The 70,779-nt window shown below is 44.1% G+C and overlaps 6 protein-coding genes across 7 annotated transcripts; 4 read left to right on the top strand and 2 right to left on the bottom strand.

Moving 5' to 3' along the window:
* The first annotated feature begins 49,243 nt into the window (after positions 1-49,243).
* On the top strand, positions 49,244-50,886 carry LOC123112168 (annexin A13). Of its 2 annotated transcripts, none has more exons than XM_044533098.1 (5): positions 49,244-49,613; positions 49,680-49,931; positions 50,034-50,255; positions 50,358-50,447; positions 50,540-50,886. In XM_044533098.1, exons 1-5 carry the CDS (start codon positions 49,320-49,322, stop codon positions 50,756-50,758), a joined length of 1,077 nt encoding a protein of 358 aa, XP_044389033.1. In that variant the 5' UTR covers positions 49,244-49,319; the 3' UTR covers positions 50,759-50,886. The 2 variants fall into 2 exon arrangements, with proteins under 2 accessions (XP_044389033.1, XP_044389034.1); XM_044533099.1 differs by having other exon boundaries at positions 49,250-49,613; positions 49,704-49,931.
* LOC123112169 (transmembrane emp24 domain-containing protein p24delta3-like) lies at positions 50,810-53,297 on the bottom strand. The gene is made up of 4 exons (XM_044533101.1): positions 53,080-53,297; positions 51,374-51,583; positions 51,209-51,285; positions 50,810-51,115 (listed from the first exon to the last, which is right to left on the bottom strand). The coding sequence occupies exons 1-4, from the start codon at positions 53,275-53,277 to the stop codon at positions 50,971-50,973; spliced, it is 630 nt and encodes a 209-aa protein (XP_044389036.1). The 5' UTR covers positions 53,278-53,297; the 3' UTR covers positions 50,810-50,970.
* Positions 53,298-53,459: 162 nt separating this feature from the next.
* LOC780593 (transmembrane protein 50 homolog) lies at positions 53,460-56,746 on the top strand. Its single transcript, XM_044533102.1, has 4 exons — positions 53,460-53,752; positions 53,847-53,946; positions 56,167-56,319; positions 56,411-56,746. The coding sequence occupies exons 1-4, from the start codon at positions 53,617-53,619 to the stop codon at positions 56,445-56,447; spliced, it is 426 nt and encodes a 141-aa protein (XP_044389037.1). The 5' UTR covers positions 53,460-53,616; the 3' UTR covers positions 56,448-56,746.
* Positions 56,747-57,597: 851 nt separating this feature from the next.
* LOC123116267 (uncharacterized) lies at positions 57,598-58,887 on the top strand. The gene is made up of 2 exons (XM_044537249.1): positions 57,598-58,046; positions 58,481-58,887. Exons 1-2 carry the CDS (start codon positions 57,937-57,939, stop codon positions 58,794-58,796), a joined length of 426 nt encoding a protein of 141 aa, XP_044393184.1. The 5' UTR covers positions 57,598-57,936; the 3' UTR covers positions 58,797-58,887.
* Positions 58,888-61,739: 2,852 nt separating this feature from the next.
* Positions 61,740-65,421, top strand: LOC123112167 (beta-1,3-galactosyltransferase 7). The gene is made up of 11 exons (XM_044533097.1): positions 61,740-62,049; positions 62,212-62,311; positions 62,699-62,757; positions 62,854-63,041; positions 63,441-63,504; positions 63,872-63,944; positions 64,127-64,247; positions 64,327-64,414; positions 64,509-64,634; positions 64,727-64,836; positions 64,929-65,421. Exons 1-11 carry the CDS (start codon positions 61,940-61,942, stop codon positions 65,075-65,077), a joined length of 1,188 nt encoding a protein of 395 aa, XP_044389032.1. The 5' UTR covers positions 61,740-61,939; the 3' UTR covers positions 65,078-65,421.
* Positions 65,422-68,810: 3,389 nt separating this feature from the next.
* LOC123114823 (uncharacterized) lies at positions 68,811-69,685 on the bottom strand. Its single transcript, XM_044536224.1, has 3 exons — positions 69,362-69,685; positions 69,211-69,283; positions 68,811-69,112 (listed from the first exon to the last, which is right to left on the bottom strand). The coding sequence occupies exons 1-3, from the start codon at positions 69,683-69,685 to the stop codon at positions 68,811-68,813; spliced, it is 699 nt and encodes a 232-aa protein (XP_044392159.1).
* Between the last annotated feature and the right edge of the window lie 1,094 nt (positions 69,686-70,779).

Below are 70,779 nucleotides of genomic sequence, written 5' to 3'. Positions count from 1 at the left end.
TCCATGGAAGTTGAACCATGGTGACCATCATGTTTCTTGTTTCTACCACTGCCACACCCACACACGATTCCCACGACACCGCTCCAACCCACGACACGACGTCCCCCGACGTGGACATGGATCCTCTGACGTGGCTATCACTGCCTTGCCCTGCCTTTCCTTTGCTGACAGGTGGGACCCACGCTTGGGGGTCCCACATGTCAGTGATAGAGTGGTAGGATTGTTCACGTCAGGGGATCCTCATCCCCCCGACATGCACCTCATCCCTCTCGGCCCCACCGCACCTCTGCCTTTGTGTGCAAGACATGCGGGCCAGCTGAACTGCGGCGACCATCAACTTTCTACCACAGCCACACCCGATTGGACGCGGTTTGCCTGCTCCGCTACTGTGCTCCGATCCGTACTCCCGCACCATCAAATTTTTATCTAGCGGCTGTGACACATTTCGTCCCAGGCATCAATCCTCAGCTGGAGTACTTCTGTACTACAGGTAGTACCCGCCGGTGTGGCCATCTACGCCTCATAATGCCCTGACGCCCAGCTGTGGCACCCTCACCACGGCCACACCACCACCTGCCGGTTCATCTCGAACGAGTGAGTCGCGAACCACGCTACCAGCATGAGAATGACATGTGGGCCAACCACATTTAAGGTCCGCATGTCATTGAATCATAGGCCGGGCACTAAGCAACTGAAGTTCGGTCCCGTGGGCCCCGAGAAGGAAATGTAACTGCTGCGCTAGGCCTTGTGGTGCTCCCGCAGTACGAGCTCGTGCCAAACCCGGAATTTGTTTCTTACTACTACCAACTACTAATAAGGTACACATGCATTGCACGCATGAGATTCTGGTGGTTTGTGCATTATGCTTCTACATGTGGAGTCTTCTAGATTCTACGGGGTTGTTTGGTTTCTAGCCACACCTTGCCACACTTTGCCACATTTAACCTTAGGCAAGTTTGACCAAGTTAGGTAGGTGTTTGGTTCTAGCCACACCTAAGGCAAGGATTTTTTTTATGAACAGTGAGCCCCACATGTCATAGACACAAAAAGTGTGGCAAGATTCCCTTAGGCAAGACAAAGTGTGGCTAACAATTTGAGCAACTCAACTAAGGCAAGTGTGGCAAAAATCATGTGGCAATATATGGCAAAGGTAGTCACAATCCAAACAGCTCCTACATGTGGCAAAATCTGGTGGTATGTAGATCATATCCAACGGCCAGTAGTGCTCGGATTTGCCATCTTTGTACCGTCAGATTGGCTTCATCCAACGACCAACTTTCAAAGTTATTCACACACACTGTATAGGGGTATAGATATAGATGTTTGGTTTGCAGCCTAAGGTTGCCACTCCTAAGCTTAGGCGTGCCACAATATCTTAGGCATGTGTTTGGTTCATTGCTATACTTGTGGCTTGCCACACTTTTCTAGCTACATGGTCCACATGTCATAGACTCAACTTCTTGCCCAATCTTGCCACACTTGTTGTGTCCATTTTAGCCACATTTTTTGGCACACACACGGGTTGTCTGGTTTTAGGCCTAGCAATGCCACACTTTATCATACAATGTTGCCAAACTTGCCTAAGGTTAGGGGCTGTTTGGTGTGTGACTAAGAATGCCAAAGATTGCCACATGTAATTAAGGTTAGGCAACTTCGACTAACTTAGGCGAGTGTTTGGTTCAAGCCACACCTTAGGCAAGCCACACTAAGGCCCCACATGACATACACACAAAAATGTGGCAAGATTCCCTTAGGCTTGCCAACTTGTGGCTCTCATTTTGAAGAACTAAACTTTGCCTAAGCTTAGTTGTGGCAAAGTTAGTCATGAATTAAGTTCAACCATGAAGTCTCTAGATTCTACATGTGGCAGAATCTGGTGGAATGTAGATGATATCCAACAGCCACTAGTGCTCGGATTTGCCATCTTTGTACCGTCGGATTGGCTTCATCCAACGACCAACTTTCAAAGTTTTTCACACACTATATAGGGGGTATAGATATAGATGTGCCGGCCCGTTGCAATGGATCCAAAGTATATCTATTTAGTGGAGTGCACTCTAAACACATTATCTATTTACTTTTCTCTAACATTTCTAGCCATGCAACCAAGACACATAAGCTTCATGCATGGGTGCCCCCCACATCATATTATTCATACTATGTTGACTGAAAAAAGATAAATCACCCAAAACAAGATCTTCCCGTTTTTTGTTCCTACGATGTTGTGTCGTGCACATACCTACTAGTTGTATAGTGGTAGTACTAGTTGTATAGTACAAACTTGGTACTAGTAGGAGTAGTACTAGTACATAATGCTCCTACTCTATCAACGAGCCCCATCTTGACACCAAATTTCTTGGCTTCTGTGCTACAGCTAGATCTCCCCCTCGTTTTTGTTTTCCAACCCGGCGGCGGGCGGGGTGCGGTTTGCCAATAGTCGGTTTTCTCAACGATGGTCCCACATGAAAGTGAAAATGTTAGGCAACACGCCTTCCCTAAGCTATGTGTCGTGTCGGACGGGCCATGGAGTACTCCCGATTCCCGGGCGTGTGGGGGTGCGACGCGAACGCGGCAGGCCTTTTCCTTTTACTACAAATTTGCCCGTGCATTGCAACGGAAACAAAGTAGTAGTAGAATAGTAGTACTTGTTCACAAACTTGAAAGAAATCACTCTTGTTTTGATATACTCCTAATATATTACTCCCTTCATTCCTAAATATTTGTCTTTTTAGAGATTTCAAATGGACTATCACATACGGATTATATAGACATATTTTGAAGTGTAGATTGAATCATTTTGCTCCGTATGTAGTCACTTATTGAAATCTCTAGAAAGACAAATATTTAGGAACGGAGGGAGTACTTTTCACTCAAAATATATCTCTTAGGCTGTTTTGATGAGGTGAGGGAGGGATGTGGTTGATTTCAAGATAATAAGGGGTTTTCTGCAAACTGGAGCAGAGAAGTGGGCTATTGTTGCAAAAATGCCACAACTTACCTCACAGCCGTTAGATGCAGAACTAATGGTCAGAAACGACGGATGGCAGACACACCACCATCACTAACTAAGTCTTTTATAGGAGTAGGAGTAGAGAAACATGTATAAATTGTAACATTTGGTTCTTCTTGTTGCATGATCGATAGATAGAAATAACGATTGGAAACGCTACGGAGGGGCTATTTCCACCAGATAAGCAGGGTACATAGTAGCTAGGTTGGCGCATCATCGGTTTGGTCACACGCGGACCGACATGTTCTAGTGTTTCTAGCAAGATTCCCACGCGTTGCACGAATTTGATGGAAAAGGTAAGCACAACTTATAAATTGACGGATGGAGTACTAGTTACAGTGATGCATATAATTAAGCAAAGGGGTCGCACATGTCGGTATTGACTGGAACGAGAATGCAACAGCACAATAAGAATTAAGGCCACAATGATGCAATCGCAGTGGTGGTTACAGAAGGCAAGAAGAAAGATGCATCCATCAACGTACGACCTCCTCCTCCTCAACTTAGTGCGTCGGGCCACCGACTGGTGGTTAAGGAGCGGCGGATTTTGTGGCGAGGTTGAGGTGCTTCTCAGCAAAGGCATCCAAAGCTTCCAGTCGGTTGAGGAAGGCCGACATCGTAGCGTCCTCACTGGCCTTGTAGATACCTATGTACATGATTTTCTCGTACACGTGGATGTGTAGGTCGACGAATTCTTGCAGGGCGAGGCGCCTCGTGGCGAGCGCGACCTCCAGGTGGACATTCTTCGTGGCGTCGGCGGGCAGTCGCAGGGCCACCAGTGCTTGAAAGAGGTTCTGGCCATGGAGGCCGATTAGGGTGGCAGGCAATGAGGAGCCCGGGCGCACGGGCTGGAGGAGTATGACAATGTTGTCCGTGAGCTTCTTGAGGATGGTGAACTTGTTGTTGGTGGCAACGATCATCTGGTCCAACTGAGAGTCGTAGTTGGCATCGACGGCAGCCATCCACCAGCCGGTCTCCAACACCATCTGGAGACGATCCTCGGCGCCATGCTGTAGGCCGGTGTTGTGGACCATCTGGCACAGCCGCTGGCCGCTCGCGCGCATCGCCGCCATGGGTCCGGAGTGAGCTCTTTTGCGCTTAGTGTAGGTGCTTAGGTGCTTACGATGTGGTAGATGCATTGGAATGGAAGGGCGCCTTTATATGAGGGCAAATTGCGTTGCATTCACATCGTGTAGCCTCTTTTCCCGGTCCTCATCCCATTACTTCCCTCATGCATTAATTAAAGGAGGATGCATTGGCCGTTCAACATTTCGGGAGCCGCTACTCCCTCCCTCGTCTGCATTAAAGCTGTATCGGGAACTGCACCGCCCGCTGTTAAATTGAATACTCCCTCCGTCTAGGTGAGTAAGTCATGTTATGAAAACCAAATACTCCCAAAACACATAGGCGTGGTGCATTAACTCTCACGTTGTTTCTTATTTTTTGACATAAATAGAGGAATCAACCAATAAGAGATGTGGGGCTTGTATGCTTTTAATGACTTGAGACTATCGAACATGACATGCAGTGGTCAGTTCGTTGCACGCAATGATATTAATTAGCAAATAAACATTAAGTTCTCTCGTTTTGTTCTCCACCTTGGTCACGGTGCACAATCTAAGGCTACTCATAGTGGGTACACTAGTATCATATGCATGATACTAGTGTATGATACTACCTCCATAGTGCATAGTATCATAAAGTAGTATCATAGATGATCATATTTATTGCATGCATGACATAAAGTAGCATAGCATTTAACATGATACGGTATCTACCTATGTTACTCTAAGCCTCTCTCTCTTCTTTAATTGTGTGCCACATAAGCATGTCTGCTAGTCCCAAGTGCATGTTACCGGTTATGTTACTCCCACTATGGCCAGCCTAAGATGACTTATTCACCTAGACGGAGGGAGTATACTGCACTATTTAAAAGTCAAGGGCGGGGCTTTTCCTGCGCGGTAGGCGGGGCAGTTCCGCCTAGTCGGTTCGACAAAGACGCGAGAAGATGAGGAGTAGGTTGCTACAAACGTAGGGCTGTATGATTTGACAACGAGTTACTGCTGGACAGGTGGGGCCCCGTGATTTGACTTGGCATTATCATTTTAACTGCGGCGCTACGGCCGACGTGAGTCTCCTGATTCCTAACCACCTCCATACATGTGCCTCTCCCAATGATCCGCCATATATGTAGAGGCTGGCTCTTGCATGAGAGCCTACTTCTCCACGTTTTCCTTGACTCTTTCCTCCACATATGCAAAAATGCCATGTAAAGCGGGCTTATAGCCCACTATTGTACTTATTTGCTCCTACAGGTGCTAGCTTGCCACATAGGCATAAAGTATGATGTGGCAAGTTAATTAAGAAGAGAGAGACTAGTTTGGTGACCCAAGGAAGAAACGGTGCTAAGCGCGTGTACCTAGGTGAAAAGACAATTTTGAGTCTATAGCTAATTAAATGAAGCAAACTTAGCGACAAAAAACTAAGCACCTATGCATTGGGGACTTGATTGCTAAGCCATTTAATGCCCTTAGAACCTCATCTAAGCACCATTTCATTGGAAGAGGTCACTCCTTGGCAAATGCAATAAATACTACTCTGATAGCCAACCTTATAGCTAACCTTGTTGTAGTATGAGTGACTAAGTGATGACTATGTATGACATGCCAACATCAGATAGCCTAACGCACCATGTTAAATCTCCAAGGGCACGACTGCGCGAGCGACGCGACGGTCGTGGTAGGTGCGACCATGATACGGGCTGCTGGCAGCCCTTGGATCTGAGATCGAACGGTCGCATGCTAAGTTGATGAAAATTTGCAGAATAACCCTCCAGGATAGGATATTCACCCATAGGTCTAGAATCAAGCCATGCAACTGTTCGATCTCGGATCCAAGGGCTCTCGGAAGCTTGTATCGTGGGAGAATGGAAAGCCACTACCCTGCCATTCGCACGCTGGCAGTTCGCTCCTACTCGTCCCCGCACGTCCTTTAATATTATGGTGGTTCGCTCCTAAGTCGTCACGTCCTTTCACATTACGACAGTTCCACTAATCCTAACCCTCCTCCCAAACCCATGGCGTCCCAAATCTCCATGATCGGCAGTGAATACAAGGTTAGAACCATCACTGGCGATGAGTTACGTCATCTACACCCGTTCTTCCGCGATGGTAAAAGGATGCCTTGCTCGCTTCTGACGCATGTTCGAAAAGTCAAATGATGAGTGTGTCGCTAGGCTAGATGTTGAGTACACCACAGTCCTGGGACGAGAGAAGTATCTAAAGGAGGAAGAAAGGAAGAAGCCCGCCGTGATCTAGTTTTGCGTGCATGACTTATGCTTGGTCTACCACATATGCCATGCCGACGTTGGATGCCAGGATTTTAAGAACTTCCTCAAGAGCGACCTAGTCAAATTCGTTACTGTAGACTTTACGAACGACGAAAGAGTCCTGGGTCGGATAGGCCTCGTTGTAGGCAACCCCTTCGACCTCCAGAAGACTCTGCTGCTGCCCTCCAGTGGTCAGCCTTCAATGCTGACCCTGGCAGGAGCCATGGTTCATCCTTCGTATGGTAAATTGGAGAAACCTCATTACACGTTTCATCGTCATGCATGGCAGCGGAATGTACTAGATATAGACCACATCCACTACGTTGCAATGGATGGCTACCTTTGTTTCAATATCTACAAGGGTTGGATGAAGAGCAAGAGCCAAGGTGGACGAGGACGAAGTCGAGGATGTGGACGAGGACTCCGAGTAAGGTGGCAGTGTCGTTGCTCATGGTGGCTCTAATGCAGTGTCTACCGGATTAGTTGCATAGTTTAATTTCAAGTGTGCTTAGTTTAATTTGAGGGGTGTGTTGTGCCGAGCCTAAACAGAACTATGTTATGTTTCTTCTCGTTACTTTAACTCTTCAGTAGGTACATACTAGTATTTCTTTAATACTCCCTCCATCCAGAAATACTTGTCGGGGGAATGGATGTATCTAGATGTATTTTAGTTCTTGATACATCCATTTTTATGCATTTCTCCAACGAGTATTTCCGTACAGAGGGAGTAGAATTTAGCACCCCATTTAAGCACGTACTAGATTTTTAATAGTACTATATGCATAATTTGGTGACGAGCGCTCTCTATATGTACCACCTTTTTTTATTTCAAGTTTTGCTCCATGGCGCAATCCATCGATACTACTACTACTGTACAAAAGTGGAGTATACATTTTTTAAAAGGCTAGAGGGTGGGGCAGTCTAGCTTGGTCGGTTTCACGAGAGGCGAGGGCTTTTGTGATTTGACGGCTCATTACTGCTGTCAAATCGAATAGTATTGTGCCGCTGTTGCACGCCCGGCTGAACAGCCTCCTCGCCTCCATCAAACCCCTCCGTTAAACCCGCATGCAAACCAAGAATCCTACTCCGGCCACACGTCCGTTCATGAGCGGGCCGGAATTAAATGCAACACCAGCCGAGCTCCTCCCATCCACCCTCAGTTTAAATGAGGCCAGACGCCGGCCAAGCTCCTACCGTTCGCCCTCTATTTACACAAGGCCAGACAGACAGCGGGCAAGAATCGCACCCCTCCGCTGCTCCCCCATCTCCTCCTTCACCATTTTCTCCACACTTCCGATGGCTTCCAAGGAGCCGTTCTCCGGTATATTACCCGGCTGGGTGGCCCGCCGAGCCCTCCGGATACGGGCGAGGCCGCTCGGTGCTTCACCAACCTTGCTTGGCCCGACGGAGCCAGTTGCCGCCCCAAGCAGGCGCGTGGTTCAACAACTCGCCGCTCCAGTTCAGCTTGATGAGGAGTGGAAAGTTGCTCCACGCTGGCACAGCAGCGAGCACACCGGTATGGGTGTCATTGCTGCCGCATCATACCGCGCCACCAGTGTCTGCGGTGGCCGCGCCTTCCATGTCTATGGGCGTGCCTCCCGTGCCTGCGGCAGCGCCATGCAGGCAGAGACAGAAGCCGGGTGCGTGGAGAGCGACGAGTCGATGGCCAGCTTCTCCGTGTCCGCCACCATCATCGAGGAGAAGTAGAACACGGGAGGCTGCCGCCAATTGGAACCCATGAAGGCCACCATCGAGGCGACGACTGCGCATTCAGGTGGTTTCTTTGCTGCTTCATCTCTTCCGAGGACATTCGTCGACCCCGCAAGTGTCTGACGGACATGAGGAGGACAAAGGGATCTGCGGCGGCCATTTAGATTATGTACCCCCTCTCCAGCTGGCGGGAAATATTTGTTCTAAGAATGGATAAATTGTATGTATCTATAACTAAAATAAGTCTAGATACATCCATTTCTAGGAGAAGTATTTCCAGACGGAGGGAGTATTCATTATACCAAGAGAGCCGGATTGGCACCGCTTAGTTCATGTAAATGTAATGAAATCCATCATGTTTATATGAAGATCCGGCTTTTTTATACGAAATCCTTCATGCTTATATGAAATCAGTCTGTGTTTGCACGAATTTCATCTGGTTGGTTAGAGTTGTGAAAATGTATGCCGCTGGCGTTTGATGTCGTCCTCCGCAGAAGGAAGCAGGAGGAAATTTGCCGGCTGCCGTTGGAGATGCTCTTATGCTGGAAATAATAGAGTGACATCCAATCTATTTGAATTAATTGCGTGTATGATTGTCCCTCTAATAAAAGTTAATTGCATGTACAATGTACACGTGACTTGCAGGGTGGCTACAACTTCATACAGAAAGTTAAAAGAAACAAGTCCATCCTTAATCTTGTATTCTGAGTACTTTGTGGGTTCCACTGTCAGTACAGTAGCGAAAGAAGTATATATTAAATAAGTAATATATAATATAAAAATCTAAAGTTAAAGACAGAATTCGACCTCATGTCATCGCGTTGCGAGCATCCGGTGCTAACCAGTCCAGCACATTTTTATTGTAGACCATGCTGGAGATATATCTCCATGTCTACTCTTATACTCCATCTGTTCCTAAATATTTATCTTTTTCAGATTTCAAATGGACTACCACATACGGATGTGTATGTAGACATATTTTAGAGTGTAGATTCACTCATTTTGCTCCGTATGTAGTCACTTGTTGAAATCTCTAAAAAGACAAATACTCCCTCCGTCCGGAAATACTTGTCATCAAAATGGATAAAAGGAAATGTATCTAGACATTGTCATCAAAATGGATAAAAGGAAGTGTACCTAGACGTATTTTAGTTTTAGATACATCTCTTTTTATCCATTTTGATGACAAGTATTTTCGGACGGAGGGAGTATTTAGGAACGTAGGGAGTAGAAAACAGAGTTGGTGATGATGGTGTGCGTGCCATCCTGCAATATAGGCCGTCGGATTTATATCTAACGGATAGGAAGGAAACTATGGCAATTTTGCAAAAATATACCCACACCCTTCTCCATGTTTGCAAATAAGTCCTTCCCTCGTTCATCCTTTTCTCTCACAAGATAAACTACTCATACAAATGCATCTTGATGTTCCCTGCAACGCACGGGCATCTAGCTAGTTTCTTTTAAAATAGTTACTGCGATAATTGGGTTGAAGTGATATATTTTATGTCTGCCCCAAATGATTTCAGATTCACTAGTAGTAACAAAGAAAAGGTTGTCTTGTTAATTAACAGAAAACAGGGTGAAAACTATCACATGAGGCCGGTAAAAACAAGGCACACTGGGTTCAGCGTCATCGTCACTACAGCTGTGAGCGCGCGAGAAGTCTACATATCGAGGGGGCTACTGAGCGAGGCACAAAGACACAATGTTTGAGAGAGAAACCAATTGACAGATTACGATCAGATCGAGTTGTCACCCTTCTGCTCTCATTGTTGGGGTGGGGGAAGGGGGAGGGAGAGAAAGACGTATCAAGAGTGTGTGTGGTAGGCACAGAGGCACAACAAGCGAGTGTGTGTGTATGTGTGTGTATTTGAAAGAGGAGTAGATAGATTACTATCAAGATCGAGGTGCCACCCTACTCCTTCGGTGTCGGGTAGTGTGTGTCTGTGTGTGTGTGTGTGTGTGTGTGTTTGAGAGAGAAGCCAGTCGATAGATTAGTATCAAGATTGAGGTGTCACCCTACTCCTTCGGTGTTGGGAAGTGTGTGGGTGTGGGTGTGTGGGTGTGTGTGTGGGGGGGGGGGCAGTGACACTCAATATCTCTAATCTTATAAAACACAGAGTTGGTGATGATGGTGTTCCTACCATCCTGCAATATAGGCCATCCGATTTATATCTGACGGATAGGAAGGAAACTATGGCAATTTTGCAAAAATATACCCAGACCCCTCTTTGCATTTGCAAATAAGGCATTCCCTCATTTATTATTTTCTCCCACAAGATAAACTACTCATACAAATGCATCTTGATGTTCCGTGCAACGCATGGGCATCTTGCTAGTAGGGAGAAGAAGTTTGTGTGACACATATCTAGCTATATTAAGGGATAGGTAGATAGCATTTGTGCGAGGCATACTTAAAGCATCACGAAGATAAACAAACGGTGTTCATGCAAGTGCCGAAAAATGAAGCGGGAAACAATGTGTGTGCATGCGTGCACACGCGCGTGTGTGTGTGTGTGTGAGAGAGAGAGAGAGAGAGAGAGCGAAATCTCAAAACAAATGGTGCTCTGCTGGAATCCCATTGTATGTATTCATATGGTTCCGGAACTCGAGTTAACCTTGAAAATATGTGTGAGAGACATTATTATACTTTGAGACATTAGTGGCTGTGGGTGGGCGGAATTAAAGGGGTGGGCGTGTTAGACAGAGAGAGCGTGTGTGTTTCTGTGTGAGAGGCTTGTAGAATGGGGTAGAAAGACGAATTCTAACCTTGACGGAGGGAGAGAAATACACGAAGTGCGCGTGTGTGATTTTGATGCCCACAGGGAAATGAGATATGCATGCGTGTGAGAGAGATTGCACAATTCGTTCACGTATCACTATGTAGCAATCGTGGACGTGCATCGCTTGAACATAAATCAATATCTACTTCGTATCATGGCCAAAGGTACAATATCGATTCAACTCTATAAAGATTGGACACTCACATATCACATTTTTTCTATTTAAATAAACCTTTTCAGTTGTGCATGCCAAAGTTACAGTGATGTTTCTTCAAACAACCAATGTAGCTATCATGTACATGCACCATTGTTACTCTTGCATTCAAATTCATTAGTCTTGGATGATTTAAGGTTCTATTATGAAGTAATATATGTAATATTCATATATGAATTCAACGGGTACGCAATTTATGAAATGGAGGCTATGTAATCATATGAGGTAACACTTTTAAGTAGCGGACTACAATATCCATTTCTTTTTGTGCACCTCTACACTAACACGTCAATGCATTATGTTTAAAGTAAATAACCAATGGCACTAAATTATCTATTTACACGAGAAATACATAGGCTAAGCGTTTCATCCCTTTTTTTGTGAACGCGCCACTACACTCGTATGATTGACCGCGCCCATGTGAACGTCCAAGTTACCGGCGCATCATCCCGAGTTATTGTCTTTTTTTCTGGCGTGGACTTCACACCAGTTATTAATTGCTGACGCGTGCCCCATGTACACAGTCTAGCATGACCTTCTCGCTAGCACGGTCCAAAATTAGTTGAAACTGGATACGAACGATCCCGTGGGCGGCAAAATCTCCCGCCTCCTTCTAAAACTTACGCCACCTTAGTCTTTAGCATGCGAAATTCCCCTTTTGTCCTTGGTGCACGGAGATCAACAGTTACAATACCGCCCTCATCTACATAATAGGTTGGGGCTGCTTTGGTAACTTCCGGTCCCCCCCACTACAGGGCACCCCCATTTCCTCTCCCCCTCCCGCAAAAACGACTAATAACTCCACAACACCAGAGCATCTTACATCACGTCGTCCGTACTTCATCGGCCTTTCTCCCCTCCCCTCTTGAAACCCTAGACTGCTTATCCACTGGCGTACCATAGCCCATTCACTGCCAGCGGCGTCCACCTCGCCAGATCTGCTTCTACAGCCGCATCTACCCCTCCCACCTCCCCTAGAAACAAGTAAACTGCTCAACCACCACTATACCACAGCCCATTCATTGCCGGCCTTGTCCACGGTGTCGGATCTGCTTCGCCGGTACTCCCGTCAACCGCCGCGCATCTGCAGCTGCTCATTCGTACTCCCCACTGGAGACGCTTCGTCCTCACCCCCCGAAGCCTCCCCACCGATGCCCCCATCGACGACCTTTAATCCACTTCGCCGACACCTTCCTCAACCCTACCGGAGCCGCTTCACCGACACCATCATCAACCCTACCGGAGTAGCTTCGCCTATACCATTCTCAACCCTACCGGGGCCGCTTTGCCAACTCACAAGTCCATGGCCTCAGATCCGCTTCCTTGCACCCTCATCCAACCTACCGGAGTAGCTTCTGACGCCCCGTCCACGGCCGCAGATCCGCATCATCGACACCATCCTTAACCCAACCACCAGAGCAGCTTCTGACGCCCCGTCCACGGCCGCAGATCCACATCATCGACACCATCCTTAACCCAACCACCGGGGCAGCTTCACCTATGCCCTCGTCCACGGCCACAGATCCGCTTCGCCCACACCATAGTCCACCCTACTGGAGCCGCTCCACAAACACCCTACTCGACGGTTCTAGATCTCCTTACCGGACCCCGACAGCCGGCGCATCGTCATCACCCTTAACGTTTCTAACCTGATTCCCACCGTCTGGCAAGATGCCAAGCACTCGCCACGGCCTAGGTACTTGTCACCTTTAAACCCGTCTAGCATCACCTGCCCAATGTACTTCAAATATACTAACAGGTCGTTGTTACCTGTTATGTAGCTGGCAAAAACTACAAGGACGATGTTTCTTTTGGATCTAACAGCTTGGCCAACCAAGATCCTGGACTGAGGCATTGCTATGATCTTATAAGTGCGTCTCTCTCTCTTGTATTGTTCTGTGCCTGCCAACGTGCTTTGCTAGGATTTTCGACCAGTAATCTCTTTGTGTAGACAATGATTTCTACTACTGGCTGCTAAATTAGATATGTAGATGTCATACATGATACTACCTCGTACCTCCATTCCTAAATATAAGTCTTTCTAGAGATTCCACTATAGGCTACATACGGAGCAAAATGAGTGAATCTACACTCGAAAATGCATCTATATACATATGTATGTGGTCCATACTGGAATCTCTACAAAGACATATATTTAGGAACAGAGGCGGTACATTACACAAAATCGTAGGTGGCATGTAGGAATTCCAGTGCACTACATTAGGCTCCCTCAGAGTGCCTTCTAGTCCAGCACACAGAGTCATGGCTAGTTTATGCTACGCACACAATCATTAATTGGTGGTTTAAATATGCGCAAGGGATATGCAATGTATTATCATGTAGAGATGTCTGAAATTAGCCGTGTCAACTTGCAGATAGGGTTACACAATGAAAAAGTACAAGATTTATGTGGCAATTTCATAGAACATCGCAAAAAAGGAGAGGCAGCGGTGAGCCTATATAGTGTGCTATGGTACGTCACTCCTCCATTGCAATCATCATGACATGTTATTTGTATGTCAGTTCTATTAGCCAAGTTTCTTAGGGACAGTTATTACGAGTTATCCTAAGAAAATAAGCACCTGTGAATATAAGCTCCATGTAATAAGGCAACCAGTTCTTTTCATTGCGTTTTCAGCTTATCTTTGGTATGATCAGTGAAAAGTCTAGATTGCATTATATTTTTTCATTTTGCCGCCCATATGAAAATTAATTTGACCTGCAAACATCACAAATAGAACCCAGTGCAGTAATTAATATGATAGGAAAACAGACCATCACTATTTGCTCAAAATGCAAATACAAAGATACCATCTACTTGGCACAATCTACTTTGGTCAATGTTTTCCATAGAGATCCCATTGCCTAATTTAAACGAGGAACGCATGACCCACATTTAAATGAAGAAAAATTATTTATTGAAATTTGATGGTCCAAGTGGCTGGTTATTATCATATAGCGAGCACCACCTGAAAGCATCATATAGCAGCAGCAGCAGCTCATAGCAACTCATCATACAGCAACAACAGTAGTGTGCAATTCATCATATACCAGCACTAGCTCATAGCAATTCATCATATAGCAGCAGCAGGAGCAGCTCATAGCAATTCATCATATAGCAGCAGCAGGAGCAGCTCATAGCAATTCATCATATAGCAGCAGCAGGAGCAGCTCATAGCAATTCATCATATAGTAGCAGCAGGAGCAGCTCATAGCAATTCATCATACAGCAGCAGCATGACCAGCTTATAGCAACTCATCATATAGCAGCAGCAGCTCATAGCAATTCATCATATAGCAGTAGCTCATAGCAATTCATCATATAGCAGCAGTAGCTCATAGCAATTCATCATATAGCAGCAGCAGAAGCAGCTCATAGCAATTCATCGTATAGTGGATCAGAAAGAAAATTTGGCAAAAAATCAGAGGAGATCCTCACCTTGTTGCATGAGCTCATCCTTCAACAGCACCTCAAGGCCACGGCCTAGGAGGAGGGGAGGGGGAATAAGGTGCCTTCTGCCATAGTGTGGCATCAGCCGTAGTTGTGCGGTGCCCGCCGGAGTAGTGTGTTGGACGGACCACAGTGGAGCAGCTGCTGGAGACCATGAGAAGAGGGGCGGCGCCAGAGGGGGAGTAGCCAGGGAGATTTGCCCCTACCCGCCGGCCATGTAGCCTAGTTGGACAGAGCATCATCGAGGACCAAGCCAGATAGGACCAGTGGCGACAACTTGCTGGAGGAACCCTAGTGCTGCAGGCAGGGGATCGAGGTAGAGGGAAAGGGGAGAGGAGATGCAAGCGGACAGGGCAATGAACGCTTGCGTGTTTGTTTTTTACTTGAGGGTCAGGTGTGACACAGGCATCAGGAGTTGCATTTTGAGTGTAATATAGGCAGACAACAGAGTCATTTTACTATTCCCCTTCCCTTCAATTTTTAGTGAGGTTCTACCCAAAACATCCCCCACCAAAGCGAAATTAGTTAAGCCCAAGCCCATAACTAAAAAAATGACTTCTTTACATCTTTTATGGCTTATTTTGAAACTAAGCCCCGAAAAGGCGGAATCGAACTGGCCCTTAACCTGCAATTCAATTGTGCGTGCAATGATGAATCACTCCTGCCTGCGACAGTGTACATTTAGGCATCATCATACATGGCATAACCTAATACATGTGCATTCCACTGTAGAATCTGGAATATGCAATGTTTATGTTAGTTCATACGTTGCACATGATGTTTAAATGCCCTTTAAATCTGGTCAGTCAAGTGATGGTCTTTAAGCCTCCTTCTTTGCTTCTTTTCTTGATATGTAAGATTTGCTCACACATCTGTTCAATTGCTTGTTTGCATCAGCCATCCATACTAGGACTGTTTGCTTTGATTAATTGTTGTTCTTGACCTAACACTCTAACAGAGCTTGTCAATGATTAAAACACTAAGGGTTGCTGTAGTGGGGCCTTGTCTGACTCACAGGTGACATAAAGGTTTGGCTATACACTAAAGTAGGCTCTCCAAGAGTACCTGGAGATCCAGTTCAAAGGTATGCCTAGTTTTTACATAGTGCAGACATAGTAAATGCTCATTTCATTGTGTGCAAGTGCAAGAGATGCAGCATGTTTCATTATGTGGTGTTGTTTTGTTATAATCTCATCCTTTTGTGTTCACAGACTGGAAATTATGCATATTTATCTTCCAAGGAGACGAGTAGCTAGTTTGTGTCACCTTGCAGAGGGGGTGCAATGAAGATAAGATTGAGGATTTCCAAGTACAAGATGTTAGGAAGGAGCCTTGCAAGAGAAGTAGGAGCTGCGCTGAGCCTCTTCAACATGTTAAGGTAAGTCACTGTATCCAACTCAACAGTTCAATTCCTTGTTTGTTTCAGGCATAGTTAATTTGCTCTTTTCAATTGCTTTATTTGTCCTCAGTTAATGAGATGCCCAAAGAATTATGCCTGATGTTGGGTACTTGTATAACTATTAGTTGACATAATTAAAGGCCTTACCATTTAATTACTCTGCCAAAGTGTGCCTGAAGCTTTGAAGTCCATTAGCCAACTATTATTGCATGAGGCTCACAATCTACTTTATACTAGGCTAATGATTGCATAGTTTTGCTTGCTGTAGTATGTTTGTATGAAACCCTCTGCTGTTCATTATGCTCCCTAAGACTTTAATTGAGCTACAGAATGGCCAACTGCTTACTTACTTATACACAACGTGCTGTCTAAATTTGTAACTTGTCTGTGTTTTGGATTGGTCCCCAACATCATGCTCCTCTGGTGAGCTAAGAGAGATTTCTGTATGCAGGCTGCACAGACTACCTTTTTTATAATTTTTAAAATATCACTTGCTTATGCTTCATGACGTGTAACATTATTGTTAGTCCTGTTTTTCCATGCACTCCCTGCGTCCCAAAATGAGTGTCTTAACTTTGTACTAGCTCTAGTACAAAGTTGTACTAACCTTGAGACACTTATCTTGGGACAGAGGGAGTACAAAATAGTCTGTCTTGCTCGCTTCACTGTTGTAACTATAATTTTGCCCTAGTCATGTGTACTTACAGAAACATTTCAGGATGAAGTGACATCAACACAAAGATCTGCGAGCAGTGCGACATGGCCATTACCGAATGATTATGGATTGGATTTGGAATGTGCTGATGTTCGCGAGCATCAACTAGAGGTGGCAAGCCAACGTGTACATGATTCTTAACGTACAATCAACAAGTTGAGACTGGACATGCAGGTATTGGATGCAGGAATCAAAAAATGAAACAAGACATTGAGGTAACCACGAAGGAATTGGAGATTTTGCAGACTGAAATTTGTGCTATTTGAATCTAGCCAATCCTATTTTCTGAAGAGATTATAGTTCAAATGGAGTTAAGTTGATGCGCGTCCATGATGTATGAGTTGTATTTACCCAGTGTACGTAATTTGTTATTTGTGTATGCTTTATTATCACCGGTGCCAACCCATAATGCCCAATGGGTATAATCGGCTGTAATTTCTTTATTGTATAGTGTAGGATTATTCTACGTTTCTATGCCTTGGTCTCTTTGTTGTATAGTGTATGTTTTTTAGAGGTGATAGTATAGAGTAGGATAATTCTTTGAATATGCTATATCGTTCAAACGGGGCCCAACTCGCCCAAACGGTGTAGTGACCATGGCCCTCCACAGGCCGTACGATCCATGGGCCATCTATGGGACGAACGATCCATGGCCTTCTATGGGCTGTCGGGTCCATGGGCCTTCTATGGGCCGTGGGATCCACGGGCCTTCTATGGGCCGTCGGATCCATGGGCCTTCAATGGGCCGTCGGATCCATGGGCCTTCAATGGGCCTATGGATCAATGGGCCTTCTATGCCTTATAGGATCCATGGGCCTTCTACGAGCCGTCTCATCTATGGGCCTGGTACGGGTCGTATAATGGGTCGTAAATGGGCTAGAGTGGAAATCATAAGTTTTATGGGCTGACCATAACAGGCCGTTAATAGGTCGTATTTGATGATGCTATGAAAATGGCCCAACAGATTAACAGGCCAAAACAGGCCTACTGTATCCACGGGCTGAATATGGCCCACAAGCAAAAAAGGCCAGTAACAAGTCGTAAGTAACCGAATGCTGGAAATGAGCCCAAGAATAAATGGGCCCTGAGAAGGCCGAAAGGTAACACGGGCTGGAAACGACCAATTGGAATAATGGGCTGCTAATGGGTATAAAGCGATACACTGTTCATTACAGGCCGGTTTCACCACGGGCCATTAATGGGCCAAGAGTTACAAAGGGACTCATGTGGGCCGAAAGACGTCATGGGCCATACATGGGCCGGAAGTTACAACGGGCTGGAATCATATTGGACGGCCCAGATGATGCTACTGGGCCTAATACTGTTAGGCCGTAACAGGCCGTGAGTTAGCGGGATGTAAATGGGCTATATGCGAACATGCCGGTAACATGCTTTCCGTGGGCCGGGCCGCCACCTTTTGACCAAGTCAAACGGGTCGGCCTTTTCACAGGAATGGGCCTCTGTTGGGCTGTGCCATGTGTCGACGTATCATAGGCGCCTTGTGTCCAATGAGTGGATGGCATCTATCCCAACGGTGAGCCGACACGTGTTTCCTCCGGCCAATGATGATTTTACACGTGGAAAATCCCCATTGGTCGGTGCTGTTAACGGGTTATCAGATCCAAAACCGGACCCGGTAGCTTAAGGGTGTTCCGTTACGGTGGATGCCACGTGTCGGTCACCCTTGACTAAAGCACTTCTGTGACGCGCAATTTATCGTCATGGAAGTGGACACTTCCGTGATGATAATTTTGGTAATGTCATGGAACACTTCTACGACAGCACAGGTATGACTATCTTGATTCTGTCATAAAATCGTCATGGATGTACATGCATGACCAAAAACGCGACCTACTGTGACAAAGATGTATCATCACGGAAGTGTTTTTTTGTAGTGAGAGAAGGTGTTTCTCTCGAAAGAAATGAGTGGGAAGAAAGTAGAGCTTGATAAAGTAATTGTATCTTCTCCCGAATTGGAAAGTAGTTCATCACAGAAATCAGTTCCAGTGATTCCTACACCAATTAGTGAGGAAGCTAATGATGATGATCATGAAACTTCGGATCAAGTTACTACAGAACCTCGTAGGTCTTCTAGAGTACGGTCCGCACCAGAGTGGTACAGTAATCCTATTCTAGAAGTATGTTACTAGACCATGATAACCTATGAACTATGAGGAAGCGATGATGAGCCCAGATTCTGCAAAATGGCCTGAGGCCATGAAATCTGAGATGGGATCCATGTATGAGAACAAAGTGTGGACTTCAGTGGATTTGCCCGATGATCGGCAAGCCATAGAAAATACATGGATCTTCAAGAGGAAGACGGACGTTGATAGTAGTGTTACTATCTACAAAGCTCGACTTGTCGCAAAAGGTTTTCGACAAATTCAAGGTGTTGACTACAATGAGATTTTCTCAACTGTAGCGATGCTTAAATCCGTCCGAATCATGTTAGCAATTGCCATATTTTATGAAATCTGGCAAATGGATGTCAAAACTGCATTCCTTAAATGGATATTTCTTAAATAAAAGTTGTATATGATGTAACTAGAAGGTTTTGTCGATCCTAAAGGTACTAGCAAGGTGTGCAAGCTCCAGCGGTCCATCTATGGACTGGTGAAAGCATCTCGGAGTTGGAATATACGCTTTGATGAGTTGATCAAAGCATAAAGTTTTATACAGACTTGAAGTGAAGCTTGTATTTACAAGAAAGTGAGTGGGAGCACTACAGCCTTTCTGATAAGTATATGTGAATGACATATTGTTGATCCGAAATGATGTAGAATTTTGTAGAAAGCACAAAGGAGAGTTTGAAAGGAGATTTTCAAAGGAAGACCTCAGTGAAGCTGCTTACATATTGGGCATCAAGATCTATAGAGATAGATCAAGACGCTTGATAAGATTTTTCGATGAGTACATACCTTGACAAGATTTTGAAAGAGTTCAAAATGGATCAGTCAAAGAAGGAGTTCTTGCCTGTATTACACGGTGTAAAGTTGAGTAAGACTCAAAGCCCGACCATGGCAGAAGATAGAAAGAGAATGAAAGTCATTCCCTATGCCTCAGGCATAGGCTCTATAAAGTATGTCATGCTATGTACCAGACCAGTAGTGTGCCTTGCTATGAGTTCGGCAAGGGGTACGATAGTGATCCAGGAGTGGATCACTATATAGCGGTCAAAGTTATCCTTGACTAAGGAAGTATTTCTCGGTTATGGAGGCGATAAAGAGTTACATCGATGTAAGCTTTACACCAATCTAGATGACTCTGACTCTCAATTTGGATACATATTGAAAGTGGGAGCAATTAGCTAGAGTAGCTTCATGCAGAGCATTGTAGACATAGAAAATTTGCAAAATACATACGGCTCTCAATTTAGCAGACCTGTTGACTAAACTTCTCTCACAAGCAAACATGATCACACCTTAGTACTCTTTGGGTGTTAATCACATAGCGATGTGAACTAGATTATTGACTCTAGTAACCCCTTTGGTTGTTGGTCACATGGCGATGTGAACCATGGGTGTTAATCACATTCAGATGTGAACTATTGGTGTTAAATCACATGGCGATGTGAATTAGATTATTGACTCTACTGCAAGTAGGAGACTGAAGGAAATATGCCCTAGAGGCAATAATAAAGTTGTTATTTATATTTCATTATATCATGATAAATGTTTATTATTCATGCTAGAATTGTATTAACCGGAAACTTAGTACATGTGTGAATACATAGAAAAAACATAGTGTCCCTAGTATGACTCTACTTGACTAGCTCGTTAATCAAACATGGTTATGTTTCCTAACCATAGACATGTGTTGTCATTTGATGAACGGGATCACATCATTAGGAGAATGATGTGATGGACAAGACCCATCTGTTAGCTTAGCATTATGATCGTTACAGTTTCATTACTACTGCTTTCTTCATGACTTATACATGTTCCTAAGACTATGAGATTATGCAACTCCCGAATATCGGAGGAACACCTTGTGTGCTACCAAACGTCAAAACATAACAGGGTGATTATAAATATGCTCTACAGGTGTCTCTGAAGGTGTTTGTTGGGTTGGCATAGATCAAAAATAGGATTTGTCACTCCATGTATCGGAGAGGTATCTCTAGGCCTTCTCGGTAATGCTCAACACTATAAGCTTTGCAAGCAATGTGACTAAGGAGTTAGTTGCGGGATGAAGCATTATGGAACGAGTAAAGAGACTTGTCGGTAACGAGATTGAACTAGGTATGATTATACCGACGGTCGAATCTCGGGCAAGTAACATACCGATGACAAAGGGAACAACGTATGTTGTCATGCGGTTTGACCAACAAAGATCTTTGTAGAATATTGATAACCCACAAGTATAGGGGATCGCAACAATTTTTGAGGGTAGAGTATTCAACCCAAATTTGTTGATTCGACACAAGGGGAGCCAAAGAATATTCTCAAGTATTAGCAGCTGATTTTTCAATTCAACCACACCTGAAAGACTTAATATCTGCAGCAAAGTATTTAGTAGCAAAGTAGTATGGAAGTAACGGTAACAGTGGCAAAAGTAATAGTAGCAGTTTTATAGTAATCGTAACAGTGGCATCAGAAAAGTAACTAAGCAAAGATCAATATGTGAAAAGCTCGTAGGCAATGGATCAATGATGGATAATTATGTTGGATGTGATTCCTCATGCAACAATTATAACATAGGGTGACACAGAACTAGCTCCAGTTCATCAATGTAATGTAGGCAAGTATTCCGAATATAGTCATACGTGCTTATGGAAAAGAACTTGCATGCCATCTTTTGTCCTACCCTCCCGTGGCAACGGAGTCCTACTGAAAACTAAGGGATATTAAGGCCTCCTTTTAATAGAGTACCGGACCAAAGCATTAGCACTTAGTGAATACATGAACTCCTCAAACTACGGTCATCACCGGGAGTGGTCCCAATTATTGTCACTTCGGGGTTGCCGGATCATAACACATAGTAGGTGACTATTGACTTAAAAGATAGGATCAAGAAATCACATATATTCATGAAAACATAATAGGTTCAGATCTGAAATCATGGCACTCGGGCCCTAGTGACAAGCATTAAGCATGGCAAAGTCATAGCAACATCAATCTTAGAACATAATGGATACTAGGGATCAAACCCTAACAAAACTAACTTGATTACATGGTAAATCTCATCCAACCAATCATCGTCCAGCAAGCCTATGATGGGATTACTCACGCACAGCGGTGAGCATCATGAAATTGGTGATGGAGGATGGTTGATGATGACGATGGCGACGGATTCCCTTCTCCGGAGGCCCGAACGGACTCCAGATCAGCCCTCCCGACGAAGATTAGGGCTTGGCGGCGGCTCCGTATCGTAAAAAGTGATGACTCCTTCTCTCTATTTTTTCTCCCTGAAAGTGAATATATGGAGTCGGGGTTGAGGTCGGTGGAGTCCCAGGGGGGCCATGAGGCAGGGGGGCGCCCCAGGGGGGACGCCCTGCACCCTCGTGGACAGGGTGTGGGCCCCCTGATGCTGATTCTTTCGCCAATATTTTTTATTAATTCCAAAACGTGTCTTCATGGATTTTCAAGTCATTTCGAGAACTTTTATTTCTGCACAAAAATAACACCATGACAGTTCTGCTGAAAACATCATCAGTCCGGGTTAGTTCCATTCAAATCATGCAAGTTAGAGTCCAAAACAAGAGCAAAAGTGTTTGGAAAAGTAGATACGTTGGAGACGTATCAACTCCCCCAAGCTTAAACCTTTGCTTGTCCTCAAGCAATTCAATTGACAAACTGAAAGTTATAAAGAAAAACTTTTACATACTTTGTTTGATCTTGTTGTTGCAAATATGTAAAGCCAACATTCAAGTTTTCAGCAAAGATTATGAACTAACCATATTCATAATAACATTTAGGTCTCATGTTTACTCATATCAATGGCATAATCAACTAGCGAGCAATAATAATAAATCTCGGATGACAACACTTTCTCAAAACAATTGTAATATGATATACAAGATGGTATCTCGCTAGCCCTTTCTGAGACCGCAAAACATAAATGCAGAGCACCCCTGAAGATCAAGGACTGAGTATACATTGTAATTCATGGCAAAAGAGATCTAGTCACAGTCATACTCAATGTAAATTAATAGCAATGCATGCAAATGATAGCGGTGCTCTCCAACTGGTGCTTTTTAATAAGAGGATGATGACTCAACATAAAAGTAAATATATAGGCCCTTCACAAAGGGAAGCAGGGATTTGCAGAGGTGCCAAAGCTCGAGTTTTGAAACAAAGAAGAATAATATTTTGAGCGGCATACTTTCATTGTCAACATAACAACCAAGAGATCTCGATATCTTCCATCCTACATACATTATAGGCGGTTCCCAAACAGAATGGTAAAGTTTATACTCCCCCACCACCAACGAACATCAATCCATGGCTGGCCCGAAACAATGGGTGTCGTCCAACTAACAATAATCCTGGTGGAGTTTTGCTTGCATTTATCTTGATTTGATTTGAGCATGGGACTGGGCATCCCGGTTACCGGCCATTTTCTCGTGAATGATGAGCGGAGTCCACTCATCGTGAGAATAATCCACCTAGCATGGAAGATATAGACATCCCTAGTTGATACATGAGCTATTTGAGCATACAAAACAGAATTTCATTTGAGGGTTAGAGTTTGTCACATACAAATTTACTTGGAACGGCAGGTAGATACCGCATATAGGAAGGTAAGGTGGACTCATATGGAATAACTTTGGGGTTTATGGAAGTGGATGCACAAGCAGTATTCCCGCTTAGTACAAGTGAAGGCTAGAAAGAGACTGGGAAGCGACCAACTAGAGAGCGACAACAGTCATGAACATGCATTAAGATTAATCAACAATGAGTGCAAGCATGAGTAGGATATAAATCACCATGAACATAAATATCGTGGAGGCTATGTTGGTTTTGTTTCAACTACATGTGTGAACATGTCAAGTCAAGCCACTCGGATCATTCAAAGGAGGATACCACCCTATCATACCACATCCCAACCATTTTAATAGCATGTTGGCACGCAAGGTAAACCATTATAAACTCCTAGATAATTAAGCATGGCACGAGCAACTATAATTTCTAATTGTCAATGCAAACATGTTTCATCCATATTAGGCTGAATCAGGAATGGTGGACTAATCATATTTACAAAAACAAGATAGGTCGAGTTCATACCAGCTTCTCTCATCTCAATCAGTCCATCATATATCGTCATTATTGCCTTTCACTCGCACGACCGAACGGTGTGGATAATATAATAGTGCATGTGCATTGGACTAAGCTGCAATCTGCAAGCATTTAATACAAAGGAGAAGACAAGGTAATATGGGCTCTTGGTTAGATCAATAATAATGCATATGAGAGCCACTCAACATTTTCATCGTGGTCTTCCCCTCTCGCCCCCCAAAGAAAAGAAAAGAAATAAAACTATTTACATGGGAAAACTCCCAACAAGCAAAAGAAGAACGAGAAATCTTTTTGGGTTTTCTTTTAATACCTACTACTACAAGCATGGAAAATAAACTAGCTAAAGGCTACAACTAACTTTTTTTTGGTTTTTCTTAATGTTTTTCAAACACACAAGAAGAAAGTAAAAGAAAATAAACTAGCATGGATAGTACAATGAAAAAGTATGAGCATCGACAACTAGCATGAGTGTGTAAACATGAATGTAATGTCGATGAGAAATACGTACTCCCCCAAGCTTAGGCTTTTCGCCTAAGTTGTTCTATGCCCATGGATCAAAGCTACTCTCTCCGGTGTACTGAGGAGGGTCCTTGGGGTGCCACTGGTTAGCGATCTCCTTCGGATCCCACTAATAAACATACTATCGATATGGGTCAAGTAGTGGCTCAGGCTCAGGCTCTGGGACTTGTGCCAGCCTCCAGTATGCATAAATGGCCTCCGACAAGATGAGGTACATGCCTGAAAGTATGTTAAACAAAGAGGGTGCATGCAAGGTAATAGTCTCACAGTGAGTTTTATCAAATATCAAGTTATACTTAAGCATCTTCTTCTTATTTTTAACAATAAAGCCATGTGCTACCATACTCTTATAGTCTAGAAAAATAGGGGGCAGCAACTTTTCCTCTTTCTCATAATGCCTAATAGGTATCTCAAAATATTTAGCAAGGCGTGAAGCAAAGATACCACCAAATATGGGGGCGTTTGTACGGTTTAGACTTAACCGTTTAGCAACAATAGCGCCTAAACTGAAGGATGCATCACGAAACAAAGCGCGATGCAAAATAACAAGGTCAGGAGCACTAAGGTTTCCACTGTTTCCGCGACCAATTAAGCATCTGCTAGCAAATATCGCAAAGTAATGTAGAACAGGAAAATGTATAGTAGTAGTTCTTGCATCTGAAACTTTCCTTGTTTCTCCTACAACAATTCTATCAATAAATCCATCCACATCACTAGGATGTGGTTCCTCGATGCTGCCCACAAAGGGTAGCTTGCAAACCAAACAAAAATCATGGAGTGACATCTCCTTAGCCTCATCATATAAGTGAAACTCCACTAAAGGTGGTGATTTCTTAGCATGGAAATAAAAATTTTGCATGAAAATATTAGTGAGTAGGAGATACTGTTTGCACTGGTCATGGAGGAAGTCAGTGAGGCCTGCATTCTCAGCCAAGTAATAAAAGTCATCGTAAATTCCGGTGGCCTTCAAGAACACATCACAAGGCCATGCACACGGCCGGACCTCTGCGGTGTGAGGAAGATTGTATTTGGGCTTTTTATTCTCCTCATTCTGCTTATCCTTCGAGCTTCGGCTCGAGGAGTGACTCAAAATAAAAGTGAACCAAACTCAACAAGATTAATAGCAACTAATCCCACATGTGTCTAGAGGCTATATCATGCATTAAAACTACTTTGGACCATATAAATTTGACATGCAAGCTCAAGAATAGGGTCACCTCAGCAGCAAAAATTTTCAATAAATAAAGCACTAGAAAAAAATAATTGGACCATTGGAGGAGTCACATACCGAAGAACAATCCCCCAAAACAGTTTTGTGAATGGAGCTTTGAGCAATGAGATCGAAAATGGCAGCAAGATGAGCTAGAACACGGGTTTGAGCTATGGGAGGATTTTTTTTCTGGAGGAAGACGAAGTGTGTTGGTGCTGGAATAAGTGGAGGGGGTCCACATGGGGCCCACGAGGCAGGGGCGCCCCCCAGGGGGGTGGGCGCGCGCTGTGCCCTTGTGGCCAAATGGTGGGGCCCCCTGGTGTGTTCTCAGTGCCAGAAATTCTTAAATATTCTACAAAAAACATACTTTATTTTCAGGACATTTGGAGAACTTTTATTTTCGGGGTATTTTTTATTGCATGGATAATTTAGAAAACAGACAGAAAATACTATTTTTCCTTTATTTAATCTGAATAACAGAAAGTGAAAGGAGGGTACAGAGAGTTGTGCTTTCTAACTTCATCCATGTCATGCTCATCAAAAGGAATCCACTAACAAGGTTGATCAAGTCTTGTTAACAAACTTCTTCCGAATAACATGAAATCAGAGAATTTTTGAATAACACTAGGTTACCTCAACGGGGATATACATGTCCCCAATAACAAGAATATCAAATTTCTTTTTGACAGTAGGAAGAGGGAATTAAAAACCTCCAATAATAATCATTGAATTTTTTCCAATAGAATTGATACTATGAACTTGAGGTTGTTTCCTCGGAAAGTGTACCATATGCTCATTACCATTAACATGAAAAGTGACATTGCCTTTGTTGCAATCAATAACAGCCCTTGCAGTGTTTAGAAAAGGTCTACCAAGGATGATCGACATACTGTCATCCTCGGGAATATCAAGAATAACAAAATTCGTTAAAATAGTAACATCGCAACCACAACAGGCACATCCTCACAAATACCGACGGGTATAATAGTTGATTTATCGGCCATTTGCAAAGAGATTCCAGTAGGTGTCAACTTATTCAAATCAAGTCTATGATATAAAGATAGAGGCATAATGATGAGCCACAAGTGTAGGGGATCTATCGTAGTCCTTTCGACAAGTAAGAGTGTCGAACCCAACGAGGAGCAGAAGGAAATGATAAGAGGTTTTCAGTAAGGTTTTCTCTGCAAGCACTGAAATTGTAGGTGATAGATAGTTTTGTGATAAGATAAATAGTAACGAGCAAAAAGTAAATAAAGTAAATAAAGTGCAGCAAGGTGGCCCAATCCTTTATGTAGCAAAGGATAAGCCTGGACAATTCTAATAATGAGAAAGGAGCTCCCGAGGACACATTGGGAATTATCGTCAAGCTAGTTTCATCACGTTCGTAAGATTCGCGTTCGGTACTTTGATAATTTGATATGTGGGTGGACCGACACTTGGGTACTTCCCTAACTTGGACAAGCATCCCACTTATGATTAACCCCTATTGCAAGCATCCGCAACTACAAAAAGGAGTATTAAGGTAAACCTAACCACAACATTAAACATATGGGTCCATATCAACCCCTAACGAAGCAACACATAAACTAGGGTTTAAGCTTCTGTCACTCTAGCAACCCATCATCTACTTATACTTCCCTATGCCTTCCTCTAGGCCCAAATAATGGTGAAGTGTCATGTAGTCGACGTTCACATAACACCACTAGAGGAAAGACAACATACATCTCATCAAAATATCGAACGAATACCAAATTCACATCACTACTAATAGCAAGACTTCACCCATGTCCTCAGGAACAAACGTAACTACTCACAAAGCATATTCATGTTCATAATCAAAGGAGTAATAATATGCATAAGGGATCTGAACATATGATCTTCCACCAAGTAAACCAATTAGTATCAACTACAAGGAGTAATCAACACTACTAGCAACCCACACGTACCAATTTGTGGTTTTGATACAAGATTGGATACAAGAGATGAACAAGGGTTTGGAGAGGAGATGGTGCTGGTGAAGATGTTGATGGAGATTGACCCCCTCCCGATGAGAGGATCGTTGGTGATGATTTCCCCCTCCCGAAGGGAAGTGTCCCCGGCAAAACAGCTCCGCCAGAGCCCTAGATTGATTCCGCCAAGGTTCCGCCTCATGGCGGTGGAGTTTCGTCCTGTAAGCTTGCCCACGATTTTTTCCAGGGAAAGTGTGATGATACAGCAGAAGATGGACGCCGGAGGCCCACCAGGGGGCCCAGGAGATAGGGGGCCGCGCCCTACAGGGGGGGGCGCCCCTGTCTCCTGGACAGGGTGTGGGCCCCCTGGCCTATTTCTTTCGCTCATGAATTCTTAATAAATCCAAAAAGTTGTTTCGTGGAGTTTCAGGACTTTTGGAGTTGTGTAGAATAGGTTTCCAACTTTTGCTCCTTTTCCAGCCAGAATTCCAGCTGCCGGCATTCCCCCTCTTCATGGTAAACCTTGTAAAATAAGAGAGAATAGCCATAAGTAATGAGATATAATGTGTAATAACAGCCCATAATGCAATAAATATTGATATAAAAGCATGATGCAAAATGGACGTATCAACTCCCCCAAGCTTAGACCTCGCTTGTCCTCAAGCGGAAGCCGAAATCGAAAAATATGTCCGCATGTTTAGAGATAGAGGTGTCGATAAAAAAATAAAATACGGACATGAGGGCATCATGATCATTCTAATAACAGCAACATATATAGATTTTGTCATATGATTTCCTATGCTCAAGTAATAAGCAATTCACAATGTCAAGTATGGTTCATAAACTTCATTGGGAACTAACAAACTATAATCTCAGTCATTGAAGCAATTGCAATTTATCGTAATATCAGAAAGAGTCAATAATAGAGCTTTTCAACAAGCTCACATACTCAACTATCTCGTAGTCTCCCATAATTGCTAACACTCACGCAATACTTGTGGTTATAGAGTTTCAGCCGGACACTGAGAAAGATAGGGGCTTATTGTGTTGCCTCCCAACGTATTCACCTTTAGGTGATGTCAACAATAATAGCCTATGCCAACTTACATCCAATTTGATATATGTATGATGATCTTTCAAACACGAGGAGCTTGCCAAAGGATAAAATGAAAAAGGGAAAGGTGAGGATCACCTTGACTCAAGCATAAAGTAAAAACATAAAGTAAAAGATAGGCCCTTCGCAGAGGGAAGCAGAGGTTGCCATGCGCATTTAGGGTTGATGCATGGAATCTTAATGCAAAATAACATCACTTTATATTGCCCCTTGTATGTGGACCTTTATTATGCAATCTGTCGCTTTTATTACTTCCACAACAAGTTCGTACAAAGCTTATTTTCTCTGCACTAATAAGTCATACATATTTAGAGAGCAATTTTTATTGCTTGCACCGATGACAACTTACTTGAAGGATCTTACTCAATCCATAGGTAGATATGATGGACTCTTATGGCAAAACTGGGTTTAAGGATATTTGGAAGCACAAGTAGTATCTCTACTTAGTGCTAGGAATTTTGGCTAGCATGAGGGGGAAAGGCAAGCTCAACATGTTTGGAAGGTCAATGACAATATACTTTAAATGAGATGTAGGAAAACATAGACCATTATGTTGTCTTCCTTGTCCAACGTCAACTCTTTTAGTATGTCATACTTAACGAGTGATTCACAATCATAAAAGATGTCCAAGATAATATATTTATATGTGAACCCCTCTTTCCTTCTCACTTCCTATTAATTGTAACGATGACCAAGACTACGTTCATCAACTCTTAACAATTTTTATGCCTCATACTTTCTATGTGTGAAGTTATCACTATCCATAAGATCAATATGAACTCTTTTGTTCTTTCTACTTTCTCAAGATCATAGCAACATAGCAAAGCCCTTGACTCAACACTAATCTTTATTATTGATAGCACACGGACTTGCTTACATAAAGAGATCACAATGCAAAACTCAAAACTACTTGATATCAAAACTTCAATCTACTAGAACAAGATACTACTAAAAGGATCGAACTAAATAAAGCGGTAAAGATAGGAGTGTGATGGTGATACGATACCGGGGCACCTCCCCCAAGCTTGGCAGTTGCCAAGGGGAGTGCCCATACCCATTTGATTATTTCTCCTTCTTCACGGTTGGTGTTATGATCTTCGTGGCGATGATGCCCTTCAGGATACGGTTCTTCTCCTCGAGCTTATTGACTTGTTGTTTGAGGTCCATGATTTCTTTATGGAGCTTGCCCGTAACGGCCAAAGCTCCTTTTACCCAAGGATGCTGCATAGCTTCTGGAGAACACGTGAAACTCTTTTTCATATTTTCATAAGAAAGAAATCTAGAGTTGGAAGGGATGACCGAAGCAGGGACAGCCAGGCTAGGTAGTTCCCCCATAGTGAATTCTGCTTGCAGACGAGAGGTAACTTCTTGATCTTCCTCCATGGAATCTATTCTTTTCAAATCAGCCTCCATCTCATCCTCCGTTAATGGTCCAAAGTGATAGGCATCGATATTTGCTCTTGGACCTGGCGTTGGGTGAGACACCCGGCTCTCCCCAACTGATTCCTGAGAAGACATCTTGCTTTATTCTGCAACAGGAACAACTCGAAATGAAAATAGAAGATATTTGTGTTATCCGGTGGTCAAAACCTTCGGGAGTATATAAAATAAATTTTTACCGACCAAAATACGTAACATACAAGAAAACGGAGTCTGGGAGGCACACGAGGTGCCCACGAGACAGGGGGGCGCACCCTACAGGGGGGCGCGGCCTCCTCTCTCGTGGGAGCCTCGTGTCCCTTTCGGACTACTTCTTTCTTCCTAAAATTCTTAAATAATCCAAAACTGATAAAAATTGTCATTAGAGTTGTTTTGGAGTCGGTTTACTTACCGTACCACGTACATATGCCTTTTCGGAGTCTGGAACATTCTGGATAGTGTCTCTTATGTATTCCTCAGGGGTTATGGTTTCAATAATATTAGTTTCAACATTGATAGGATTACCTCAAATATAATGTTTAATTCTTTGACCATTAACCACCCTCGGACTTGTGCCTTCGAAGTTGTTGATTTTTATAGCACTAGAATGATAGACCTCCTCGATAACATAGGGACCTTCCCATTTTGAGAGAAGTTTTCCTGCAAAAAATCTTAAACGAGAGTTGAATAATAACACATAATCTCCTACATTAAACTCACGCTTTTGTATCCTCTTATCATGCCAGGGTTTGACTTTTTCTTTGAAAAGCTTGGCATTCTCATATGCCTGGGTTCTCCATTCATCAAGTGAGCTAATATCAAACAACCTCTTCTCACCGGCAAGTTTGAAGTCATAATTGAGCTCTTTAATAGCCCAATATGCTTTATGTTCAAGTTCAAGAGGTAAATGACATGCTTTTCCATAAACCATCTTATATGGAGACATACCCATAGGATTTTTGTATGCAGTTCTATAGGCCCATAATGCATCATCAAGTTTTTTGGACCAATTCTTTCTAGATCTATTCACAATCTTTTGCAAAATTAATTTGAGCTCTCTATTGCTCAACTCTACTTGACCACTAGACTGCGGGTGATAAGGAGATGCGATTCTATGATTGACATCATACTTAGCAAGCATATTACGGAAAGCACCATGAATAAAGTGTGAACCACCATCAGTCATAAGATATCTAGGGACTCCAAACCTCGGAAAAATAACTTCTTTAAGCATATTAATAGAAGTTTTATGATTAGCACTACTAGTTGGAATAGCTTCTACCCACTTAGTAACGTAATCAACAGCAACTAAAATATGTGTATAACCATTAGAGGCAGGAAAAGGTCCCATATAAGCAAAGCCCCAAACATTAAACGGTTCAATAACAAGAGAATAATTCATAGGCATTTCTTGACGTCTACTAATGTTACCTATTCTTTGACATTCATCACAAGATAAGACAAACTTACGAGCATCTTTGAAGAGAGTAGGCCAATAAAAACAAGATTGTAGTACCTTGTGTGTAGTTCTATCTCCAGCGTGGTGTCGTCCATAAGATTCAGAGTGACACTTGCATAGGATTTGTTCCTGTTCATGCTCAGGCACACAACGTCTAATAATACCATCTACTCCTTTATAAAGGTGTGGATCATCCCAGAAGTAATGTCTTAAATCATAAAAGAACTTTTTCTTTTGCTGGTATGTGAAACTAGGCGGTATATATTTAGCAACAATGTAATTAGCATAATCAGCATACCAAGGAGCAGTACAAGAAGCATTGACAACCGCTAATTGTTCATCAGGAAAACTATCATTAATAGGTAGTGGGTCATCAAGAACATTCTCTAACCTAGAAAAGTTGTCTGCAACGGGGTTCTCAGCTCCCTTTCTATCAATAATATGCAAGTCAAATTCTTGGAGCAAGAGAACCCATCTAATGAGTCTAGGCTTAGCATCTTTCTTTTCCATAAGATATTTAATAGCAGCATGATCAGTGTCAATAGTAACTTTGGAATCAACAATATAAGGTCTAAACTTATCACATGCAAATACAACTGCTAAGAAATCTTTTTCAGTAGTAGCATAATTTCTCTGGGCAGTACCAAGAGTCTTACTAGCATACTGGATAACATTCAATTTCTTATCGACTCTTTGCCCTAAAATAGCACCTACAGCATAATCACTAGCATCACACATAATTTCAAAAGGCAAATTCCAATCAGGTGACTGAACAATAGGTGCTGTGATCAAAGCTTTCTTAAGTGTTTCAAATGCTTCTACACAATCATCATCAAACACAAAAGGAATATCTTTTTGCAATAAATTGGTCAGGGGCCTACAGATTTTAGAAAAGTCCTTAATGAACCTCCTATAAAAGCCGGCATGACCAAGGAAACTTCTTATACCTTTTATGTCCTTGGGACATGGCATCTTTTCAATAGCATCAACTTTGGCTTTATCAACTTCAATACCTCTCTCGGAGATCTTGTGCCCCAAGACAATGCCTTCATTAACCATAAAGTGACACTTTTCCTAATTCAGGACGAGACTAGTGTCTTCGCATCTCTGCAAAACTCGATCAAGGTTGCTCAAACAATCATCAAAAGAGGATCCATAGACGGATAAGTCATCCATGAATACCTCACAAATCTTTTCACAAGAATCAGAAAATATAGCCATCATGCATCTTTGAAAGGTCGCGTGTGCATTACATAAACCAAAAGGCACACGTCTATAAGCAAAAGTACCAAAAGGGCAAGTAAAAGTAGTTTTTGATTGATCTCCCGCTGACACAGGTATTTGAGAGAAACCAGAATAACCATCTAGAAAGCAAAAATGTGTGTGTTTGGATAGCCTTTCTAGCATTTGATCAATAAAAGGTAAAGGGTAATGATCTTTCTTAGTAGCTTTATTTAACTTACGGAAATCAATTACCATCTTATAGCCTGTAATAATTCTTTGTGGGATCAATTCATCTTTATCATTAGGAACAACGGTAATACCTCCCTTTTTAGGGACACAATGGACAGGGCTTACCCATTCACTATCAGCAACGGGGTAAATAATACCTGCCTCAAGGAGTTTTAGAATCTCCTTTCTTACCACTTCCTTCATTTTAGGATTTAATCGTCTTTGAGGATCTCTAACTGGTTTGGCATCTTTCTCCACTGAAATTTTGTGTTGACATAATGTGGGACTAATGCCCTTAAGATCGTCCAGAGTATATCCAATAGCAGCTCGGTGCTTCTTCAGAGTTTTCAATAATCTTTCTTCTTCTTTCTCTGAAAGGTTAGCACTAATAATAACAGGATATATTTCTTTTTCATCAAGATAAGCATATTTAAGATTATCAGGTAATGGTTTGAGTTCGAACACGGGATCACCCTTGGGTGGAGGGGGATCCCCAAGAATTTCAACGGGAAGGTTATGTTTTAGCATAGGTTCTTGTTTAAGGAACACTTCATCTATTTCTTCCCTTTCCTTCATTAACATATCGTTTTCATGGTCTAACAAATATTGTTCTAGCAGATCAGTTGGAGGAACAGCAATGGAAGCAAGACCAATAATTTCATCCTTACTAGGTGGTTCCCTTTCACGAGGTTGTCTACTAAACTTAGAGAAATTAAACTCATGATACATACCATCTATGCCAATAGTGACAATATTCTTTTCACAATCAATCTTAGCACTAGCAGTATTCAAGAAGGGTCTACCAAAAATAATGGGACAAAAATCATCTTGTGGGGAACCAAGAACAAAAAAATCAGCAAGGTATTTAATCTTCCCACACAAGACTTCAACATCTCTAACAATCCCAATATGTTTAATGGTGTCCCTATTAGCAAGCTTAATAGTAACATCAATGTCTTCTAATTCAACAGGTGCAATATCGTGCATAATTTCTTTATAAAGATCATAAGGTATCGCATTAGCACTAGCACCCATATCACATAAGCCATGATAACAATGATCTCCTATTTTAACAGAAATAACAGGCGTGCCTACAACAGGTCTATGTGTCTTAGTATCGGGTCTAGCAATATTAGCAGTTTCACCCAAGAAAGAGATAACATGCCCATCTAAGTCCTCATCCAAGAGATCTTTAACCATAGCAATATCGGGTTCAACATTAATTTGCTCAGGAGGTGTATAGGTCCTAGTATTACTCTTACGAACAATAGTCGAAGCTTTAACATGATCTTTTATCCTAACGGGAAAAGGAGGTTTTTTAACCTAAGCAGTAGGAATAATAGGACCATTGTATATAATAGTCTTTTCTTCGATTGTAATAGTTGCAACTACTTTCACTTCAACAGGGGGATTATATTTAAACCACTTCTCTTTAGGGAGATCAATGTGAGTAGCAAAAGTTTCACAAAAAGTAGCTACTATCTCAGAGTCAAGTCCATACTTAGAGCTAAATCCACGGAAAACATCGGTATCCATAAAAGATTTAACACAATCGAACTTAGGTGTCATACCTGACTCCTTACCATCGTCAAAACCCCAATCTTCAGAGTTGCGTTTAATTCTTTCCAATAAGTCCCACTTGAAATCAATAGTCTTCAGCATATAGGAACCAACACAGGAAGTATCGAGCAGGTTGCGATTATCAAGAGAAAGTCGAGCATAAAATTTCTGAATAATCATTTCCCGAGAGAGCTCATGATTGGGGCATGAATATAACATTGACTTAAGCCTCCCCCAAGCTTGATCGATGCTTTCTCCTTCGCGAGGCCAGAAATTATATATGTAATTATGATCACAATGAACAAGATGCATAGGGTAGAACTTCTGGTGAAATTCCAACTTTAGTCGCTTATAATTCCAAAATCTCGTATCATCACATAGCCTATACCATGTCATTGCATCTCCCTTCAAAGATAAAGGGAAGACCTTCCTTTTGACAACATCATCGGGGATACCTTCAAGCTTAAATAATCCACAAACTTCATCCACAAAGATAAGGTGTAAGTCGGGATGTAAAGTTCCGTCTCCTGCAAAAGGATTAGCTAGCAGTTTTTCTATCATACCCGAAGGAATCTCAAAGTGAATATTTTCATAAGGTTCAGTAGGTTGAGGAGCATCTCTTTGCTCTTCTGGTTGGAGTGAAGATACCCCAAACAATCCCTTCAAAGGATTAGTTTCCATAGTGACAAGTAACAGAAAATTTCAGCACACTATATAAATGTTTCCTTACCAAGTTCCACTCACCAAAAGCGCTACACTCCCCGGCAACGGCGCCAGAAAAGAGTCTTGATGACCCACAAGTGTAGGGTATCTATTGTAGTCCTTTCAATAAGTAAGAGTGTCGAACCCAACGAGGAGCAGAAGGAAATGATAAGCGGTTTTCAGTAAGGTTTTCTCTACAAGCACTGAAATTCTAGGTGATAGATAGTTTTGTGATAAGATAAATAGTAACGAGAAAAAAGTAAATAAAGTAAATAAAGTGCAGCAAGGTGGCCCAATCCTTTATGTAGCAAAGGATAAGTCTGGACAATTCTAATAATGAGAAAGAAGCTCCCGAGGACACATTGGGAATTATCGTCAAGCTAGTTTCATCACGTTCTTAAGATTCGCGGTTCGGTACTTTGATAATTTGATATGTGGGTGGACCGACCCTTGGGTACTTCCCTAACTTGGACAAGCATCCCACTTATGATTAACCCCTATTGCAAGCATCCGCAACTACAAAAAGGAGTATTAAGGTAAACCTAACCACAGCATTAAACATATGGGTCCATATCAACCCCTAATGAAGCAACGCATAAACTAGGGTTTAAGCTTCGGTCACTCTAGCAACCCATCATCTACTTATTACTTACCTATGCCTTCCTCTAGGCCCAAATAATGGTGAAGTGTCATGTAGTCGACGTTCACATAACACCACTAGAGGAAAGATAACATACATCTCATCAAAATATCGAACGAATACCAAATTCACATGACTACTAATAGCAAGACTTCACCCATGTCCTCAGGAACAAACGTAACTACTCACAAAGCATATTCATGTTCATAATCAGAGGAGTAATAATATGCATAAAGGATCTGAACATATGATCTTCCACCAAGTAAACCAATTAGTATCAACTACAAGGAGTAATCAACACTACTAGCAACCCACAGGTACCAATTTGTGGTTTTGATACAAGATTGGATACAAGAGATGAACTAGGGTTTGGAGAGGAGATGGTGTTGGTGAAGATGTTGATGGAGATTGACCCCCTCCCGATGAGAGGATCGTTGGTGATGACATTGGTGATGATTTCCCCCTCCTGGAGGGAAGTGTCCCCGGCAGAACAGCTTCGCCAGAGCCCTAGATTGATTCCGCCAAGGTTCCACCTCGTGGCGGTGGAGTTTCGTCCCGTAAGCTTGCCCATGATTTTTCCAGAGAAAGTGTGATGATATAGCAGAAGATGGACGCCGGAGGCCCACCAGGGGGCCTAGGAAATAGGGGGGGCGCCCTACAGGGGGTGGCACGCCCCCTATCTCCTGGACAGGGTGTGGGCCCCCTGGCCTATTTCTTTCGCTCATAAATTCTTAATAAATCCAAAAGGTTGTTTCATGGAGTTTCAGGACTTTTGGAGTTGTGCAGAATAGGTTTCCAACGTTTGCTCCTTTTCCAGCCAGAATTCCAGCTGCCGGCATTCCCCTCTTCATGGTAAACCTTGTAAAATAAGAGAGAATAGCCATAAGTAATGAGATATAATGTGTAATAACAGCCCATAATACAATAAATATTGATATAAAAGCATGATGCAAAATGGATGTATCACATAACACTAACACCGGCTCCAAGATCACATAAAGCAGTTTTAACATAGTTTCTTTTAATGGAGCATGGTATAATTGGCACTCCAGGATCTCCTAGTTTCTTGGGTATTCCACCCTTAAATGTATAATTGGCAAGCATGGTGGAAATTTCAGCCTCCGGTATATTTCTTTTATTTGTAACAATATCTTTCATATACTTAGCATAAGGATTCATTTTAAGCATATGAGTCAAACGCATACGCAAAAAGATGGGTCTAATCATTTCAGCAAAGAGCTCAAAATCCTCATCATCCTTTTTCTTGGATGGCTTAGGAGGAAAAGGAATGGGTTTCTGAACCCATGGTTCTCTTTCCTTACTGTGCTTCCTATTAACAAAGTCCCTCTTATCATAACGTTGATTCTTTGATTGTGGGTTATCAAGATCAATAGCGGGTTCAATCTCTACATCATTATTATTACTAGGTTGAGCATCAATGTGAACATCATCATTAACATTATCGCTAGGTTCATGTTCATTACCAGATTGTGTTTCAGCATCAGAAATAGAAATGTCATTGGGATTCTCAGGTGTGTCTATAATAGGTTCACTAGAAGCATGCAAAGTCCTATCATTTTTCTTTTTCTTCTTCTTAGAAGGACTAGGTGCATCAACATTAGTTCTCTGAGAATCTTGCTCAACTCTCTTAGGATGGCCCTCATGATACAAAGGTTCCTGAGTCATTCTACCACCTCTAGTCATAACTCTAACAGCATTATCATTATTTTTATTATTTAACTCTTTGAGCAAATCATCTCGTGCTTTAAGTACTTGTTCTACTTGAGTGGTAACCATAGATGCATGTTTACTAATAAGCTTAAGGTCACCTTTAACTCTAGACATATAATCACTCAAGTGTTCAATCATATAAGCATTACGTTTCAATTGTCTACCAACATAAGCATTGAAGTTTTCTTGTTTAACAATAAAATTATCAAACTCATCCAAGCATTGGCTAGCAGACTTATAACGAGGGATATCACCTTCATCAAATATATAGAGAGAATTTACCTTTACTACCTGTGTCGGGTTATCAAGACCATGTATTTGTTTAATAGGTGGTAAATTCTTAACATCTTCAGCTTTAATACCTTTTTCTTTCATAGATTTCTTTACCTCTTGCATATCTTCAGGACTGAGAAATAGAATACCCCTTTTCTTAGGAGTTGGCTTAGGGAGTGTCCAATCATTATCATTACTCAAAATATTATTCAATAGCAATTAAGCTTTCTAAACAGTTCTTTCCCCGAAAACACAACCATCACAACTATCCAGGTGGTCTCTAGAAGCATCGGTTAGTCCATTATAAAAGATATCAAGTATTTTATTTTTCTTGAGAGGATGATTAGGCAAAGCATTAAGTAATTGGAGAAGCCTCCCCCAAGCTTGTGGGAGACTCTCTTCTTCAATTTGCACAAAATTATATATTTCCCTTAAGGGAGCTTGTTTCTTATGAGCGGGGAAATATTTAGCAGAGAAATAATAAATCATATCCTGGGGACTACGCACACAACCAAGAGCGAGAGAATTAAACCATATTTTAGCATCACCCTTTAAGGAGAAAGGAAACAATTTAAGGATATAGTAATAATGACTTTTTTCCTCATGAGTAAATAGGGTGGCTATATCATTCAATTTAGTGAGATGTGCCACAACAGTTTCAGATTCATAGCCATAGAAAGGATCAGATTCAACCAAAGTAATTAACTCAGGATCAACAGAGAAATCATAATCCTTATCAGAAATACAGATAGGTGAAGTAGCAAAAGTAGGGTCATATTTCATTCTAGCATTCAAAGGCTTTTCTTCCAGCTTAGCTAACAATTTCTTAAGATCATATCTATCATTGCAAGCAAAAAGGTCTCTAGCAGTTTCTTCATCCATAACGTAACCATCAGGTACGACAAGCAATTCATATCTAGGGGGGAAATCTTCATCATCACTTTCATCAATATTATCAGTTTCGATAATTTCATTCTCTCTAACCCTAGCAAGTTGTTCATCAAGAAGTCCACCTAATGGCATAGTATTATCAAGCATAGAAGTAGTATCATCATAAGCATCATGCATAGCAGAAATGGCATCATCAATAACATGCGACATATCAGAATCAATAGCAGGTGCAGGTGTCGCAAGTTTACTCAAAACAGAAGGGGAATCAAGTGCAAAACTAGATGGCAGTTCCTTACCTCCCCTCGTGGTTGAGGGAAAAATCTTGGTTATTTCATCTTTCAGGTTCCTCATAGTGATCAACAGATATAAACCCCAAGTGACTCAAATAATAGAGCTATGTTCCCCAGCAACGGCGCCAGAAAATAGTCTTGATAACCCATCAGTATAGGGGATTGCAAAGTTTTCAAGGGTAGAGTATTCAACCCAAATTTATTGATTTGACACAAGGGGAGCCAAAGAATATTCTCAAGTATTAGCAGCTGAGTTGTTAATTCAACCACACCTAAAAGACTTAATATCTGCAGCAAAGTATTTAGTAGCAAAGTAGTATGGAAGTAATGGTAACGGTGGCAAAAGTAATAGTAGCAGTTTTATAGTAATTGTAACAGTGGCAACAGAAAAGTAACTAAGCAAAGATCAATATGTGAATAACTCGTAGGCAATGGATCAATGATGGATAATTATGTCGGATGCGATTCCTCATGCAACAATTATAACATAGGGTGACAGAGAACTAGCTCCAGTTCATCAATGTAATGTAGGCATGTATTCTGAATATAGTCATACGTGCTTATGGAAAAGAACTTGCATGACATCTTTTGTCCTACCCTCCCGTGGCAGCGGGGTCCTATTGGAAACTAAGGGATATTCAGACCTCCTTTTTATAGAGTACCGGACCAAAGCATTAGCACTTAGTGAATACATGAACTCCTCAAACTACGGTCATCACCGGGAGTGGTCCTGATTATTGTCACTTCGGGGTTGCCGGATCATAACACATAGTAGGTGAATATTGACTTGCAAGATAGGATCAAGAACTCACATATATTCATGAAAACATAATAGGTTCAGATCTGAAATCATGGCACTCGGGCCCTAGTGACAAGCATTAAGCATGGCAAAGTCATAGCAACATCAATCTTAGAACATAATAGATACTAGGGATCAAACCAAACAAAACTAACTCGATTACATGGTAAATCTCATCCAACCCATCACCATCCAACAAGCCTACGATGGGATTACTCACGCACGGCGATGAGCATCATGAAATTGGTGATGGAGGATGGTTGATGATGACGATGGCGACGAATTCCCCTCTCCGAAGCCCCAAACGGACTCCAGATCAGCCCTCCCGAGCAAGATTAGGGCTTGGCGGCGACTCCACATCGTAAAATGCGATGAACCCTTCTCTCTATTTTTTTCTCCCCGAAAGTGAATATATGGAGTTGGGGTTGAGGTCGGTGGAGTCCCAGGGGGGGCCATGAGGCAGGGGGCGCGCCCCAGGGGGGTGCCTTGCACACTTCTGGACAGGGTGTGGGCCCCCTGATGCTGATTCTTTCGCCAATATTTTTTATTAATTCCAAAACGTGTCTTCGTGGATTTTCAACTCATTCTGAGAACTTTTATTTCTACACAAAAATAACACCATGGCAGTTCTGCTAAAAACAGCGTCAGTCCGGGTTAGTTCCATTCAAATCATGCAAGTTAGAGTCCAAAACAAGGGCAAAAGTGTTTGGAAAAGTAGATATGTTGGAGACGTATCAAATATGTAGGAGACAATATGAGCATCCAGGTTCCGCTATTGGTTATTGACCGTAGATGTGTCTCGGTCATGTCTACATAGTTCTCGAACCCATAGGGTCCGCACGCTTAACGTTCGATGACAATTTGTATTATGAGTCATGTGTTTTGATGATCGAAGTTTGTTCGGAGTACCGGATGAGATCACAGACGTGACGAGGAGTCTCTAAATGGTCGAGACATAAAGATTGATATATTGGAAGGCTATATTCAGACATCGGAATGGTTCCACAGAAGTTCGGGTATTTTCCAGAGTATCGGGAGGTTACCGAAACCCCCCGGGGAGTTGATGGGCCTTAGTGGGCCTTATTAGGAAGGAGAGGCAGCGACCAGGAGGTGGCATGCCCCCCCCCAAGCCCAGTCCGAATTGGACAACGGGTTGGGGGCGCGGCCCCCCTTCTTGTAGGATCGAAAGTATGTCTAGAGGGGGGGTGATTAGACTACTTGACCAAAAAAAACTTGCCTTTTCCCAATTTTAGTTCTTGGCAGATTTTAGCAACTTAGCACAAGCCAAGCAATCAACCTACACATGCAATTCTAAGAGTATAGCAGCGGAATGTAAAACAATTGCATATGAAGGTAAAGGGGAGGAGTTTGAGGAGGCAAACATAATTGGAGACACGGATGTTTTTGTCGTGGTTCCGATAGGTGGTGCTATCGTACACCCATGTTGATGGACTTCAACCCACGAGTCCATGGAGGGATCCACCCACGAAGGGTCCATGAAGAAGCAACCTTGTCTATCCCACCATGGTCGTCGCCCATGAAGGACTTGCCTCACTAGGGTAGATCTTCATGAAGTAGGCGATCTCCTTGCCCTTACAAACTCCTTGGTTCAACTCCACAATCTTGTCGGAGGCTCCCAAGTGGCACCTAGCCAATCTAGGAGACACCACTCTCCAAGAAGTAACAAATGGTGTGTTGATGATGAACTCCTTGCTCTTGTGCTTCAAATGATAGTCTCCCCAACACTCAACTCTCTCACAGGATTTGGATTTGGTGGAAAGAAGATTTGAGTGGAAAGCAACTTGGGGAAGGCTAGAGATCAAGATTCATATGGTAGGAATGGAATATCTTGACCTCAACACAAGTGTAGGTGGTTCTCTCTCAGAAAATGTATGTTGGAAGTGTAGGCATGTTCTGATGGCTCTCTCCACGAATGAAGAATGGGTAGAGGGGTATATATAGCCTCCACACAAAATCTAACCGTTACACACAACTTACCAATCTCGGTGGGACCGAATCGTGAAACTCGGTCGGACCGATTTAGCAAATAATGTGACCGTTAGGATATTCGGTGGGACCGACATGTCAACTCGATAGGACCGATATGGTTAGGGTTAGGGCATAACGTAATCTCGGTGAGACCGATTACACAAACTCGGTGGGACCGATTTTGGTAATAAGCTAACTAGAGAGTTGGTTAGGCAAACTCGGTGGGACCGATTCACTCATCTCGGTTAGACCAAAACGTTACGAAAGGGAAACAGAGAGTTTGCATTGCAATCTCGGTGGGACCGATCGCTCATCTCGGTTGGACCGAAATGTTACAAAGGGAAACAAAGAGATTACAATCCCATCTCGGTGAGACCGAGATCCCTATCGGTGAGACCGAAAAGACTAGGGTTTGTGGCAGTGGCTATGACATCTGAACTCGGTGGCGCCGGATAGAAAGAATCGGTGGGGCCGAGTTTGACTTTTGGTTTGGGTCATATGTGGATATGAGAAAGTAGTTGAGGGCTTTGGAGCATATCACTAAGCATTTTGAGCAAGAACCTCATTAAGCAACACCTCATCCCTCCTTGATAGTATTGTCTTTTCCTATGGACTCAATGTGATCTTGGATCACTAAAATAGAAAATGTAGAGTCTTGTGCTTTGAGCTTGAGCCAATCCTTTTGTCCTTAGCATTTTGAGGGATCCACTTTTCTCATCCATGCCATGCTAATCATTGAGCTTTCCTGAAATATTTATCTTGAAATAGCATTAGCTCAATGAGCTATATGTTGTTAGGAATTACTAAAACCACCCAGGGATAGTTGCACTTTCACTTCTCCCTTCCTTTCCCCTTCTCCTTGAGGTGGAATCCTACTAGGACTTGGATTCCTAGTAGGACTCCCCTCTCCCGGCGCGTCTAGCAAGTGTCATCCGGCCTCCCCCTCCCTCCTTTATATATGGGGGCAGGGGGCACCCTAGAACACACAAAGTTTTGCCTTAGCCGTGTGCGGTGGCCCCCTCCACAGTTACACACCTCGATCATATCGTCGTAGTGCTTAGGCGAAGCCCTGTGCCGGTAACATCATCAGCACCGTCACCATGTCGTCATGCTGATGGAACTCACCCTCGTCCTCAACAGGATTAAGAGCACGAGGGACGTCATCGAGCTGAACGTGTGCTGAACGTGGAGGTGCTGTACATTCGGTACTTGGATCGGTTGGATCGCAAAGACGTTCGACTACATCAACCGCGTTACTAAATGCTTCCGCTTTCGGTCTACGAGGGTATGTGGACATACTCTCCCCTCTAGTTGCTATGCATCTCCTAGATAGATCTTGCGTGATCGTAGGAAATTTTGAAATACTACGTTCCCAACAGCTTCTCACTCGTGCAACGAGCGGCGGCCGAAGCCATTGGCCGCCTCCCCATCACCGGGGAACCTCTCGCCCATCGTCGCGGCTGGACACGGGGAGAGAGGGGACGAACATCGGCGGTGTTGGCGCATGAGGAGAGAGCTCGGCGGCTGTGGGCGGGGTGCGGCCACAGGCGAGGGGGAGGCGCTACTTATATAGCGGCCGGGGGGTGTGGGCGCCGTGTGTACGTGTGACAGGAGGTGGTGCATCACTGCGCCCGCGCCGCCCATGAGGAGTCAATGGAAGGCTGACCGGCGGCAACTGTCAGTGTCAAAACCGGCGGATCTCGGGTAGGGGATCCCGAACTGTGCGTCTAAGGCTAATGGTAATAGGAGGAGGGGGACACAATGTTTACCCAGGTTCGGGCCCCCTCGATGGAGGTAATACCCTACTTCCTGCTTGATTGATCTTGTTGATATGAGTATTACAAGAGTTGATCTACCACGAGATCGTAGAGGCTAAACCCTAGAAGCTAGCCTATGGTTACGATTGTTGTTGTCCTACGGACTAAACCCTCCGGTTTATATGGACACCGGAGGGGGCTAGGGTTACACGGAGTTGGTTACAGAGAAAGGAATCTTCATATCTGAATCACCAAGCTTGCCTTCCACGCAAAGGAGAGTCCCATCCGGACACGGGACGAAGTCTTCTATCTTGTATCTTCATAGCCCAATAGTCCGGCATACGCATATAGTCCGGCTGTCCAAGGACCCCTTAATCAAGGACTCCCTCAGCAGCCTTGGCATTGATTCCCTGCGGGAAACCGAGGTGATAAGGACGACAAGCCGCGTGGGTCGCTGACTCGACGGGCCTGCCGTTCTTTCACGCCAAAATCGATTGCCCCGGCGCCCCCAGCACGTCGGGTTCAGCCTGGGTACGCTAGCGCCAGTTTCAGCCCAGACCGGGGAAAAACAGGCTTCTGGGGGCGCGACTAGGCCGATTTTTGGGCGCTGGCGCTAAAAAATTGCGTGAGGGCCTGTTGGGGGCGTGGCTGGAGATGCTCTAACATCGCATAGCTAATGACGAGCTAAAAGACTAACTAATTACAGAAGGAAATATGCCCTAGAGACAATAATAAAGTTTTATTTATATTTCCTTATATCATGATAAATGTTTATTATTAATGCTAGAATTGTATTAACCGGAAACTTAGTACATGTGTGAATACATAGACAATACATAGTGTCCCTAGTATGCCTCTACTTGACTAGCTCGTTAATCAAAGACGGTTATGTTTCCTAACCACCGACGTGTGTTGTCATTTGATAAACGGGATCACATCATTAGAGAATGATGTGATGGACAAGACCCATCCGTTAGCTTAGCATTATGACCGTTACAGATTTATTGCTATTGATTTCTTCATGACTTATACATGTTCCTCTGACTATGAGATTATGCAACTCCCGAATACCGGAGGAACACCTTGTGTGTTATCAAACGTCACAACATAACTGGGTGATTATAAAGATGCTCTATAGGTGTCTCCGAAGGTGTTTGTTGGGTTGGCATAGATCAAGGTTATGATTTTTTTTCACTCCGTGTATCAGAGAGGTATCTCTATGCCCTCTCGGTAATGCTCATCACTATAAGCCTTGCAATCCATGTGACTAATGAGTTAGTTGCGGGATGAAGCATTACGAAACGAGTAAAGAGACTTGCCGGTAACGAGATTGAACTAGGTACGATGATACCGACGATCGAATGTCGGGCAAGTAACATATCAATGACAAAGGGAACAACGTATATTGTTGTGCGGTTTGACCGATAAAGATCTTTGTAGAATATGTAGGAGCCAATATGAGCATCTAGGTTCCGCTGTTGGTTATTGATCGGAGATGTGTCTCGATCATGTCTACATAGTTCTTGAACCCGTAGGGTCCGCACGCTGACAAGGAGTCCCAGATAAGATCACGGACATGACAAGGTGTCTCTAAATGGTTGAGACATAAAGATTGATATATTGGACGAAGGATTTGGACACCGGAATGGTTTCGGGACGTTTCGGATATTTATCGGGGAACCGAGGGGTTATCGGAACCCCCCGGGGAAGTTATGGGCCTTAATGGGCCATAAGGGAGTAGGAGAGGGGAGTCCGCAGGGTGGCGCCCCCCCCCCCCCAAGGGAGTCCGAATTGGACAAGGGGGAGGGCACGGGGGCCCCTCTTTCCCTCTCCCTCTCCCTCTCCTTCCCTCTTTCCCCTTCTTGGAATAGGAAAGGGAGACCAACTAGGATTGGGAATCCTAGTTGGACTCCCCCTTGGCGCGCCCCCTCTAGGCCGTCGGCCTCCTCCCTCTCCCCATTTATATACAGGGGCGGGGGGCACCCTAATGGAACACAAGATTTCTCTTAGTCGTGTGCGGTGCTCCCTTCCACAGTTTATTCCTCCGGTCATAGCATCATAGTGCTTAGGTGAAGCCCTGCACGGATCACATCATCAACACCGTCACCACGTCATGCTGACGAAACTCTCCCTCGACCCTCTACTGGATCAAGAGTGCGAGGAACGTCATCGAGCAGAACGTGTGCTGAACACGGAGGTGTCGTACGTTTGGTACTTGGATCGGTTGGATCGTGAAGACGTTCGACTACATCAACTGCGTTGTTCCTCTTTCGGTCTACGAGAGTACGTGGACACACTCTCCCCCTCTCATTGCTATGCATCTCCTAGATAGATCTTGCGTGATCGTAGGATTTTTTTTGAAATCTCATGCTATGTTCCCCAACAATTACCACCCTGCATGCACAAAAAAATCAATGTATTGCAAAGCTCATACCTTGATCTTCAACTTCGTAGTTCACTTCGCTAGGCAAATCCTACTCCCGAAGCTCTAAATCACTCCAAAAAGTGATGAAATAATGCCTAACACAACAGAGAACACATAGTTATGAACTAAACAAAAAGAGTAAACATATCATGCATGCGAACGAAACCAACAAAAATGGATAGATCTTACCTTCGTCTATCTTTTCTTCAACTTCGGCATATTGAAAATCCAACTCTAAATTGCCCTAAATCACGAGTCAAAGTGCCTAGTGAGTTTTTCTTTCTCTCTGTTCTTACACACTCAGAGAGTAGAAGAGGAGGCCAGAGACAGTGTGCTTGCGCACGAAGCAGAAGCATACTACCTCTACAGTGATTCCCGGGCAGCAGCAGGGCATCAGCGTCGTCACGGCAGCGGATTCCTGCCCGTGAAAATCATCCTCGTCCGCGGGTGGGAATCAACGCCATCCGCAACAGGGACGTTGTCGCACGTGCAGCAGCAACAGCGAGGCCGCCTACTGCGGTGGCAGCGAGGCCCACCAGCTGGGCCCATGTGCAGTAGGACCTGTCGGCCTGTGAGCGGCAGAACCAGCGATGGCCGCCTCGTGCGGTGGCGGCAGGGCCCGCCTGCCCTGGCCGTTTCGTCCCAGCTCGAGCCACTCTAAAAAACCCGTTTTACCCGGGCGGCCGCCTCCTGGTGTGGTGGCAGGTGCCACTGTCGCCTCTCGCGCCTGCCGCCACGGCCGAGGGGGTCCTTTTATCAATTATATCCACAGGTAGTCCTTTTTGGCAATAGCGTTGGGCAGCGGGTCCTTTTGGACAAAAAAATCGTGTCGCGGAGGAGCAGATGAGCACCGGCACATCCTGTTTTTCCGCAATCAAGGAACCACCCCTCCCCACGCCGCCACGACAATAGGACATCCTCTCGTCCTGTGGTCGTGGATTTTTTGTCCAAAAGGACCATCTGCCGAGTCGAATTGACAAAAAAGACTACCTCTACATTTTTTTGACAAAAGAGACCAGCTAGCCCGTGGCAGCAGGCGCGCGAGCAGACACATGGCACCTGCCACCACAGAACGTGCCGCCACAACACCAGGCGGCAACCCCGAAATTACTGGAAGTCCGGCGAGGCCAGCTGCTGCAACGGAAGAGCCTGTGGTTGATGGGCCCTGCCGCCACACAATGTGGCGGCAGGTCTACACTAGCAACAACCATCTCCCTCATTCTATTATTTGTTCTTCCTGTGTTGTTAGCTAGCGTGAAATAGGCACGTTTAACTGAGATTTGAATCAATTTAAAGTTGAAGAAAAGATAGACCAAGGTAAGATGTATCCACTTTTGTATTTTCGCTCACATGCACGGTGGTTTCGTATTCTCTGTTGTATTAGGCATTTGATAATATTTTGGGGAGTGTTTTGGAGCATTTGGTAAGTACGAAACAATCGTGCATGTAAGCGAAAAACATAAAATTGAATAGATCTCATCTGAATCTATCTTTTCTTCAACTGCAACATCTTCAAAATCAGCCTTCAAATTGGTTTAAATTCCAGTCAAACTTGCGTATTTTCACACTTGCTAACACCAAGTAAAACAGAGAGCAGAGAGACACAGTCGAGCTGCTGCTGGAGACGTGCCACCACGGTGTGTGGCGGCAGGGCCCACCAGCCCATCAAATTCCGTTGCAGTAGTTGGTCTCGCCTAGTCTTCGGTAATTCCAGGGCTGCCGCTTGCTGTAGTGGCGGCAGGACCTGCCGCCTCCCCCGTGGCGGCAGGTGCCACTTGTCGGCCGGCGCGTCTGCCACCACGGTCTAGCTGGTCTTTTTTGTCAATTTTTTAAAGGTGGTCTTTTTCATCAATTTGAACAAAAAATCGTGGTCATGGTGACCATGAGACAGAAAGCACCACACTCTGCACTCGGGATGCGCTCGTGGCCACGGCGGCAAAATATGCAAACCGTGACACCCTCCAGTCCAGCCTCCAGTGTTCCTATAAGGTGGGTCGTGCTTTCCGAAGAAACAAACAAAAAAAATGAACGTGGCGCACCGACTTGGAGCTGGAAAGAGGTGGCCCGTCCCAGTTCCGTGATGAGGACACGAAAATTCGGCCAAGAGCAAAAGAACAGAGCGAAAAGCAGCGAGAGCGAGGGGTTCCGAGTCAGCGCCCACCGGGTGGGAGTCCCGTCCACGAATGCCATGGGTATGTATGGGTGCCACCGGAATGCTCAGTCCCGTCACCTCACCGTCGGCGAATTATGTTGAGCAGCAAGCAAAGGCAGCGCCATCCTATCTCTCTTCATGAGAAACCAAAAGAAAATGAGCGTCTTCCTTTTTCTCTGGAAAACCTTTGCGCGCCAAGCCAACTTTACGGCATCTCCATCTACCACGTCTTACTCAATTTGGCACGGTAGGATCTTTTCTGCTGTCAACCACTTAACCGGCCTGCCCTTTGCTCCCTCCACATCCTGGACTGGAGTAGTGCACTACTTCGCACTTGGTTCTCCCTGTTTGCTTTTCTTTATGAACTGCAACTGTCCAAGGAGAAAACAAAAGGCCTGCTTTTGTGTCGTAAAAAATGAAAAATTGTATGCAAACTTCCGGCTTATTCTTTCTGAGAATCAAAGCACATACGTAGACGCTCACAACACGCGCGCACACACACATACCTATAAACACATGCACGTAATCCTATCCCATTGAGCATCTCCAGCCAGATAATTGTTCACCACGGAAATTTGTACTTCATCCTACAATGTAGTCTTTGTCCCAGACCAAGTTGGACTAAGAGCATTACACACTAATTAATCGGATCACCATATGGCCTAGGTTCAGATTGGTTTAATTACATGCATTCCCTAGAAGCTAAGAAGGGCTTAAAAGTCAAGATCCTCATGAGCGCCGAAAACCCTCTCACTGCACTCAAAACCACAATGCTGAGTAGGGCAACACATTTGCCTCCTGGTTTCCTTTCCATCGCTTACTTTTCTGACTAAATTCAGATAACTTTCTTCCTTTCTTATTCCTTCCTTCAGGAATGCTTAGTACTTTGCCATCATAGGACATGACTTCAGGGTGACTGATTTAATAATAATTCACACTCCATCGAAGCTAAAAAGGCCTTAAAGTCAATATCCCCATGATCACTGAAAATCCTGCCCCTGCACTCAAAACCGATGCTGAGTAGGACACACATTTCCCTCCCCTTTCCTCTCCATTGCCCCCTTTTCTGGCCAATTCGAGATAACTTTCTTCCTTTCTCCTCCCCTCCTTCATTAAAAGGAAGCCAAGAACAACATGGCTCTCTCTCCCTCTCTCCCTTATGCATCTCTGCACTGGTTCACACATCGAAAGCCTCAGCACGGCGCTGAAGTGCCGAGCATGGCCGCCCGTTCTCCTGCCGCCACAGGGTTCGAAAACGAGTGCAGAGAGATCCATGGCGCCTGCGACGAGCCGCGCCGCCTGAGCCGCCTCCTGGCTCGCCGGAGCACATCGGAGAGGCAGCAGATCAAGGCGACGTACCGCGCAATGTTCGGCGAGGACCTCGCCGGCAGGCTCCATAAAACCCTCACGGCCAATCAGGACAACGAGGTAATAAGATAAACAAAGGGCATAACAGGTAGGCAGAGCGTCTCAACCAACGTACTCTGCTTTCAGTCTCAGCATGGCCTCCCTCTCCAGCTCTGCAATCTGCTCTACCTGTGGATGCTTGACCTGGCGGAGCGAGACGCGATCATGGCGAGGGACGCCATCGAGAGCGGCGCGGCGGCCGATTACCGCGCCCTTGTCGAGGTCTTCACGCGGCGGAAGCAGGACCAGCTCTTTTTCACCAAGCAGGCGTACCTGGCCAGGTTCAAGAAGAACCTGGAGCAGGACATGGTCACCGACCCCTCGCACCCTTATCAGAGAGTATGTCTGTCCACCTCCTGCTTCTCGTTCTGGTTTCAGTCATTTGTCTTCCACCTCTACTTAGCAAAGGTAGCTCACTCCTTCCTATCGTGGTCTGAGCAGCTATTGATAGCTCTGGCAACCTCCCACAAGTCGCACCACGATGAACCCAGCCAGCACATCGCGAAATGCGACGCCAGGCGATTGTACGACGCCAAGAACGGCGGCGGCACGGGATCGGTCGACGAGGCCGCCGTCCTCGAGATGTTCAGCAAGAGGAGCATCCCACAGCTCAGGCTGGCGCTCTGCAGTTACAAGCACATATATGGGCATGACTTCACCAAAGTAAGCAAACTCAATGGCCTGCCTGGTTGGCCTGATGATCTCCACTTGACAGAACACTGATGAATCTCTTGGCCAATCAATCATGAATGTGTATGCATGCAGGCACTGAAGAAGAATTTGGCTCGTGATTTTGAAGAGTCTCTGAGAGTTGTTGTCAAGTGCATCTACACTCCTTCCAAGTATTACTGCAAGGTGAATAACAGAAAAGCAAGCAGTCCTGTACTTGAATTTGTACTAGTACATCGCTGGTCCCTAACTCATTCTTCTGTTCTTGGCCTTGTCAGTTACTGCAGAGAAGCATGCAACGCCCAGAAGCCGATAAAAGGTTGGTTACGAGGGCTATCTTGGGCAGCGGCGACGTCGGCATAAACGAGATCAAGTTGGCGTTTAAGAGTAACTTCGGAAAGAACCTTGCAGATTTCATCCATGAAAGCTTACCACAGAGTGATTACAGAGAGTTTCTTTGGTTATGGCAAGGGGGCCAGTGCCCAGTAGCATCATAAAATTGGTACTTGCATTTTGTTTTGTAATAGTGGTAAGTTGAACATGAAGAGTGGCAGCAGTACCATCTTATCTGAACTTGGGATTAGGCGAGAACATGTTATCATTCATCTGTTACATAATTGCTTAACATCCATTGTGGCAAAATTATTATATTTCAGCTAGTACTAAACAGAACATAGAATGTATGTATGCTGCAGAGGAGTATATAATCTCAGATGAGCTTCTTCTTTCGGAAGTACCGTTTTAGATGCACCAGCTGCATAATTGAAACACAAATGCAAACACCGAGCGACATCATGCTCAACCATAAGACCCTAGCATTCGTCAGCTCACTGACATCTCTCATGTCGGATTCTCTGCATTAAGAACAATATTATTAAACAGAATAGTTACGCCTTTTGGTATCAACAAAATTGATGAAACACGATCGGAGAAGTGCATTGACTTACTTGGTCCTCAGCACGAGCAGATTTTCATAGATTGTTTGGACAGATTCATCAAGCTTAAACAACTCTAGTGCAACTCCCTATTCAGGAAAGTCACTGTCATCCAAACGAGGAAAACAAGGAAATTGAAAAATGATGGGTATGCCATCATAATTTCATGTACTTCACCTCAATCTTTTCCTTTTTAGCAATAGCATCCCAATCTTTTGCCGCGATACCAATTTTCCAGTCAAGATTTAGTTTCACCACCAAACCCTTGTTATCACCGTCAACTGTAAAGCAAGCTAAGTAATTTCCTGCTTCTGATGTGGTAAATGCAAACTGGTCCACCGTAACCTTATCTTTCTTGTGTATGGTGTCCCCAAAAGGGGATGTAATCTGCAAGAATATTGTACATCAAAACGGATACAAGAGAGTCAAGAAAGCAGAAAATGGAGTCTGTCCCAAGAAATTACAAGAGAAAATGAATATCATGTGAAGAACTATCGAACTAAAGTTGCAGCTAATAGAACAGTAGAAGGTGGATTATAATTCCAATGCCTGCCAATTCCCAAGTCCTTATTAGTTCTTCCTATTCCTAGTCATGACTCAGACTGAATTAAATAGTGCAGATTGTCTCTATTTATGATATTCTGTTTCCTTCAGTAAAGCACCAAAACATCAAAACCATGTGATTGTAAGGCATGACATGAAACATGCTTGAGAACTGAGCGCTAGCTTAGTGGCTGGAATTCAAGGTGCTGAACCCACCCACCCGTGTCGGAGTCCGCTATGCGGACTCCGATGGAGTGCTACCCGCGTTAATTTGCGGAGAGGTCTCACTTCTACCCAACAGTGGACAGTTAAAGGAGGGATCTTTCCCCCTTTTAGCCAACGTCTTTTTGATATGGAACATGAAAGAAAAGGAAAATTTTGAACTATCAACTCTTTTCATCGATACAAGATGAAACTATAATCAAACAGAAATATCTTGAAACAGCACATATAATTCAAAGTCTGTGTAAAAACTCCAGATTAACAGAAAAATTGATAAGGCACTAGGAAAAAAATAATCATCGTTGTGCTTCATTATGTATTTTCTTTAGTGAATTCAATGTTGAAGGATGATAATGAGCCCTGGTTGAAAGCAAAACACACCTTTCACCTTTGGTAAACTATCGATCATATAGAATGTTTCGAAATTTCCTAATATATTTTCACTAGCAAAACATTTTCTAGCTTGTTCTTTTTAGGTGTGCACGCACAACGTGAAATAATCACATGTAGTATCTTTGAAAATGAATAAAAGTACCGATGTTTTTCAGTACGACCAACCAGCTCTTGAGCCCCAGGTCAATGTAGAGATATCCCAATGAATCAGTGACTTTCCAGATGGTAATAGCAACCAATGACTTGCTACAATTTTCTTAGGACTTTACCGACCGTTTCTACTCTCGATGACTTAACTAATACTCCATTAACAGATCAATCCAGTCTCTGTAGATTCATCGTCGTTCCCCTTTTCCGATCAAATATATACTCCAATGAAATTGGCAGCAGTCCTGCCATGTTTCCAGTAACTACTGAAGCTGGTGTTATATTCCCTGTTTTTCCTTTCAAATTGCTACTGAACCTGGTGGACTTTTGTAATAACTACTGAACCTGCTGGTCTCATTTTTAATGGAAACGGGAGGGCCTTGTCCCTTCTGATGATGTGAAAAAAAAAGTTTATAAATAAATCCGATGGATGATTCGTTCTTCCGCGGCAAACCCTCATCATTTATTTCACGGTGTTGGACGTTAAATCCTTCCATTTTTATAACCTAGTACCACATTGCATTTATGGACCGATCGTTCGGGCGGAGTATGTAAACAAATGGGCATAAATGAATTACCTTGACGGAGACGGTGGGATGGACCTGCTGGTGCTCGTAGAGGACAGAGTAGTCGCCGATGACGACGACGTTGGACCGGATCTCCTCCGCCACGCACTTGGTCCCCGACGGCGCGATCTCCAGCCACACCGCCCCGGCGACCGCCGCCATCCACCACAGCACCACCGCCGCCGCCGCCCACGCGCCACCTCGCGCCATTGTCGCCTCTTCCTGCTGGTCACGCTTCCCTCCCAACCTCCTTCCTCTCCCAGATTTTTTTTTCAGGGAACACCACCGAGAGTGGCTCCATCCCTTGTTGGCCCATCAGGCCCATTAACATGCGAGGCCCCATGGGCCCTACTAACCAATCCTGAAGATCACATTACGCGCGGAGGAACAGAGTCCGAGTCAAAGCCCAACAACCTATCCAACCCCTCTCGGCGCAAAAAGAGAAGAGAAGGGAAGAGGAAATCGGCAGAAAAGAAAAGGCGAGAAGGAAGGAAGCAACGAAGCGAGGGGATTCCGCGGAGTTGGTGGAGGCGAGGGTTTGGTGCGGCCATGGAGAACCTGGCGATGCTGTGGGGGATCATCGGGCCGGGCGTCGCCGGCGCGCTCTTCGGCGCCGGCTGGTGGTTCTGGGTCGACGCCGTCGTCTGCAGCGCCGTCCAGGTCTCCTTCATCCACTACCTGCCCGGTAACCAGATCCCCCTTCCGCTTCCCCAGGCTTTGGTGATTCGTGTCGCGGCTCCGAGGTCGGGAATTGATGGGTTTCTGTGGGGGATTTGCAGGGATCTTCGCGTCGCTGGCCGCGCTCATGTTCAATTGCGTCGACAAGGATGCCATCGGGAACGACTACTACTCGTCCTATGGGGATGATTCCGAGTGGAGGTCAGATTACTGCTCGATTTGGCACCAGTTTATCGAATTGATCGCTGAATTCAAGTCACTGCATAGTATTAACCAAATAATTGGTTGCCGAAATTCGTAGTGGATGATTGAATTGACCCCTGAATATATACACGTTAAACTGCACGACTGAAAAGTTAGTTATGTTTGCAATTATAATTTCACACACTGAACTTGTGATGAGTTAATTTTCGATGAAACGAAACTGATTAGGTACCTTGATTATTCTTGTGTCAGAAGAGAAAAGCCATGATATCTTGGACCTAGGTTAGGTTCTTAAGTCATCTCTGGCCTGACCATATGTTAAGGGCTGACTAATCTGATTATATGAGTCTAAATAAATGGTTTAGAGAAGTCATATTAAGGCTTCTTTGGGTGGTCATGGATGTGCTTGGACAACTAAGTATGTAAGTCAACAGTGTGGCCTCTCTTTTTGGTAGTTCTGACAGCTAAAACAGTTAATATATCTCATGAGGGTAACATTGGTTTCTCTATTGGTAATGGTCCTCATTATTTCCCTACTAGCACTGCTCCTCAATTTTCATCGTATGTTACTCTGTTTCTATCATATTCCTGTTTTCCTTGATATTTAATTTAACATGTGTCAAACACCTACATATTTCGTTACCTTTCTGTTACTGTGGCTTGCCATTCAAGACAAGCTTTTTCCATGAGAGTCCATGTGCCAATGTGATACCATTGCAGTTGGGTTCAAAGTGAAATTCTTATTGGTTGAAATAACTAGTTATAACTTATGCTTATTTAGATTTATTTCTGAATTATAGTTGTAGGAGTATATATTAATTTCCGCTGTTCAACTTTCTGCTGTGTGACTGCCTGAGCAAGATAAAAAAACGAAGTGCAGTTTCACCTATTTTCTTCTAAATACCATGCGTGCATAAAATTGTTGTTGGTAGATGTGGAAAGTTAGGACTTCAAGTGTCTACTTCACCCTTTGGCTGTTCTATAGTCCTGCCAGATTTGGCTTATTAAATCTGCATGCCAATTGTTGTCAGATTTGGCTTATTAAATCTGCATGCCAATTGTTGTCAAGCCCTTTTTTCTGAAATTTTAGACCTGTGTATCACATTTTGATTTTATTGTGGTTAGTTTCTATGTAGTTATGTTTGTAAATATTCATACGGAAAGATCAGAATAATTTATTCCAAACCTATGGTTGCAACCTGACGAAAATCAGAGTTAGAGTGCTTGATTAAGTTGTTTTTATGGCTCTAGGTTTTCGATATATTGAAACTAATCTCTTTGTATAACATTTTATATGTTGGAGACAAAGGAGTGCGTTTAATTTTCCTCAATTGATGTGCTGCGCATTCTGCAAATATTTTAAGCTAAATTAGGCCATAACAAAGCCAATGCAAGGATTAGCTAAAACTGCTTCAAGAAATTGGAAAGAAGGCACATGGTTTTTTAAGCAGAAAAACAGTAGGAGCCTCTCCTACTGTGGTATGATATACGATATGGGGTTGAGCCCCTAGAGGAACATTACACTGTCAACATAAGTGGAAATATAATCAGTAAGTGGGATCCTAGGCCTTAGCAGATGAAGCCACACGGATATTTACGACATGGGGTTGAGCCCCTGGAGGAACAAAGCAAGTAGGAACATTACACTGTCAACATAAGTGGAAATATAATCACTAAGTGGGATGACGCCACACGGATATCTTGCAACAAGATGAATCTTTAAATGTAGGCACAGTCTAGGCAAACCCGGAATGTTGAAGATTTACTTGTTTAGGTTCCAAGTGCAGGGTTAAGGGTTTTCATTTTATGGATCATCTATTCATTTATGTTGTGCAAAATCTCAAACTCGTTGCATAGATGCTATCTCAAACTGATGAAATGCTTTTGATTGAAAGAACGTCGTAGTTGCTAGCATTGTACTATGTGATTGCATCGTCACATTCATTCTCCCTCTTTGTGACTTCCATAAGAGTATAGTAGACCAATGATGCTTGACCACTACCTTTTCCACCAAGTGATTGCTTAGTGTACGATCTGGGCTGTTTCCCTCTCGACTATGGATCTTACCACCCAATCAGTATATCTTTACTGGTGATGAAGGCCTGTAGTTGGGCTTCCCCTGGGGTTGTTTAAGCGTAATGGGATTTACTCTGCAAGAAGGATTCTCACCTGAGATACTACATTGTATTATTCTGACATGGGCTTGTTAATACGCAGGGTGAAGCTTTGGCTTTTCGTCGCCTACGTCGTCTCTTTCGTCTGCCTGGCTGGATCGGTGGGTTTGTTGGTGCAAGACGCCCTGACAGACAAGGGCCCTTCTGTGTGGACTGGTGTTGCCGGCGTTCTGCAATGTGTTTTCGTGTTGATAAGGTATATCCGCATGCTTCATCAACTTCGTCTCTCGCTCCCTAATTCGCTCACTTGGCCAGTACTTTGTCCTGACGTCGCATCTTCTTTGCAGCGGGTTGACATACTGGACGTGCCACACCGAGGATTAAGGGTCAAAAATCTCGCGAAGACAGACGTCTAGTCTATACCCGTGTGTGGTCCTGTGTAAAAAAATATGTTCATTCCAGGGCGGGATTACTTGGTGTCCGTGTGTGCATAGCTGACCGCTTCCTGAAATGGACCCCTAGCATCAGTACTACGTACCTACGTGCGTGTTTATCCTAATTTGTTGTGAGCTTGTGGTGCTTGGTGGCTCGAGAGGCTAGCATTGAGATTGGATCACGAGCTGCCTGCAGCAAGTCGTTATTACTGTCGAACCTCCATATGAAAATTCAGTTGACTCCATTCATTAAAGCTGCTGATGGGCGGCTGCTCGCAGATTCTTGTTTCTTGGTGATCGCAAGACAGTAGACCAGCATAATGTCACACTGGGTTCTTTTTCGGGCAATGCATCGCTCCTTAAATCCAGATGCCGTTGCAGGCTGATTCTTTTGGTGCCCGTAAACAAAATTTGTCAGTCGATCTAGATCGTGTGACGTCGGTGTGACTGTGAGGTGGTGTTAAATTTGCATTTCGGACTCGTTGGACAGCAGTACGTAGTAGATTTTGCAGTTAGCCTGGCACCTTGTTTAGATTAGATTAGGTTAGATTGCGTGGGGCCTGGCTGCCGCCCACCCTGCCGGACGAGACCACGGCTCAGTGGTGCGCGTGCAGCTAGCTCTTCGGGATCGCGCGGCAGGCTGACCCTTGGCCCTAAAATATGCCGAGGATAGCGGAGGAGAAGACGAGGACCCACGTGTCGCCTTCATCGACCGATAGATCATCGTCGCGTTTCCCCGCTCGTCCCGGTGATGTCACCAGCGCCGTTCCGTCCGTGGCGTCTCGTGTGCTTTGTTTGCGCTGCAGCCCTGATCGGATCCAGCTTGGTCGCTTTCCCCAAAGCTCATGATTCTGGGACCGGGACATCGCGTTGCTTTGGTAGTGCCAACCGCATTTGTTTCTTCCTAACCAACTTCCATCTAGAGGAAAGAGGAAGCGAAACTACTCGGAGAGCAACTAGTACTAGTACAAGTGTAAGTACCGTCACGGGAAATCCGTCGTATGTATAGAGTGGATTTTTCGGCCAGGTGATCCAAAATGGGAAACGTTCCTGTTTGGTGCGCCGGTCGAACTTTCGGCCGGCTCATGCGCCACGTTGGATCCTACTCCGTATGAGCCAGCCATGTCCACTCCCCACGCGTCATTTATTGGCCCTGCAAACCACATCCATCTTCCTCCTTCCTTATCCCTTTCGCTCAGTTTTCCCCCAAATCAACCATGACCTGCTTTGCTCCGATGACGTCCGCCTCCATTTGCCCCGTGCATTTTCGGCGAGCGGCTGCATCCACCTCGCCCTGCGCTGCTCCGGCGACCTCCTCGCCTCCACCTGCCCCCGTGCTGCTCTAACAAGGGGCTGCATCTACCTACCTCCACATTTCTTCAGCCTTTTGACCTGCCCCCACGCTGCTCTGGCGAGAGCCTCGTCCTCGACCCGTCGCCATGCCGCTCCGGCGAGCGTCGTCGTGCTCCACCCGTGCGGGAACGACGACTACGTTGTGCACGAGCGGACGAGATGCTGGAATTGGTGTCGGCGGGAGCTTCAATCGGTGGTATTTTTTGCTACATCTGGCTTCTTGTTTTGCTAGAATCAGCGGCATTTTTTCCTGGGATCCACCTTGTTTGAGTGCCTTTTGCTGCAACCAGTCGAAAACTTTGCTACCATCATTTTGTTTTTTGCTACTACCGTGCAGTCCGTCTTTTTGATACTTTTTTCCTTAATTAGATCCATCTTTTTGCTGGAACCGCTCTAACTTTTTGTTACCATGGTCTTTGAAATTTGCTTCTGCCGTCTTAGTTTTTGCTACCACCCTGTTTTTGACTTTTTGTTGGATCCATCTTATTTTTGCTGGAACCACTTTAAGTTTTGCTACCATGGTCTTTGTATTTTGCTACCACCATCTTTTGTTTTTGCTACTACCCCATTTTTGATATTTTTGTTGGATCATTTTTTTGCTGGAATCACTTGCTACAACCAACGTCCTAGGAAGCTTCAATCGAAGGTAATGGAATTTGGGACCGGCCATGACGCAAAAAGCTTCAACCATGGCATGGTGGCTCCCGGCGACACTGGGAGCTGCAGCCGACGGCATGGCGGTGCTACGACGGCGACGACTAAGATGGACGGCGACCGGCGGCGAGGACGGCGACCGACGGCGATGTGGACGGTGACCGGCGACCGGCGATCAGCAACCGAGGGCGAGGACGGCGACCGGCGGCGAGCCGGTGATGCTTCAAGGTCAGCCCCTGGAGAGTCCATGGCGGGGTGTCCAGGACGAATAGCTCTTTTGGATTGGACATGATTTTCTATTGAGAAAAAAAAAACGATTCAAAGGCTGAATTTGACGGTGTGCAAAAGACAAACTAACGTTCCAGATACGACCGGCCCAACAGTTGGGTCGGCGCACCGGCGCAGATCACTGCCCATCCAAAATCGTCCCCCTTTTTTCCCCGCTAGTGATGATGAGCAGAGCAGTCTGTCTACCAAGGGCGTCGACAAAATAACGGAGATCGTGCATGCTGACTGGACAGGCAAACGCGCCGCGCTTTGCCGTCGCCGGCGGCTGGGGCGCGCTGCCGGAGTACTACAGATAGGGATAGATAGCGTGACGGGCGCCCCACGGCCTGACGACGTGCGTGCCTGGTGCGGGTGAACTCGTAACGCGCCGCAGTGCGCCCGCGACGTGACGCCCGGGCTACTCCGATCCGATCCTCGGCGCACTCTTCTCCTCCGACGTGAGGCCCTAAAATATGCCGAGAACAGAGGAGACGGCGAGGACTCCGCTGGCAGCCCCTGATCGGACCAGACCACCAGCCTCATCGCTCTCCCCAAAGCGCAGGGCATAATAACCGATTAACCGGACCAGGTGATCCAAAATCGTGTCCTTTTTTTCCCCTGTTGGTGATGATGAGCAGTCTGTCTGTCTACCAAGGGCGTCGATAAAACGACGGCGATCCAGCAGATAGAGATAGACAGCGTGACGGGCGCCCCACGGCCGACGTGCGCGCCTGGTGCGCCCTCGCGTACACGTAATCGCGCGGGCGAACTCGTAACGCGCCGCAGAACCCCCGCCCCTGCGCCCGCGACGTGACGCCCGGGCTACTCCGATCACTGCTTGGTGCCCTCCTCTCCTCCGACGTGAGGCCCTAAAATATGCCGAGAACAGAGGAGAGGGCGAGGACTCCGCTGTCAGCCCCTGATCGGACCAGACCACCAGCCTCATCGCTTTCCCCAAAGCGCAGGGCATAATAACCGATTAATCCGGACCGGGACCGATACGCGTCGACGTCGCGCTCTTGGAAGTGCCGACCATTCGTTTGTGCTTAACGACTTCCATGCCCAAGGAACGGAAGAGTGCCGAAAACGACCTCGAAAGATTGTCATCAGTGCTCCCAGATTATCCTCTCATTTTTCCCGGCGGAACGTCCGCTAATGATGAGCACTGAGCAGTCTGCCGGCAGCACGTCAGCCATAGGCGGTGAGAAAAGGTAATGTAACGAGGAAACGCCGTCGCCGTCGCCGGCGGCTGGCCGTGGTGGTGGGTGCGCGCGGAGACGCACCGGGTGCCGCGTTGACTCGGGAGACGAGCGAGGCGCGCACCGGGCGCCACACGGCCTCGCGTCGTCGCGTGCCCCCCACCCCACCCACATACTCGAACGTGATACGGACCCCCCGGCAAGTCCGCCGGGCGGCAGCGACGTGTGGCGCCCGGGATCCGATCCTCGGTGCCAACGCGGCCTGCCGCCGGAGCGATGGATCGTGGATGTACAGATCACATATACCCACACGACACGACCGGTCGACCGCGCCGGCGATTTGTGCGTTTAGTTTTCCGCCCATCGTTGCTACGCTGGCTGGCTGGCTGGCACGGGGCGATTGCAAAATACTACTACTGACGCTGGCGATTTTGACTCGTTTTTATGGATTGTACGATTGGATCCTTCTAAATTTCTATGGATTGTACGAACGGATCCTTCTAAATTTCTATGTATTGTACGAATGGATCCTTCTAAATTTCTATGTATTGTACGAATGGATCCTTCTAAATTCTATGGATTGTCTTTCTACACTACTACTCCCTCTGTCCCATAACGTAAGACGTTTTTTGACTTTAGTGTAGTGTCAAAAAAACGTCTTACATTGTGGGACGAATGGAGTATAACTCGATTGGAGTTCTACTAATAAGAGATCTAACTTATTGAAAAGAAAATCAGTTGTCTGTGACAATAATTACACACTCGGTCTCTACGGCAAACCCCTGTTTTTTTGAAGTACAACCAAACAATGTAAATAACGGATTCCTATGTTTCGACGCACTTGTTAGACATGGCAATGCCGTCTCGATGGTGCTATATTTTATTTCAACATGTACCTGATTTTAAAGGTCATCACATTTATTTCGGCAAAGGACTCATCAGTGGTATCTTGAACAATTATTAATGCACCACATGCGTCTAATATTCAAACGATTCGAATGATTTCAAGATGGTTCACCATGGGGGTACATGTCTCTAATATGGTGGCACCGATTCTCGGTCACTGAAGACTAGAGTTGATCGATAACATTTATAGTAGTATCCAGTCCTCAGCTCAGCTCGAGCTCATATGAGCTTCGCTGAACAGTAAAATCCAAAAAGAAAATGCCTTTTTTTGGGCAAACTTTGGCCAATGTTTTCAATGCTTACAAAGTTTTATTCTGAAATGACATTCGTGGAAGTAATGGAAAAATATATACCATCACTCATGATGAAACTTTACAAGCATCGAAAACTTTTGTCAAAGTTTGCAACAAAAATATTCAGATTTGTTTTTTTTTCACAAATTCTGGAGCTCAAGCTCAATTAATCCGCGTCCCTTCCAGAGGTCATTTTTTGCCTATCAGCCAAAAAGATGGTAAGTTCTAAATTTTGTCTCGGCAGGACATGGATTTCTGTAATTACTATGAAATTCATAAAAGAAAAAAATTGGGTCTATGTATGTTCAACGGTTTTTTTTTTCTCAAGAACAAGGAAAAGTAATTTGTTTATGTGAAAATGAATTGACTCGAGCCGGTGCAGGGCCGCAGGTGTTCGTGACGGCGATTATCACCCTAACAATTGCAAGACGAACGTGACAATCGCCTCGCGTTGTCACTGTCCCTGAGAAAAGAAAAAACAGCCGCACTCTGACCCCCGTTCACAGCCCAGCCTTGTGAACGCAGCATTTTTCTTTTCTTTTCTGAACTCCGGCCATTAAAAGATTAAACTAGTCTTCTTCTTCTTCTCCGCCTTTGTGTTTCCCTCCCCCGGCTTCGGTTACTTCGAACCTTCATAAAGGCCGGCCTCACCTCCTGGCTCCCGGCACAGCACAGCACAGCAGGGCGCGACGCGTTCCCCGGACCAGACCAGCCCCAGGCGACACGCAGTCACGGAGAGAGTTGGGAGAACGGAGGTGGCCGGGAGGAAGATGAAGGCCAAGAGCGGCGCCGCCGCCGGGGAGAGGAGGCCGGTGCTGTCGAGGACCATACTGCTCCTCTGCGCCTGCAGCTTCGGCCTCGGCATGCTCTTCACCGACCGGTGAGCCCCTCTCCTCTCCTCCACCCCCTAGATTGGTTTTCTCGCCTGACCCGCCGTGGGCTCGCTTCCTGGCGGGTTTCTTGGATGCATCTGCTCGCCGGTTGCGCGACGCGGTGCCCTGCTCGCCTTAGGTCTGCGGCTGATGCGTGTTCTATGGCGTAGGTTCGGAGCGATGCCGGACTTGAAGAGCCCGGTGGTGGCGCAGCGGCGGCGCCAGGAAGAGGAGCTGCAGATCGTTTCTGAAGATTTTGTTGCCAAGACGGTACGTTAGGGCGGCTGACTAATCAATGAACCTCTTCTAGTACTTATTTATGTTGATGGAACTTATGCTTGGTTGCATTTTAAAAAGTACTAGTACTACTTCATGTTTGTAAACTTTGGCATCATCAATAATTTTAGCAATGCAGAAACGGCTGTAAACACCCATTGATACTTTGATAGGGATTATCTGTTTTTGGCACCTGGTTTACTTCAGAAAAAAAGAATAAACAAGGTTTATCAACATAAGATAAATAAGGTTATTTTTTTTACAAGAAATAGTTGCAAGTGAAAATGGATATTTAAATGAGAAAATCCTGATATTCTTCAGTTTCCCCTTTGATATGTAAATTTCTGTGAACACCTTCATTTCTTTCTTTCTTTCTTTCAGAAACCATCTGACGACAGGGACGTCATGGGAGAAGTGGCCAAGACTCATGAGGCCATACAGTAAGTTGACATCAGTCCTGAAAATTGTTCCGAAACTCTCTACATTTTTATGTTTTTATTAGGGGACTAATACGGATTATATCATTTTGTGTCTAGATATTTAGACAAGTCGATTGCCACGCTACAGATGGAGCTGGCAGCGCGGCGCAGCAAGCATGAGCTGCTTGAGAGTGCGGATGGCGTGAGGCAGGACAGGAAAAAGGCTTTTGTGGTGATCGGGATCAACACCGCCTTCAGTAGCAAGAAGCGCCGGGATTCTGTCAGGGAGACCTGGATGCCTCAAGGTTCATTACTTTGCAATGCTACCTGATTGTCTCCCTTGTTTTGGCCTAGCTGTTGCTTGCTGGATTTCTTGTTCTTAGTTACAACCGATGCAGAGGAATGTGTATTTAATCAAATTGGATGGTGGTGTGCAGCTAGTGAGGAAATTACATAGAAATGGTGCAAGTACAGAATCAAGGGATCAAATAGGATCATCTATCATCATAGCAAATAGAATCAATTAAACGTGATCATTTATCAACGTAACAACTAGATTAATCAAACAGGTTTATTTATCATCATAGCTCATACAGTTTGTTGCCTGTGTACTTTCTGCTAAGAGTTGAGCTATTTAGATTGGGGTGGATCATTTAGTTGGCTGACAGTTATTTCACCACACATATCTCTTCGTTATTTATCAGGTGAGAAACTCAAGAAATTGGAAGAGGAAAAGGGAGTCGTCATTCGATTCATGATCGGTCATAGGTAAGGTTACCGACACAATATTTTATAACTTGTTGCAAAATTTTCGTAAGATGAGGTTCCGTAAAAGGAAAATCGTAACATAGAACAGATATATTGTAAATATCTCCATGGAAAGCTTACATATTTTACCCAAGAAAAGGATTCCGCAAAGCCTCAGTTTCTTGTTCTGTTTTGATTTTCAGAGGTTTCTGTAGTTATTCACTCCAAAAGACAGATTTCACTCAAACTTCAGTAGATTGTATTACTATTTTTTCAGAACACAAACTGTGCTGCAGCCTTTTCTTTTTAGTATTAGGAATCCTTGGCAGAGGATCTTATATATATTTCGATAAGTCTAAATGTAGTAACCTGTGTTTATGCTTTACAGCCCGGCATCGAACAGCGCCCTTGATCAGGCGATAGACGTGGAAGATGCTATTCATCATGACTTTCTTAGGCTGGTATGGCGTTACCCTCCAAACACTGAATTGTATCATTTCTTTCCCCTTTCTGTTAAACCACAATCAGCCAAATCTTCTTGACATCATTGATTTGAGGTGTCAACAGTTCAACACTGAAGTTAATTTGGATATAATTCTCAAAGTTTTTTTTTTCTTATTCTGACATCCATCCGCGCGTGTAGGACCATGTTGAAGGTTACCACAAGCTATCTGCAAAGACCAAGACATTCTTCTCCACTGCTGTGGCCTCATGGGATGCTGATTTTTATGTCAAGGTGGATGACGATGTCCATGTCAACCTAGGTATGCTGTTGTTACATATAAATATACCTTATGAAATCCCAATAATATTGGAGAGAACTAAGTGATGTATTTTGTACAGGAATGCTCCTCACAACCCTCGGGCGGCACAAATTGAAACCCCGTGTCTACATTGGCTGTATGAAGTCTGGACCGGTTCTTTCCGACAAGTAAACCTTCTGAAAACACTATCTAGCTATTACAGTCGAAGTATCAGTGCATCCTACTATTTTATAAGTACTGAATATCACTGCACTTGTTCAGAAGTTCGAAATACCACGAGCCCGAGTTCTGGAAGTTCGGAGAAGACGGGAACAAGTACTTCCGGCACGCGACCGGGCAGATATACGCCATCTCGAAGGACCTCGCCACCTACATCTCAGTCAACAAGTAAGACTATAGAGCAGGCAATGATCATTCAGGCAACATTTCCATTTGATGACTAGCAACTGACGCCGCCGTGTTTTCGTCGTATCACCCAGCCCCCTTCTGCACAAATTCGCGAACGAAGATGTGTCGCTGGGAGCATGGTTCATCGGGCTAGATGTGGAGCACATCGACGACAGGGACATGTGCTGCGGAACACCACCAGGTCAGTTCCTTTCAGTTGTTATTATCTACACCATGCACCGTCCCTGAAGATTTGGCACTAACATTTCATTTCTGGAACGTCTTCGGTATCAGACTGCGAGTGGAAGGCCCAGGCGGGGAACGCATGCGTTGCGTCGTTTGACTGGAGGTGCAGCGGGGTCTGCAACCCAGTCGAGCGGCTCAAGGACGTGCACATGAGGTGCGGCGAAGGAGACGAAGCGATCTGGAGCGCCTCATTCTGACGAGGTCCTAACAAGTATTCAGAGTCAAGAGGTTCTGTCCGGGTATAGATGTAGACAGTGCAGATCATATATAGCTGCCTGAAGGCTCCCCGAGTGTGAGATCAGACCGCAACACGATTGGGTGGGAGATGTCAAGAGAAGAGATGATTTGGCGTATTATCTGATGAAGGAACAAACAGGAGGAGAATACCGGACGGACACACCTCTTATTATTTTCTTTCTCTCTCTTTTGTATCTTGTAGAGGTAGAGGTGATAGTCATATACAGATGCAGGGGCTTGTTTGGGGGCACACATGTTGATTTTCTCCGTACATAAACATAACTGCATTCAATTAATTGATTCATTTCGTCTGCTACCATTATGTGATCATCCTTGAAGCAGTTGGAAGTTGAACAAAGCTCGGCTTTGTGTATAACCAAGAGATCATCGTTGTCTGCGCCGTCTTTTGTCTTTTGTACTGCGTGTGCCACAGTTAAGGAAGCTGGCATCTTCGTAAGCTCCTTCCACGGGAGATGAGATCACGACTGCTTATTTGTTTCCTGCCGGCTTTCTGTTTTGCTCAAAATCAACCTATGGATCAGATGCAAAATTGTCATTCACTCCCAGGCTTGACCCTAACTCGAAACAACCTAAAACGTCTTTCCGTTGCACGATAATATAAAGAGAAGTGCTTCGGTACATCCCCCTTCACAAAACGTATAAAGGATAGTATGAACTTTTCACAAATTGTATTCACTTTTCTACATAGAACGTATAAAGGATAGTATGAACTTTTCATAAATTGTATTCACTTTTCTACATAGAACGTATACGCTGTAGGTTCGTATAATACCCGACGATACCATCTATATGTATCACCCACTATGCTTTTGGAAAATCACCGGTTTGTATAATACTTGTAACTTGTGTTGGATCGTCTGGATTATATGTATACGTTTTTCAGTTTTAATCGTCAAAAAAATGAATGTCCTTGGCTGGATTCGAGCTCTGCCCTCACGCACTACGTGTAAGCGCACAAACCATCTAGGATAGCATATCTACTTTGGTTAACAGCCTTGTCTTCTTCTTCTTGTGTGGGAGACATAACGCGAAGAAAAAAACACAACACCTTCACTCTTTAGTTTATGTTTCTTTTTTTTGCACTGTTTTCTTTAGGATTTCTAGTTTTCCTGTTTTGTTCATAAAAAACTAATATTTGTATTTTTAAAAATTGTACATAAATTTCAAAAAAAATGTTCATGCTTTTCATACTTGCCCAGAATGTCAAAATACAAACAGTATTTTGGAAAATAACAAAAGTTTGAACACTAACATTTTTTGAAAAACAGTAACAAATTTGGAATTCCAACAAAACAGAAAAATACGAACAAAATTTGAATTCTAAAAATATATATAATGAGAAATAGAAACAATAATAAACATAATAAAAAGAAAAAGAAAAAGACGGTTCACTACCTACCAGAAGGTCCCAAAACAGGAAAAAATGGCTGGGAAGCCGAGGTTCCCAAAACCGAGAAAGTTTTTTGCAAATTTCCTTAGTGAACTTTCTTTTTGAATTTTTGTGAAAATTTTAAATCCATGAATATTTTTAAAACAACTGATGAACTTTTTCAAATCCGCGAGCTCTTGGACCGGCCCAACACGCGCCCGACGAGAGCAATGTCGCCGCCTAGTTGGGCCAAGGCCTAAGCGTTTTATTTTCTTTTCTATTTTTAAGAATTATAAAAAGTTCACGTATTTAAGAAACAAAAAAGAAAAGGAAAAAACAAACAAAAAATGTTGTGCTTTCCAGTATTGTATTTCAAGTGTAAGAAAACTTACATAACACTTGAGGTCCTGCTGTCTAGCTGGTCATTGCGGCTGTGCGAATTGTTGAAGGACCTAAGATCGAATCCTGCAGCGCGCACCTCTTTTTATAGCGGTTTCAAAAAAAAGGATGAATGTGCTGAATAGGCCAGCCCAGGACTGCAGGGTGTGCACATCCGTTCACGTACGGCGTATACGTGATTCTAAAAAAAACAGCATATATGTGAAGAGTTTGACTATCATGCCCTTACTTATGAAGAGGTATGGGCTAATCTGAGCCGTCCTTATGTTTAGGGGGGTGTACCGAAGCAGAAGTGTAATAGAGAAGTGTAAAAGGCTCAGGTATTGGAGGGCAAACGGTGCATCTCCAAACTAGGCGTCTTTCCAAAATCTTGTGTTGAGGTTATTGCCCACCGAGAAAGAACATCTCGAAAGATTTCAACCTTAACTCTCATCAAACGAGTGATTGACAAAAAACTACCACGTTAGGGCTTGCTCGGTTGAGGTGGAATTGAAGGGGATTGAGGGGGAATTAATCCCCTACAGGCCAAAATTCCTGCAAATCCCCCCCAATCCACTTGGGGATGGGATTAACCGAACAAAGCCTAAGGCTTTGTTCGGTTGCCTCATGGTAGATTCCACGTGTGGTTTCTAACCTCCCAGGGATTTGATGATCCCCGTCTTGTCACCGGACCCCCACCATTCCCCGTCCATATGAAATCCCTGTGTGCATAACCTGTTCGGTTGGTTGCTCCCCTGCTAATCCATACACAAAGACAACGTTGTTCCATAGAATTAAAAGACCACACAGCCTACATGCTTTTTTGCAGTAAGAAAATATTACAGAACATAAGAGAAGAAACTGTATAAGATATACAGATGTTACATAATTTATTTATCTCAAATAAACAGTAAAATCGATGAAGATATAATACAGATGTTACATAATTTATCTCAAATAGACAGCAAAATAATTCAAAAATTCTCAGTTGTCCCAAACTGGAATTGGTCACTTTCAGAATATGGTTTAGCATCTCTAGAAAATCATGCAAGATATAATACAGATGTTACATAATTTATCTCGCCGATGTCGCTTCCGTAGCGATCGATACACTGCATTGGCAATGAAGGCAATTAGTTCATATAAAAGGACTAATATGAGAGCAGTATACATGAACAAAGAAATAAATATGAGATGTCTTACTTTTGGCAATCAACAATCAAGTGAGCAAAGAAATACTAACAAGATATATATTGACCAGCTAGCAAAGAAATATCAAATGGACAGCAACATCGTATCCATATGCACCAAACAGATCACAACTATATGGTAAAAACTTAAAACACATGGATTGATCCAGGCACATAAAATTGGAGTCTTTGCTAAGTTATCAAACAGCAACAGCACGATGAGAGGCATCAACAACCATTGTTAAAAGGAACAATTGTTAACAAGTTGCAGTAGTTATATAACTTTGTTTTTATTATCATCAACAACCAGAATAAGAAATGGACCTTTTGATGTGAGCTAGTTGAACCATCAGCTTCAGGTTACTAGATGAACAAGGCAGGTTCATGTGATCTAGATGAACATGCGAGTCCCAGTAGGGGTACCATGAAAACCAAGGTTGTACATCAAAACTACATGCTAGCAACATGCATATTAAATAGAAGCAGAATTTGAGTACCTGAGTTATTCCATTTCAGCTCTCAGCCACATAAGTGCAGTCTCCGGTCTGGCACTCATGAAAATCTCTCGGTTCTCAGGGATCTTGAAGACTCGGAAGGCCTTGACTTCTTCTTCAGGTGTGATGTCCATTGTTTTGAGCAGATCAATGCAGTTTTTGATAGAGTACTCATCCACAACCCTTGGCTTATTCCTCTCATCCTCCACCTGCTTCGCCCTTATTTCCAGGTACTTCTCCATCATTGCAGCCACATCACCATTCGCCCCCTCCGTCTCTTTGGTTCTTTCTCTTCTCCATTTCTTGAGGGTACAGTAGCCAAATTTGGTTGAGTTTGTTGGGGCTCCACGGTAATGTTTTCTTGCACATACACCTCCTCAACATCTTCATCAATCTGCACCCTTTCTCCTCCAAGATTCTCACCATCAGCTGATGTTTCTCCTTGATTCTCGCCAGCTCCTCCAAGATTCTCGAGTTGTGATTGGGTTGAGCAATGTGATGACTCGATAGAGGTGAAGTTATATGTCCCTTCTGCAGTTTGGCCTACAAGTTAAAGTGACAATCAAGTATAAGATTTCAAACTAGAAGAGTAAACAAACATAAAACAATGACATGAGTATATAATGAAGTTGATAACTAACCATCATGCAATTCTCCCAAAGCTTCAAAAAGAGGGAAGGCCTTTGTCTTGAACTTTCCAGCTTTAGGGTGTGACTACATAGTTGACAAGAAAATGATATTAGAGCATGCAACAAGAATGAAACTTTTAGGGAATAACAATGACATTCTTACTATGATGATGTTTTTCCAAAGTGGTGGATCCGCTAGAATCTTGCACTGCTGGTCGTCCCATGAAACGCCGCTTTGCTTCCTTATCTCTTTGATCATCTTGTATTCTCTTTTTAACTCTTTCTCCTTTTCTTGGATTTTCTTCTTCTCGTACCTAGCATAAGGATTCTTTTGGTGGAATTTCTTCACTATCGTATTCCATGCTTCAGAGCTCCATCCATTTTGACCCTTATGTTCAGGTGTATCATGCTCACGAAGCAAGTCCACAAGATCTTTCTCAAGGCTTGCATTCCATTGCGCTCTGTCTTCTGCATTTCCACATTGCATGTTAATGTACCTTTTTCTATCTTAACTATTTTGGTTTTAAGAAAATAAAGTCCCGACTAGAGAAATAAAGTCACAGCTAGTTTATTACCTTTGGGAGACCCTCTCCTCCTCTTTGTCACACTGCCTGTAGGAGGTGATGCTCTATCCCTTTCGACAGCTTTTTTGAGGAGGCTCAACCTTGGTGACCCTCGAGCAGTCATCATAGTGACTTCTGAACAATATTCATGACATGAACAACAGAAAAAAAACATAAACTTCTACACTAAACTTATTACTACTACACTACAAATGACAAGTTATGCATGTTGATAATCAGCCCACATTTGATGAGCAATGGCATCTCTAAGGTTGTCGCCTTCATGGTTGATTTGATGATTTTGAGGAATATCACCGTCAGGAAGATCCACAAAATTCATGACAGGTATATTGTTTGGTTGGTTATCTAACCAACGCTCATCTCCTCTTTCAGATTGGATGATGTTATGTAAGATTGCCGCCGCTGCTGGTAGCTTGACTTGGTTCTCTATTCGATGATGCGTGCCCACTTTTAGGATTGGGAACCGCTTCTTCAAGATTCCTAATCCCCGTTCGATGTGATTTCGTAACACGGCATGCCGGAGATTGAATAGCTCCCTGTGATTTTGGGGTCGACGATGACCGCGTGCAAACTCCTTCAAATGGTACCGAACACCACGATACGGTGCCAAGAAGTAAGGTGTGTTGGCATAACCACCATCAACCAGATAAAACTTGCCCGGAGGTACATGAAACCCGCTGTTAAGTGCTGACCGAAGAACTTTAGCATCAGTAGCAGATCCCTCCCAGCCACAAGAAATGAAGGTGAAGTTCAGGTCGAAGTCGCACACGACCATAACATTATGGCTTAGGGTCCCTTTCCTATTTCTGAATGGTGCGGCTTTTTCTCCTGAAATTGTTATGGGAACATGTGTCCCATCAATTGCCCCAATGCAGTTCTGCAACGAAATACTATAACTTAGCACCTATAACATGAATAGTAAGTTATTGATGTGGATCAAAGTTGGCGAAGCAAAAACCTAAAAATAAGGAAAGAATCTCGTGTCCGACTGAATCTT

The sequence above is a fragment of the Triticum aestivum genome, chromosome 5B (assembly GCF_018294505.1).
Source record: "Triticum aestivum cultivar Chinese Spring chromosome 5B, IWGSC CS RefSeq v2.1, whole genome shotgun sequence".
In the NCBI taxonomy this organism is placed as follows: domain Eukaryota; kingdom Viridiplantae; phylum Streptophyta; class Magnoliopsida; order Poales; family Poaceae; genus Triticum; species Triticum aestivum.
This window is presented reverse-complemented; position numbering and strand designations above follow the sequence as displayed.

Coding starts and splice junctions, on each gene's coding strand:
- LOC123112168 (XM_044533098.1), top strand. CDS start 49,320: ATGGCTCTCTCTCCCTCTCTCCCTTATGCATCTCTGCACTGGTTCACA. Junction 49,932..50,033: donor CCTCGCACCCTTATCAGAGA/GTATGTCTGTCC, acceptor TGGTCTGAGCAG/CTATTGATAGCTCTGGCAAC. Junction 50,256..50,357: donor ATGGGCATGACTTCACCAAA/GTAAGCAAACTC, acceptor GTATGCATGCAG/GCACTGAAGAAGAATTTGGC.
- LOC123112169 (XM_044533101.1), bottom strand. CDS start 53,277: ATGGCGCGAGGTGGCGCGTGGGCGGCGGCGGCGGTGGTGCTGTGGTGG. Junction 51,584..53,079: donor ATCCCACCGTCTCCGTCAAG/GTAATTCATTTA, acceptor ATATTCTTGCAG/ATTACATCCCCTTTTGGGGA. Junction 51,286..51,373: donor CTAAAAAGGAAAAGATTGAG/GTGAAGTACATG, acceptor TTTCCTGAATAG/GGAGTTGCACTAGAGTTGTT.
- LOC780593 (XM_044533102.1), top strand. CDS start 53,617: ATGGAGAACCTGGCGATGCTGTGGGGGATCATCGGGCCGGGCGTCGCC. Junction 53,947..56,166: donor GGGGATGATTCCGAGTGGAG/GTCAGATTACTG, acceptor GTTAATACGCAG/GGTGAAGCTTTGGCTTTTCG. Junction 56,320..56,410: donor TGTGTTTTCGTGTTGATAAG/GTATATCCGCAT, acceptor TCTTCTTTGCAG/CGGGTTGACATACTGGACGT.
- LOC123116267 (XM_044537249.1), top strand. CDS start 57,937: ATGCCGCTCCGGCGAGCGTCGTCGTGCTCCACCCGTGCGGGAACGACG. Junction 58,047..58,480: donor GGCGGGAGCTTCAATCGGTG/GTATTTTTTGCT, acceptor CCAACGTCCTAG/GAAGCTTCAATCGAAGGTAA.
- LOC123112167 (XM_044533097.1), top strand. CDS start 61,940: ATGAAGGCCAAGAGCGGCGCCGCCGCCGGGGAGAGGAGGCCGGTGCTG. Junction 62,050..62,211: donor GGCATGCTCTTCACCGACCG/GTGAGCCCCTCT, acceptor TCTATGGCGTAG/GTTCGGAGCGATGCCGGACT. Junction 63,505..63,871: donor CGATTCATGATCGGTCATAG/GTAAGGTTACCG, acceptor TATGCTTTACAG/CCCGGCATCGAACAGCGCCC.
- LOC123114823 (XM_044536224.1), bottom strand. CDS start 69,685: ATGCAATGTGGAAATGCAGAAGACAGAGCGCAATGGAATGCAAGCCTT. Junction 69,284..69,361: donor TTTGGAAAAACATCATCATA/GTAAGAATGTCA, acceptor TCAACTATGTAG/TCACACCCTAAAGCTGGAAA. Junction 69,113..69,210: donor TTTGGGAGAATTGCATGATG/GTTAGTTATCAA, acceptor TTTAACTTGTAG/GCCAAACTGCAGAAGGGACA.